A 72089-nucleotide genomic window follows, 5' to 3' on the forward strand; every position below is an offset into this window, starting at 1 on the left:
TTACTTGAATGCATGCGCTATCACATGCCTTGGATTAACTCACATACCATGCTAGTAGTCGAGCCTATTAATTGCACGTTGTATGTGTTGCATTAGTCATATTGCATTATTTAGGATCATGCATTCTTTTTCTGTAACTATTTTCTTTCTTTTGACTCGCCTTTGGACATTTGAGGTAAGCATTTTTTGCTTTAGCATAGTGCATGAGTGTGATTGCTGCCATATTAAATACATTACCATGAGGCTAAATGCTTAGTTGATATACATGTTTAAATGCCTGTGGATGAAGGTTATTTCCTGAAATTGGGATATTTTGATTAATATATATATATATATATATGAGATCACTTTTTCAAGTGGTACATATTCAAAATATTTTTTCAAAACAAACATGAAATCAAAATGTTCCAACTTTCATGAAAATTAGTCTATACTTGTGTGCGCATCACATAGTAATGCAAGCCTAATAATCGGAACAAGAGCATATAATGTAAATAAGATTCACATCATGGGTACTAGAGGCCGATCTTTGATCGGGCGAACGGGGTTGCTCAATTCATGATCTTCTCTTCTCATACCCAAGTTCCCGAGCCGAGACAATCTTGGTGATGACAGACACGTGACCTTTGGCGCGAGTCATGGGTTCCTAAATTTTCCAAAAAATATTAAGGTGTCGACTCTGTATCTGGCAAAGCAGCCCATTTTTGGCAATTTGATTCAAAATCGATTTTCCAAAAGATTTGTCAGATTTGGACTCTTTGGTATTTATCTATTTTACATTACACTTGTGGAATCAGATTCAGAACCACGGGAGTTCGATACTTATTTCGACCTCTAAAAGGAGACAGTTTCTCTTTTGTACAAGTAATTAGAATTAATGGAGAATAATTATTTTATCATGTGTATTATTTAACTAACTTGATGTATCGTTTATTGTCATTTATTTCGAGGCATTACAATTTAGCTTGGGAGGGTTTTGGAGCTGAAAACTCATTGTTTTTCTTTTATTGTAAATATTTTTTACATAAGCCTCAGCCTTTTTATTTGTTTTGGGCTTGACCCACTTTTGTTGTAACCAACTATCGTCTTGGAAACATGTAGTCCTTAAGGCATGAATTTATCTGTATTTCCTTTCATTTTTATTTTAGAGCTAAGTGTCACATGCTATAAATTCAGAATTTAAGGTTTATGAATGTATAAAGCTTGTGGTACCTTTTGTAATGTTTACTAGAGAATTAATAAAAGACTGCAACCTTATTAGTTTTCCGTATATACAGTGTATATTATGAATTATTTTGTTGTTACAATTTAGGGGCGTCACACCATCTCTTAATATCTAAATCATTTTATTTCAAATTTTATTAATCCAAACACGACATTGCACAACATGACATTTCCTTTGGTTTTATATCAAATCAAACGACATATTAAAGAAAATGATTTTTTGTTTGGTGAAATAACGCATTGACTCATGGAAAAAAAATTACACATTAATGATAAAATTTAAAATTTTTAATTATTAAAGTTATAAAATTTTCATTAGTATGTAATTATTTTTAACTCTGTCGGGATGGTTAACAACTCTGTCGGTCCCAAACCCGGGTAAACGACGAGGGTTGTGTGTTAGGTAGCCAACAACCAACACGTAAAAAAACCATTCGAATCCCTTATAAAAATGAATCCTACTTTGAATCGATTAAATGCTAGGTCATTCCCCTCAAGTGATGCATTATGCCTACCTCCAGGTGTTTCGAAAAATGAGCAAGGTGTGCCGCATCGACGCCTGGGTTCAGTGAAAAATGGGCAAAGGTTCCCATGTTTTTCTGAACGAGGGTGGGTAAAGAAGCTAGTCTAAGACTATACACTTAGAATATAGGAACTTTAACTGGTAAGATGATGGAATTGGTAGATGTTATAATTAGGAGGAGAGTTAATATAACATGCATATAAGAAACTAAGTGGATGGGTGAGAAAGCTAAGGAAATTGAGGATACTAATTTTAAACTGTACTATAATGGTAAGGATCGACGCAAGAATGAGGTATGAATCATAGTTGCCAAGGGTCTTGTGGAAAATGTAGTGACAGCCATTAGGAAAGGGGATAGGATTATGTTAGTTAACTAGTTATTGGAGGGAATATAGTAAACGTTATTGGTGCATACGCCCCTCAAGTAGGATTAGATGATCAGACTAAGAGGAATTTTTTGGAGCGAATAGATGAGACCTTACAGGAGATACCCGTAGGAGAGAACCTAGTTATAGGTGGAGATTTCAATGGCCATGTTGGCATAGATAAACTAGGATGAAAGGGTGCATGGTGGATACGGTTTTTGTGATAGAAATGAGACTGGAGAGAGTATCTTAGATTTGCATTGGCTTTTGACCTGGTGGTGGCGAATATTATGTATAAAAAGAGGGAGGAACATTTGATAACTTTTAAGAGTGGGTCAGTTAAGAGCCAAATAGATTACTTTTTAGTAAGAAAAATGGACCGCCTAAAATACAGTGATTGTAAGGTGATTCTTGGAGAGTTCCTGGCCTCTCAACATAGGATTTTGGTACTAGATTTATATTTTAAAGGGCAATACCAAGCTATGAAGGATGGTGGGCATTGTAGGACGAGATGGTGGAACCTCAAAGGAGATAAACTAGAAATATTTAAGAATAGAATGGATAAGAAAGGTGCTTGGGACTTGGAAGATGATGCTAACACTATGTGGAACTCGATGGCCAATTGTATGAGGAGAATCTCAAGAGAAGTGCTTGGAGAGTTAAAAGGAATGGAACTTGTCACGCCCTCAAAATTAACCCATTATATATCATTGACATGCATTATTTAAAGAAGACAATTTATGAATTCACTCATCAGAGTAATACTAAATAAAGCATTACATGTAATATCGAATAAAACTCCCTACAGGCTTACATCTTTCCAAGCCAACACTTGGATACAAAAATATGAGTTCTAACTCAATACAAGAAAAGCCCTAGGCTTGAATATTTACATGTAATAATAATTAAAGACAATTAACTAAAGGTAGTCTTCTCCAATCCAGAAGCCAAACCCTCCCAAGCTAAGTCCTTGGAGGTAGTTTATCACCTGAACCTGAAAATGATGTTCCCATAAAGGGTGAGCCACAGCCCAGTAGAAATATACTAAACCACATATAAGCAATGAATAAAGCAATAGCATTCAACAGATGGTTAACCAAAATAATCAATTACTTCATTTTACAGACTCATGACATTATTGCCAAATATACGTTTTACTTTCCAGTTTTATCAACATGGCTCAGAACCTGGCCAAACTTATAACAGTGAAATCACATATATCATATTCACATCCTTCCAATATTAACAACAAATGAGACTCAAGCTCAAATCAAACACTTCATACTTCCAGATTGATACACATTTTAGTGCTGTATCAATAAAACACTTCTATATAAATAAGCACACATAAAAGTGATGCTAATGGAGTCCATCCCCTATCTCCTCCCAAACAAAATCCGGTTTAGAGGTCCATCCCCTATCTTCCCCTAAACCGTGGAGTACATCCCCTATCTCCTCCCACACACAAAACAATGTATGCAAATGCAATGCTCAATCAATACACGTATTTTCTGTATCAATGCCATAGTCAAAATTAATGACTTAACCAATGTGATTAGTTTTAGTTATTCCTAATCCACATGCAATGTCTACAACAATCACGACTATCCTCCACCGATAGCCCAAAACAGTTATTTCTAAACTGAAAATAACTATGTCAACAATTCAATAGACAAATGATACCAATTACCCAATTACGCCATTTAATCAATGAATTCCATGAATTTAACCCTCTTTTCCCAATTCCATGAATTGCTTATACAAATTAATTCAATAATACAACTAGGGTTTTTCCCAAAATTTACCAAAGTATCCCCAACATGTTAAAATACCAAAACTTAGAACAAAACCTATAAAATGGAGTAGGAAATCCCTACCTCAAAGAAAACAACCCAAAAGGTGAAGAAAGAGATGAGTGCCCAAATACCAAAGTGCTCCAAATCGCCAAATGCTCAGATTAAATGGTAGCCCTTGCCTCACTCTATCTTTTTAATGAAGGATCTAGGGTAGACACACACCCTAAGTGGATCAAATCTAAGAAAGAAGGTGAGTAGGGAGAGAGAGAAGTCGGACCTAGGGTTTGGAATCAAAAGAAAATGAAAAAGACTGATCAAATCCCGCTGCTGTGTATATAAACTGGACAGGCTCGCTCGAGCGAAGACTTGGTCGCTCGAGCGACCAGACACAGAGAAACTACGCTCGAGCCAAGGAAGCCTTGCTCGAGCCAACAACCCAAAAGCTCGCTCGAGCGAAAGAAAGCTCGATCGAGCGAAGAACTCAAACCCTCAGGTCAGAACCCAGACACACGCTCGAGCGAAGGAACTATAGCTCGAGCGAAGGATGAACTAACTCGCTCGAGCGAAGAAAATCTCGCTCGAGCCAAGAATGCACAGCTACAGGTCCAAATCAAACACTACCTCTCGCTCGAGCGAACAACTCCTCGCTCGAGCGAAGAACCAAAAACCTGGACAGCAACACTTGGTTTCTAAACCCAACCAACCTGAACAAACCTGCCTAACACATCCTATAATTCCAAAAGAGAAAATAAGGAACAACAACAACAACCATTATACAATGACAGAATCTACGGAACCTAAGTCCGGATACAATAATCAAATGGGAAAAGACCGGGGTCGCTATAGAACTCGACTCTAGGGAAACTTGGTGGTAGAGGAAAGACGTTCAATTAGTCGTTAAGGCAAAAAAAGTCCTTTAAAAAGTGACAGAATGATAGAACTGAGAAAAACCTTAAGAGCTATATATTGGCTAATAAGGAGGTCAAGCAAGTAGTGAGAAAGGCTCAGTTGAAAGGTTATGATGACTTATACACTAGACTAGATAGTAAGGAGAAAGAGAAGAGGGTATACAAACTTATTAAGATATGGGAGAAGAAAACAAGAGATTTTAATCAAGTTAAGTACATCAAGAGTGGGGATTCTAAGGTATTGGTGAAGGATGAAGAGATTAAGGAGAGATGGAAGAACTATTTTGAGAAACTATTAAATGAGTAACATGGAGGTATGTCAATAGAGGAAGAAATAGCCAGTAATACAATAAACCAAGACTATAGGTTCTATCGCAAGATTAGGAACTTTGAAGTGGAGATTGTACTTAAGAAGATAAAATCAAATAAGGCTTTAGGACCCAATGATATCCCTGTTGAAACTTAGAAGTGTTTGGATAAAAAAGGGGTTGCTTGGTTGACTAGGTTGTTTAGCAAAATTTTGTTGACTAAGAACATGCCAGATGAGTGAATGAAGAGTAGGGGTGGGCAACGGTTTATCCGATCTGCAAAAACCGCCCAACCCACCTAATCTGCATACAAATGGGCGATTTCGCAAATACAATGCGGGCGGATGCGGTTTGAAATATGGCATCTTTGCGGGTTGCGAGTTTAACCTGCACCCGCAAGAAACCGCCCACACTTTATTTATTTATTATTATTATTATTTTATCTTAACTATTAATTTCATTTCTATATTCCACCTAGATATTTTTGTCCAAAACAAAACACCCTTTATTTTTTGAACTTACTCTAGCATTACATTTGTTAATAGTATTATATTAACTGAAACTGAATAAATATTGATCATATTATTATTGTTACATAACTGAACTTGTCCCGGATGAAGTGTGATTTGGAATTTTAAATTCCTTAATGAATATGGAGTTATAGTTTAGGATTTTAAAATATATGCTTGTGTTAGTTTATGATTTGATTTAAGATTTTGAATGATTTGTTTGTATTACGAATTGATTTTGTTGTATTTTTAATTTTATAAGTTTTAATTCATTAATTATTAATGTTGGAGCATTTTAGAAAATAGGGAGAAAAGGGCTCAAAATAAATATTTACAAAATGGAAAAAAAAATAAAGCTCAAAAATAAATTTTTGAAGAAAAAAGTCCAATCCGGAAACTGCCCGCAACTGCCCGCACATCCGCAAACCCTATCCGCACAAACCGCAAACCGCACTGTGGGCAGTTGCGGTTTGTCTTTTCCCAAACCACATAGATACGGGCGGGTCCAAACCGATCCGCAAACCGTCTAAATTCGAACCGCGAACACCCCTAATGAAGAGTATTTTAGTGCCAATTTACAAGAATAAAGGAGATGTCCAGAATTACAACAACTATAGAGGAATCAAGCTAATGTTTCATATGGTGTAAGTGTGGGAGAGGGTGATGAAACGCCGATTGCGAGATATAACAGAGGTGTCAGAGAATCAATTTGGATTTATGCCTGGTTGGTCAACAATGGAAGCAATCTATTTGTTGAGGGGATTAATAGAAAAGTACAGAGAACAGAAAAGAGACATTCATATGGTGTTTATCGACCTTCAGAAAGAATATGATAGAGTGTCTCAAGATATAATATGGTGGGTGTTAGACAAGAAAGGGGTGACAAAAGGTTACATTGATGTAATTATGAATATGCATGAAGAGGTGGTGACCACTATTAGATCGCCTGTTGAAGAGACAAATGAATTTCCTATCACTGTAGGGTTACACCAAAGATCTACCTTAAGTCCTTATCTTTTAGCATTAGTTATGGATGAGTAGACGAGAAATATTCAGGATGACGTGTCATGGTGTATATTTTTTGCAGATGATATCGTGTTAGTGGATGAGACTAGAGAAGGAGTTAACACAAAGTTGAAAATTTGGAAAAAAAACACTTGAATCTAAAGGATTCTTGATAAGTAGAACTAAGACAGAGTAAATGAAGTGTAAATTTAACAACAGTAACGATGAAAATAGTAGAGAAGTGAAGATTGAGAACCAAGAACTAGCTAAGAGTGAACATTTTCGTTATTTAGGGTCGATTATCATAACAGCGAGGGAGATTGATGCGGATATGGCCCATAGGATTAAGGCGAGATGACTTAAGTGGAGAAGTGCGTCTGGGGTACTGTGCGATAAAGGAATACCCACTAAACTAAAAGGTAAGTTCTATAGAACGGCTATTAGACCAACGATGTTGTATGGGACGGAGTGTTGGGCAACCAAGAAACATGTCAATAAGATGAGTATTGCTGAGATAAGGATGCTAAGGCAGACGTGTGGCAAAACTAGATAAGGCAAAATTAGGAATAAGTGTATTCGGGAATGAATAGGAATAACACCAATAGAAGATAAGTTGAGAAAGAATCGATTGAAATGGTTTGGTCATATTTAACGGAGACCAATAGAGACAGCAGTAAAGAGATGCGATGTAGTGACGGTAGATGGAAGTGTTAGGGGACCGAGTAGGTCTAGATCAACGTTGGCTAACGTTGTAAATAAAGATATGGATCTACTTAATTTGACTAACGAAATGGCCTTTGATATATTCCCGTGGAGAAGGAGAATTCATGTTGTCGACCCTATTTGATGAGACTTAAAGCTTGGTTTGGTTTGGTTTGGTTATGTAATTATTTTTAAAAGCCAAAGCTTATTTGTGATTTTCTTTTCTTTTTTTTCTTTTTAAAATCAGTCCACTCAAATTGACTAAGATGGTCCTTTTGTGAGGCCAAAAAAAATCAAGGGGGAATTACTGTCAAGTGGAACCAAAAATATATATATATATATATATATAAATGAATTGTAAGCCATTTTGTGATAAAATGCAAGTGAAGAGCTGTAGGGTGCAAGTCATGTTTATGTAAATAAATAAATAAATAAAATTGTCCCAATAGAATGTAATTCCCCAAAAATCAATAGACTACAGAAAGATGTTAAATAAATTATGTTATTATTTTTGTATTAGGTGTTTTATTTTTGTTTGTTAGTTTCTTGTCAACCAAATGTGCTTGTTTGTTTTTGGTGCTTGCCTTCTCGTTTTTCGCTTTGTTTATTGTTCATGCTTCTTTAAAATTAAAAAACTCATGAAAATGATGGGTTTGTTGTGCAGATGTAAGCAGCAATAGTATAGTAGTTTGCACTCTCTGAATCTCTGTCTATCCATTTCATTTCCTTGTATATTTAATTTCATGTTTATAGTAATAATTATGTTGTTATTTTAAATATAAGGTAAATTATATTGATTTTTTAAAAAAAAAATTATAAAAAAATGCAGTAAGTGTCACATAATTAAAGTAATTTTTCTTTTAAAATGATTAAATAGTCTAAACGGTGCAAAATTATAAAACTAAACTATGTAAAGTATATATTTTCATGTAAAAAATGTGATGACATCATTTTTTTCCCCGGTCATATAACTAACAAATTATTGATGAAAAATGGATTGAGTGTTATATGAATTAAAATCTCAAAAAAGTTCAATATAATTATATCAAAATTGTGAAACTTACTGTATTTTCTCCAAACCTTTAAAGAGGTCAGTGTAATTTACTCTTAAATATATTATGATAAAATTTTCAAATTTAATTATAAAATTTCATATTTAAATACTTTTTATAAATTTAAACTATTCTATTTAAATAATTAATGTTTAAATTATTTTATTTTAAATTCATACATTCAAAGACAACATTGCACAACATATCCTTTTGTTTTAGAGAGAATTGCTCTGACATGGTGTCAGGAAAATGTATTTAAGGATTGTTTGGAATGAACTATATAAATGCACTTTTTAACTTTTTGACTAAAAAAGTTGATAGAAAAATATAGTTGTTTGGAATAAATTTGACTTTTTACAAAAAATTGTGTATTAAAATATTGTATGAAATACCAAAATTACCTTCCTACCCTTCTAAATATTGACATGCTTTCCGTGCATGCCAGTGAAGTTGTCACTTCCCCTCTCATAGTGCACTAAGCTGCACTGGTTTTGTGTTTGACTTTTTGTTTTGTTTTGGTGTTTTTGTTTTTTTTCCTCTTAAACACCCGTGAGTTGTGTATGTCAGTGAAGGGTAAGAATGTCTTTTTTCCCTCTACGTACATATTCCCACCCAAACATTGTGAGTAGTATAAACTTTTTTACTTTTTTAGTAACTTTTTGACTTTTTATCTTTTTTAGGTGATGCCAAACAAGCACTTACTAACAAGTGAAAAATAATATAAATATTGATGATACAGATACGATACAACGGGTTCCAGAGGGAATGGGTCGGACTGGCCCACGCTTCTCCAACCGATATCTGAATGGCCAAGCCCACCTGAGAACCTGCACAGGAGTTCAACGGGGAACGGGGAGTCCCCAAGCGAACCCTCCAACGAGCAAGTTAGAGAGAGAAGTGGAATGTAGAGATATGGATCAGAGATAGAAAAACTTAACCTTCTTCTTGTCTTCAACGTTTGCTTATATCCTTTGGTAATCATTTCGTTGTCCCGTCCGACCTGTTCCCTTGGACAAAAGTCTATGCTGTAGCTTACCTTGTTCAGGGTGAGGGCGTGCTGTCCCGACGGAGAGGTGTTGTCGTAATAAATGCTGTGAGGGGCTGCATTAATGGTGATGTGCAGTGGCAATAACTTTGCAGATCTTTGTCTGCTGATGTGGCTTGCCATTTACCTGCTACGTGTCAGAATATCATTGGTCCTTCATGTCATGTTGACTTCCAGCTGTGCTGGGCCTCATCGGTTGGGTTACGTATTGGGTCCTAAGTGGTAGGCTCGGGTTGTTCATAATGGGTTATGACCTTTATGGGCCTACCCACGTCAAATATTAATAATTAATATTTTTTATTAATTTATAATTATTTTTTTTTACTCACACACTGTCATGTAATTGTCCCTTTGTTTTATATCAAACCAAACTGGCTAAAGAAAATAAATTTCTTTTCTTTTTAAAAATCAGTCAATGAGTAGATGTTCAAGAAAATCCAATGGGAAAATTAGATATAAGTGGTACCATAAAAAATATATTACAAAATCATGAACAAATTTATGTCTAATTATTAATGTGTATAAATTTTATCAATTGTTTGTAAATTTTTTTAAAACATACACTAAATTACCAAATCAAATAGACTTCGCATCAATTGCCAAAAAAGGAAGTGGGAAACGAGACCATGGTGGTCATTGTAGGATGACCGTTATACCACGACTGAAATTTTTTTAAAATCAACTTTGCCACTACCTTGTTTGGGATCTATGATTTTTAGTTAAAAATATAAAAAATTATTATAAGTTGTTATATCATTTTTTTATATATATATTTTTTTGTAAAAAGTCAAAAATCTAACAAAAATAGTCAATTGCTAAACGAGCTCGGCCACGTTTGAGAATTTACTATTTTAGTGTAAGAAGAGCTAATTTGAGCCCACTAAATTATTTAGGCCCAATAGCCCAAGATTAGTGGGCCCGAATTTATCGCAAGTCCAAGAATCGGTGGGCCCAGATTTATCGCCATCAAACGGATTGAATCGCTCTAAGCCTCGAAAGGGTTCGGATCCACGAACCTAGAGACTTACTCAGGCCCGGACTCGAAAGGGTATTAAGCAAGCCTAGAGATCCGAGGCACTCGGACTCGAAAGGATTCGGATCCACGAATCTAGAGATCCGAAGTACTTGGCTTCGAACGGATTCAGACGCAATCTAGAAGTCGCTCCGTTAATGAGTCCCAGAACACTTGCGGGCTCGGAGCTTTCCGGGATCTACGCACCAGAACCATGGGCGTAATGGGGTTCGATCAAAGGACCCGATCCCGAGGACGGTGAGTGGAGATAAATTCACTCTTCGGTTAAACTAGCCTATACCCGGGTTGAGGTGGCACGACCCCGGGGGGTCCATGAGACTCGGCAATATTTTGCGGCAGGACGTCCTCTGGGACTACCCCTGACCCTTTGGGATGATTGGGGATCATTGGTTAGGTGTGGCTAAGAAGAAGGGTTCGCCGAGGGATTGATCTCCTCTTCGGGGTTTTCTCATCCTCGGAGAAGTCACCTCCTCGGAGAGGTCACCTCCTCGGACAAGGTGGTTAGAGAGAATATCCCCCATGTGCCTTGCACATGGGCTCCATCCTACATCATGAGGTGCCTATAAATAGCACCCACCCATAGCTTTACAAGGGATGGAGTTTGGAGATTTTTCAATTCTTGGGAAAGAACTAATTTCCCCTCTCCATTATCAACCTTGAGAGTGAAAGTGGGAGATCCATGGGAGAGCCTTGCCATTATTCTCTCTCTAGCCATTTTGCCTTCTTCTTCACCCAATCTCTTATCTCCATCATCTCCTTTGTTGTTGTGTTCCTAAGTTGAGATTATTGAAGAATCTAAGCCTCTCATCATATTCTAGAGAATTCGAAGCTGTTCTTCAAGGATCTTCGAAGATCTTCGAATTTTCCAACTCTTTTCTTGAACCCTCTCCTACATTTTGGCGACTCTGCTGGGGAGGCAGATTGGTTAATGGTCTCAACGAGATCTGGAATCCACACAACTCCAACAAGGATGGCGGGAGAAGATGAAGTTCACCAACAAGGATCCTCTAATGGTGGTGATGACAGAACCATGGCTCCAGATCAACCACTTTTGCTTGAAGCCATTCAAGGACTATAGAATACTCAGCAAGAGATTCTTACCACTCTTCAGAATTTCACTCACACCATGTTGGTGATGAGTTCTAACGTTGCACCGGCGCCAAACGGAAATCAAACTGGTGGTGGAGTTATTCCCGCCGGAGCACAAAATCAAATCCAAGGAGAAGTAGGCCACAATCAGCCTATGGCTCATGGCAACACGGCCACAGTAACACATGCTCAAACCACAGTAGGCAGCGGCAGTTTGCCCATGCCCGAGCTCCATGGCGTGCCAAGCCAAGATCCAATGGTGACTAGGGGAGTTTCTGGTGTAATGAATGGTGCTTCGGCGACTGTTGGTGTCCAGGAAAACATAAAGAGCATGATGGCGCAAAAGGGAGCTCTGCCCGTACCTAATCTTGTTACGCCACCAGTAAATGTTACCCAAGCACCAAGCGGGCCTCCTTTGGTGCCGACAACAAATCTGCAAGCACAACCCGGTATAGCAGCGCCGTACGGTGGACTTTACGGGCCTCAATTCAATGTCCCGTCACCAACTGGCTTGTCTATAGGCGCTGATGGCCAATATCATCAAATGTCCTCACCAATGATGAATTCGCATCACCAGAATGGCCAAGTCGCCCCTAGTTCAGTCTTCGGGTCCACAAGCCAAGTCCCGGGAATACCACCATCAAACTCTCTCCCTCAGCAGTTTCTCACTCTCGCCGATGTGCAGGCCATGTTCGATCTCGAACGGGGCAAGAGGACCTTACCCTCTTTGCCTGATCCAGACATCAAGCCGCCTTACCCTATTGAGATGCTAAGCTATCCATACCCTGAGGGGTATACAGTGCCGAAGTTCATCAAGTTCGACGGCAAACAAGGAAATGCCCGAGAACATGTTGTGCGATTCATCGAGACTCTGGGTATTCATGGTTCAAACCACGTCCTCCGACTGAGAGAATTCTCTAAGTCCCTCACTGACCGAGCATATAGTTGGTATGTTAATTTGGCCCCAAACTCTGTCCGAAGTTGGGAGGAAATGGTTAACAAATTCCACTCCAAGTTCTTTCAAGTGGCGGAGAAGGTGACCACACTTACATTGTGTAAAGAGAAGCAACAAGAAAGTGAAGACATCCTTGACTACGTCAAAAGGTTTCAGGACAAGGCCGTAGATTGTCATGAAGCAGTTGAGGAGAGTTATCTGGTTCAAATCTGTCTAGAAGGGGCATTGAGCAGGTACAAAATGTTTCTAGTTAATCACAAGCTACCCACCTTCTCGGCATTAATGGAAGCAGCTCGGAACATTAGCATTCCTCAGGCTCAGGAGTCCGGATTTAAGGCCAGTTACAAGACTAGTTTCAAATCGTCTCGTGGACCTATTGTTGCTGCTGCCTCTGCCCCAGATACCCGAAATTCACAAGGAGGAGGTCATAGAGGCCAGAAGAGAAAGCAATATAATGGTGAAAAGGGGAATGTTTCTTATCCATGTGGAATCGAGGAAGTGAAAGCTCTAGTTAAGGAATGGGTGGCTGACGGAGAGCTAAAATTGCCTTATGTTGAAGAAATGCCATCAAAAAAGGACCGTGAGAGCCCTGAATTCTGTGTCTACCATCGTACATTGAAACATCCGACAGAGAAGTGTTGGACTCTCAGAAAAATCTTCAGAGATAAAGTCGAGGCAGACGAATTGAGGTTCAAAAAGCAAGGGACTCAAGACATCCGCGAACAACCATATCCTCAACACCGAGACAAGGGCAAGAACGTTGCTATGATAGCTTATGAAGGCCCGATGATCGAGGCTATCGCCAATCTCGATGACGACGATTGTTATCTGGACGACATCCTCGAGCCAGAGGGTGAGCAAGTTTACTATGGAAGTGCTCTCGATCCAGAGGGCAGAACATTTATGACTCATGGCGAGGATCCCTTTGATCCAGAAGGAGGAGAAGAGTACTACGGAAGAAGAGGACACCATGTTTATGTGGCATCTTATTTTGAAGAGACCGAGGAGATGGTTAACTACGAGCCTCCAAGAGTGGAAAAAGATCCGGATCACTATGCCAAAACCTTGCAAGACTGTGTAAAGTTCAAGCAGTTCTTTGACCAGCTTGGACTTTCCAAGGAGGCAAGAACAGAAATCACCAAGTCTATCATTAATATAGCCGAGGCACACCATGAGGAATGCATGTCGACTGAGGGATCTATCCCGAGGAAGGCAAAAGAGCAATCTAGTGCCATTACTTTCTTCGAGGTTGATCGGAAGTATCCTTTTTCTCACAATCGCCCGCTTTATGTGACTGCTTTTATTAACGGGGTTGAGTTCAAAAGGGCCTTTCTAGATAGTGGAGCCTCTATCAACATTATGACTCGCGCTACTCTAGAAAAGGCCGGAATCTCTGAAGAACGCATTGTGAAGCAGCCGACAGTCATCACTGGCTTCGGTGGAGAAAGGAGAGTTACTATCGGATGCGTAACAGTTGATTTAGCCGTTGGAGAGATTCGCTCGGCCACCAAGTTCCATATTATCGATTCTGAGGCAAATTATCACATCATTCTAGGGAGGACCTGGATGCATAGATATGGGGCTGTACCATCAAGTTATCATCAGTGTGTTAAGGCTAAATGGGGAAAGAAGACGGTGACAATTCAAGCTACAGAAAGGCCTTTCGAGATCCATGAAGCTCATTATTCTGATGCCATCTACTTCACTGAATTGGATGTCGAAGAAGTTCCCACCACCTCTAAGCCTCGAGGGGTCAAAATTTCTCGTTGGGAGGATATCAAAGATGACAAGGAGTCGATGGCAGAATCAAGTAAGCGGGCGATGTCTAGACCAGAAAGTCCGCCTATTCCTCGGAAGGTGATGAAAGTCCGAGAAGGAGGCAAGATGGTGTACTATTTATGAAGATGCGGGGAGTCGGTTTCTTCAGTCACCGACTCCGAGTCAAAAGAAGAGCCTCCTGACAATGATATAGTAATAAAGCCTGAAGTGGCTCCAGAATGCATGCAAGATGGGCCGAAGCCTCAGCCTGAACAACTTATTGAAATAGATTTGAGTGATGGACAAGATACACCAAGGTCGGTATTCGTAAGTTCGAGCCTTAGCCCAGAGAAGCGGGAACAGTTGTTAAAGTTGATAAGCCGATACTCAGATGTGTTTGCTTGGTCATATAAGGAAATGCCCGGACTAGATCCTGACCTAGTCTCCCACCATCTTGATGTGTTCCCAAACTCCAAGCCAATTAAGCAAGCTGCTCGAAAATATCATCCAGATCTCGAAGAGAAGATTAAGGAGGAGATTGAAAAACTTCAACAGGCTGGTTTCATCCGGCCAATACAGTACCCCACGTGGTTAGCAAACATCGTGCCAGTAAAGAAGAAGAATGGCCAAATCAGAGTATGTGTAGACTTTCGAGATTTGAACAAATCTTGCCCGAAGGATGAATTCCCTCTTCCTCACATCGACACTTTCGTAGATACTACCTCGGGACACCAGATGTTCTCATTCATGGATGGATTCAGTGGATACAATCAGATTAAGATGGCTGAAGAGGACGCAGAAAAGACTACTTTTAGAACACCTCTCGGAAACTTCTTCTATACAGTCATGCCTTTCGGACTCAAGAATGCCGGTGCAACTTATCAAAGGGCTATGACTGCAATCTTTCATGACATGATCCATCATGAGGTGGAAGATTATGTTGATGATCTAGTGGGGAAATCCAAGAAAGAAGAAGACCATCTCCGAGACCTTGAGAAGATATTCAAGAGGTGCCAGAAGTTCAAAGTGAGAATGAATCCTCTCAAATGTGCTTTCGGGGTGACGGCCAGGAAGTTCCTCGGGTTTCTTGTACATAGGCATGGTATCGAGGTAGATGAAGACAAGGTCAAATCTATCAGAGCAATGCCTCCCCCGCATTCTCAGAAGGAGGTAAAGAAGTTCCTCGGGAAGGTGTCCTATATTCGGAGGTTTATCCCAGCACTGGCAAAGATCTCTGCGCCTTTCGGCTCTTTGTTAAAAGGAGATGCCAAGTTCGCGTGGAACCAAGAGCACCAAAAGGCCTTTGAGAGAATCAAGGCGGCCTTAACCTTGCCTCAAACCATGATAGCCCCGCAGCCCGGGGTCCCTCTAATGTTGTACCTAACTTCAACCCCCAAGTCCATAGGGGCATTATTGGTCCAAGATGTAGATGGAGTAGAACGCCCGGTGTATTATATCAGCCGGAAGATTCGAGGAGCAAAAGTCCGATATACTCCGGTAGAGAGACATTGTTTAGCTTTGGTATTCACTGCCCAAAAGCTCAGACATTACTTCCTAGCACATCAGATTCAGATTGTTACTAGAAGTGATCCAATCCGATACCTCCTCAGCAGACCTACTATAACCGGGAAGGTGGCAAGAAGATTCGGATTCAGGGGGACTCAAAGTTGATAGTGAAGCAAGTTTCAGGGCAGTTCGTCTTAAAGGAGCCTGCCTTGGCCACATATCGAACAACAGTCCAAAGGCTTCTTGACAAATTTCAGAAGGTCGAAATAGAGCATGTGCCTCATTCCGACAACAAGTTTTCAGATGCCCTCGCTACATTAGGGGCAAGAGTTGATATCCCAGAGGAAGAGGCAACAATTGTTATCAAGAAGAGAACGGAACCTTCAATAATACCCGAAGACAAAGACCTTCCGGAGGACTGGAGAGGAGAAGTCCTCGAACAACTCAGAAGCAAAGTTTGAAAACTGACTATGGCCAAGCTTGCCCAATTCACAATTATTCAAGGTGACCTTTACTTCCGAGGAGGTACCGGATTCCTAGCCCGGTGTGTTGGCCAACAAGAAGCAAGCTTCCGACTACAACAGATTCATGAACAAATCTGCGGGGATGGGGATATCAGTCTGTACAGAAAGATCCAAAGACATGGCTATGATGGTATATGACGACCACAACCCGAGCAGCTGGTGAAAGCTTTCCAAATGATCTTGCAACTCTAGGGGCAAATGTCAACATTCCGTAAAAGAAGTCTACCTATGACATTTACAGTTTGCATTTACTGCATTGTCCATGAAGTTCTATCTTTCTTATGTTATGAAGAAATTTATTTCCTCCATATTATGTATCTCCATTAAAAGTTATTTTCTCTACATTGTATATCTTCATTGTGTTATGTTGCTTAAAACAGTTTTTAATTTTTGTTGCCCCTCAAAGAAGAAAAAGGAATGGTAGACTCAGTTACCAACCTGAAGGGAGTTTTCTTGACACAGTAGAAGTATACTTCTACTCGGACCTCCGAAGAGCAGCCATGGCTTCCATCAATGCAAGCTTTGAGGGTCTTTCTTGCTGAAGTAGAGAGTGCGCATCCACTCGGACTTCCGAGAGACAGCCTTGTTTCTGCTCGGACTTCTGAGGGAGAGCCTTCCGAGGGACAACTCTTGCTCTCATTAGTGCGGGTCCGAAGAACAGCCCTTGATTTCATCAATACGAGCTCCGAGGATCTTTCTTTTCAAAGTAGAGTGGACTCTTACCCGAACTCCCAAGGGACAGCCTTTGCTTCCATTAGCTGCCAAAGTAGAAGTGCACATCCACTCGGACTTCCGAGGGACAGCCTTGTTTCTGCTCGGACTTCTGAGGGAGAGCCTTGTTTCTGCTTGAACTTCAGAGGGACAGCCTTGCTTCTGCTCGGACTTCTGGGAGACAATCTTTATTTCTGTTGGTGCAAGCTTGGTAGACTCGGTTATCTTCCGGAGGAATCTTTCTTGCCAAAGTAGGGTGTATGCTACTTTCGGACTCCCGAGGGACAGTCTTGCTTTTGTTCGGACTTCCAAGGAACAGCCCTTGATTTCATTAGTATGGGTTCCAAGGGCCCCGAGGTCGTGGATTTCAATCAAGAATTCATTTTCCTGAAATAGCAAAGCCAACAAATGAGACAAACAATATCAATTTCAGATCATGATTCAGGCATTATCAGAATGGGGCAACATCAACAAATAATAATTATCTATTTAAGCTACAACAATTTTATTACTCTGAGCAAGTTCATGAAAATGCAACTATCAAGTTTTTTTGTCTCTCCGGGCTAGTTCCTCTCAAGCCGACGTAAAACTACAACGGTCACACAAAATTTTGGCATCAGCTATGTATTTCCCAAGCATCCACAAGTTAAACAAACAACAATATATCATCTTTATTATTCAACAAGAGGAAGAGGGAGCCGAATTTCATACTCACAAATTTGGGACTGTTAGAGGGGTGAAGTCTGAAGCCGATGTTGGAAATTCAAGTTAAAATCAGAGAGGTTTTACAGACTGTAATCAACAAGACTGGGCTAGGCTTGGCAGGACCACACACATTGCGTTGAGTGGGCGAACGTGCGTGGTGGGCGTCGGACAAGTTCAAGCCGGAAGCAACACTGGTACCACAGAAAAGTCAGCAACCACACACGTTGCGTTGAGAGGGCGAACGTGTGTGGTGTGCGTTGGAACCGTCGAAGTCAACAGTGATTGGAGCTGGAACCAGTGAGTGTAAAGCAAGGCCAAGATCTATGTATTCGGAGCTTTGAAAAATGTTGCTAAGCCAGGAGGGCACACCAACGACGAGCTGAACAGCGTTAGGCAAGACCACACACGACGCGTTGAACGGGCGACGTGTGTGGTTTGCATTGGACCGCCGAAGCCGGAAGAAGAGTTTCAGCAAAGAGAGGCCGATGGTAGGTTGGTTCGGTCTTGGCGCAAGGTATCAAGCGTGACATCATTCCTATCACATCTCCACCATTGACATCAATATTTCAATGCAAGCATCAAATATTCTATTTACGTTAGATTTGTCAACATGAATTTCAAGACTACATTTCTTATGCAAATCAAGATTCAATAGAAGCTTCCGTTATCTCAAGTTCAAAATTGGTATACAACAATGCCCACAAATCTCAAAAGCCCAAATCAAATTTCAAGCATACACTCACAAATCCAAAGCAATGAAGAGAATGAACTTTGTTGAATCAAGACCAAAACCCATCAAAATGAGGGGTTCAAAAATGGGTTTTCAACAAGTGCTTAACTCACAGATTTAGGGGCAGCATAGTGATGCATCGGCTGTAATCGGAACTGTTGCAACCAGCGGACAGAGGTACGGCGAAGGTCGAAGGCGCAGGACACGACGGTTGCGCACCCGGAGTTGCGGCAGCAAATGGTGTGCAAGCAAGGATAGCCCGTTGTTGTTGTAGAGGCAAAACGAAACTCTGCTGCAAAAAGAGGAGTGAAGTTTAGATTATTATTTTCTTAATTTTCTTTAAAAAAAAAAAATTCGTTAGTAAGGTAAGGAAGATGAAGCACAGAAAAAATAAATAAATAGAAGAGATGTCATGGATGCAAGGAGTTGGTGTCGGCCATTGCAGAAACAGAGCCTTTCTGAAAATGTTGAAATCTGGGTTTGTCTCGGAGAGAGAGAGTCAGCCGCATGGATTTTCCAAAGAATAAAAAAAAGGGTGAAGAAAGTTAAGGATTAGGTTTGTCCTTTTCCTTGAGCAAAAAAAAAAAAAAAAGTGTGATATGGTGCTGACATGGCCTAAGCATGTATATAGAAAGTGTCCTTCGAATATTCTAGGGAATCTGTCAAATTGAATTTGTGTAAATTAAAGAAAAAGCAAAGTCAAGTTTGACTTTTAAAAAATAAAAAAATAAAAAAAAATGGGCCTTATGTTTTTTAGAATAAAAAATGATGGTGCGTGTGCTTCATTTTTATTTGGAGTTGAGATGTTCTATAAAAAAAAAAAAAGTTTGAAAAAAAAAAGGTTTAAAAAAAAAAATTTATTTATTTTTTTACTATTTGTCGATTTTATCTGTAAATTACGGTGAATCCTCAGTTTTATCCTTAGACTCTGTAAGGATCAAGTATTCCCGAAGACGTGATGCGAAGCAGGGTCGAAGAAATGACAGTATGCATGTCCGAGAAAATTATAATTTCTCGTACACGCAAGGGGCAAATGTAAGAAGAGCTAATTTGAGCCCACTAAATTATTTAGGCCCAATAGCCCAAGATTAGTGGGCCCGAATTTATCGCAAGTCCAAGAATCGGTGGGCCCAGATTTATCGCTATCAAACGGATTGAATCGCTCTAAGCCTCGAAAGGGTTCGGATCCACGAACCTAGAGACTTACTCAGGCCCGGACTCGAAAGGGTATTAAGCAAGCCTAGAGATCCGAGGCACTCGGACTCGAAAGGATTCGGATCCACGAATCTAGAGATCCGAAGTACTTGGCTTCGAACGGATTCAGACGCAATCTAGAAGTCGCTCCGTTAATGAGTCCCAGAACACTTGCGGGCTCGGAGCTTTCCGGGATCTACGCACCAGAACCATGGGCGTAATGGGGTTCGATCAAAGGACCCGATCCCGAGGACGGTGAGTGGAGATAAATTCACTCTTCGGTTAAACTAGCCTATACCCGGGTTGAGGTGGCACGACCCCGGGGGGTCCATGAGACTCGGCAATATTTTGCGGCAGGACGTCCTCTGGGACTACCCCTGACCCTTTGGGATGATTGGGGATCATTGGTTAGGTGTGGCTAAGAAGAAGGGTTCGCCGAGGGATTGATCTCCTCTTCGGGGTTTTCTCATCCTCGGAGAAGTCACCTCCTCGGAGAGGTCACCTCCTCGGACAAGGTGGTTAGAGAGAATATCCCCCATGTGCCTTGCACATGGGCTCCATCCTACATCATGAGGTGCCTATAAATAGCACCCACCCATAGCTTTACAAGGGATGGAGTTTGGAGATTTTTCAATTCTTGGGAAAGAACTAATTTCCCCTCTCCATTATCAACCTTGAGAGTGAAAGTGGGAGATCCATGGGAGAGCCTTGCCATTATTCTCTCTCTAGCCATTTTGCCTTCTTCTTCACCCAATCTCTTATCTCCATCATCTCCTTTGTTGTTGTGTTCCTAAGTTGAGATTATTGAAGAATCTAAGCCTCTCATCATATTCTAGAGAATTCGAAGCTGTTCTTCAAGGATCTTCGAAGATCTTCGAATTTTCCAACTCTTTTCTTGAACCCTCTCCTACATTTAGTTTAAAAGATAAAAAATCACTAAAAAGTCAAAAAAATAATAAATTATATTTTAAAAAAAACTAAGGATTTTCTGTTCTCTTTATTTTTGTAACCTTTTTTTGTAAAAATAAAAAATCATTCCAAACATATTTATTTTTTTTACCTCATATTTTAACCAAAAAGTCAAACCAAATTATCACATCACTCTCTCTATTTTTTACACATCTATTATAAAAAATCAAAAAATTAATTAAACTATAGCCAATTCTCAAACGAATTATAAAATAATATGTTCCCAAACGGGACATATTCCTTAATTTTCAAGCCACCTCATTACCCAATCACAAAAAAAAAATTTAAAAGAAAAAATCATTTTAATTGTCCAAATTTGCATGGCAATGGCAATGAATGTCACTCAACTCTTGATTTGATGTGTAGTTTATTTCTCACTTTACCAGTTTATAAGTAATTATAATTTATGTTGTAATTATTAATTATTGTACTCCATTGTAAAAAATAAATAAATAAATTATATTATTAATTTCTATATTTTAAGTGAAGTGTCTCTTTAACTTTCCTAGTTTTAATTTAGATCTCATATTTTCAGTTTTGTTACAATATCGTCACTCTAACATGTGCCATTACCATTGTGCATGAAAAAAAATAAATAAATAACACTTACGAAACTAGAGAAATCAAAGTGGAACTTTTAAAAATATATATATAGTGGCCGCCAATATAATTTATTCATTACTCCAATTATTCTTATAATTTCTTTTGAATTCAAATTTAGTCTATTTAATTTTGCACATGGTCTTTTTTGTTCAAAATTCTAATAGTAACTAATAGTGGGATCATGTTACAACAAAAGTCAAAGTGTAGGATTCAAATTAAAATTAGAAGGATCAAAGTGAAATTTCACTAAAACTAGAAGGATCAACAGTTTAATTGTACCCTAAAAAAATTGCATAGATCACTTGTATTTGTCATTCAGCTTCATAATATTAGGAAAATTCATAAACATAGTTAAAAAAAACCTTCTCACAGGATTGAGGCTAATAAATTGCATTCAAGTATACTATTAGCCTGGTCAAATTTCATTTATCAATACTTCATTCATGGATGAAAAACGCAGTAATTTGGACAAAAAAGTTATTCTAGTCTAACATTATAATTTAGAGTAATTGCAATTAATTAAATATAATTTTATCATAATCTTTGTTTTGCCACTTCCCCCATAGTTTTGGTGACTGTGACTTATGAACCAGTACATGTACATTAATGAGATTCAGTATTGCCTTGTTGCAGGCCTTCTTGGCTTCTGCTACAATAAGAGGAGTCTCTCTATTTTCCCTAGTAAATCACTGTGATTAACAGATAACAGAAGTGAAGACAACTTGTAATTGTTTAATTACTACGGCGTGGCATCGTTCGTCTTTAAAATTCTTTCTTTTCTCTGTTTCAATGTACTTTTACTTGTACGACTATGCCTTGAGATTCTCGTATTTTAAGATTCTCACCCCATTGTGTTGTTCGAAGTGTCAAGAATAGAGGCAAAAGATTTTAAAAGATAGAATGAGAGGCAAAGATTTTGAAATTAGAGAATTCTGACTATTTAATTATATCACCTGTTTTTTTGGTCAGCCAATAAGAGAGTAATTACAAGTAATATTACATTATCAATGATCAAACAGATCACTAGCCTACAATAGTTAGAAAATTAACAAAACCTACTAAGCTCAAGCCCAACAACCACTCCACTATTACTTACACACCACCCCTATAATGGAGAGAAATAAACACTACTATAAAGGGTATCAAACTCCTCTCCATATGAGTTGAACGCAAGATCTCAAGTCACAAAAGAGTGCTATACATTAGGTTAAATGATGAGTTTTTTTTTTTTTTTTTTGGGGGGGGGGGGTAATTATTTTTAGTAGGTTATTTTAGTTTTTTGCTATTTTATAAGACTAAATTTTTTGTGTTTGGAAAGATAGCTGGATTTTTTTGTAGTTGGATGTGATGTTTGTAAAAGAAAAAATAAAATGATTATGGGTTTGATGTGACATTTTGTCTTATTGATTATTTTAGTTTATTTTGTCTTTTAGTGTTATTTTAGCCAAAAAAACTAAAAAAGTTTCTTCCCTAACACCCCCTATGTGGTATTATCTATGTAGTGTTTCTAACCAATACACAGAGAAAAAATTTGCAAGTGGGGCAATGCTAACTCACCTTTATTAGGTAATTGAGAGATAAATGATGACGAATCTAATATATTTTTGCAATTTCTTATTTGTCGGTAGCACCATAGGCAATGCCACATGATATACCCACACCAAGACTACTTACAAAAATATCATGTGACATTACTTACGTGGTGATTCAATAAATGATAAATCATAACACACACTAGTTAAAAAATTTACTATGCCACTAATTAAGAGTATCACATCAATAATGTCATACAATATTCTGGAACTAGAATGTTATGCCCCACTTTTTATTACCCGAATAACATTACCATATCCATTAACATAAATTCATTTTCATTAAGAACATGCGGAACCATACATGCATTACATCCATAAATAAATAAAAGTCCTCTCAATTGTACATATATGGAATACAACAGGAATTACATTTAAACGAAATGCCCATAAGTTTACATCTTTACATTAAAAGTAAAGGTTTAACACTTTTACAACAATGGTGTTCCGCCAACAAGTATAGGCCTGTGGCCAAGAATTAAGGAAAATCACCGATCTTGAATCATCTCTCAACTTGCACCTAAAAAATGATTAGTAACATGGGATGAACATAAAGTCCAGTAGAGATTCCAACATGATCCTAAACAATAACAATATACTGATATCCATGAACATGAATGCACCATGACGTACAATATAAGTAATGTGACAGTTTAATTTTCAAAATATACTTATATAAATACGTTTTTTCCAAAAACATCCATTTGAACATCACAACGTGTAAAACCATTTGTTTTCTTTCCCATTTATCCAATTTAGTTCCAAAAGTATTCCTTCACAACACAATCTTGTTTCTTTAAACCTCCACGTTAACATAAAAGAATTATGTCTCCACTTTTGTTTTGAAAACACATTCACATATACAAGTCATAACCCCAATCCCATAACAGGATACCAAGAAACATATATTTCTAAATACAAATAACTGAACGTAATACATACTTCCTTTTTCACTGGCCTACAATACAGATGGCAAATAATACAACCCACATAACACATAATGCTTTATCGGCCTCATCCGGAGAGAAATGACCCCAAGGTCACACTTTACCGAACGCAAACCAGAAGAAAAAGGAACCTATCTCAAGGCGCCACGCTTTACTGGCCTTTCGGAGAGAAACAGACCTCAATTTCACACTTTATCAGTCACAAACCAAAAATGAAAGGAATCTCTGTCAAGGCACCATGCTTTACCAACTCAACCGAAGAGAAATGGAGTTCAAACAATATCACAACAAACTAGACACATAAATGTTACGCTAGTGTAATACATACACATAATCTGTTCAATAACAAAAATGCCATCATCCACCAATGACCAAGGACAAAACCTCTAACAGTTAGATACAAGACTCTTATGAACTAAATTCCACAACAAAATCCATAATTCCAAAACATTAAAATTTCCAATGAAATCATTTCACAACCAACCATTTTCCCTTTTCGTTTCATAAAAGTGACACCACCTCATTTTGTTTTCAAAATCAAACTCGTTGTTGCAAATCCTTAACACTTCCAATCTTTAACCAATTTTTCTTTTTCTTTAACAATATCCAAATTGTTCTACACAACAACTTATTAGCACAATGCAACAATAACCAAACAAACACAATTAATTCGTCTTTAGCAACCAAGACAATAATTTATTCACATGACGCATAACTCACCTATTATCCAACTTTACCCATTTTATAATATTAAACCCTTAATAACAAATTAGGAATTTTCGCCACAATCAATATAGACATAATCAACAATCTCCCGACATACCAAATCAACCAACAATCATGTAATTCCAACTCCCAAAACTCAAACCCCAAATCCCCTTTTCATGCTTTTGGAAAATCCCTTAACAAATATATTTTAAATGCAATAAAAATTACCAAATGTCTATCTATAAAAAGGTATTGAAGAGAAGTAAAAGAATCCTACCTCTTGAGGTGAAGAGGAGACAATCCAAAAATCACCGGCGACAAAATGACGATCTGCTCAGATTAAATGAAAGCCCTCATCGAGCTTTACATTTTGGTATATGGAACTAGGGGTCAAAGATGTTTAGAAATAGATGAAATCAAGGTTAAAGAGTTTGACAACTCAAAAATGACGGAAAAAGAGAAAAGTGAGGGTGAAAAGTGAAGAGATTTACTCAAAAAATGACTTTTAAAGATCTGATTTTGGACAGACCGCTCGAGCAATCGAAAGTGCGCTTGAGCGATGAATAGAGGCTTGCAATATCTCAGACAATTTTGAAAAACAAAGTAGAAGGCTCTATGAACCGCTCAAGTTGTGAAACTTGCGCTTGAGCGAACTATGCACACAACATAGATTCGTAAACTTTACATGGGCATAACTCTCTAGTCCAGACTCTATTTAGAGTCATTCTTATGTCCAAATTGAAGGCCCATAAGTAAGATTTCCAATGGTTCTAGCCCCATATCAAGATTCAAAGTGTGGAGAGAAAAAATAATAATAAAAAAAAAAGTGAAGACTACTCAATAAAAACTATTCAAATTTGGAATTTTTAATCCAATCTTGCCCAACCAGAGTGCTACAAAGCAATTAGGAACCAACTCTCAATCTTGTCTAGCAACCACCCCAACTCTAATATAATATAGGTTGGAGAGAAAACCTAGGAAGCACATATATGGATACGAGATACAAATACGATACGAAATAGATACAGCGATATGACGAAACCTAAAAAAGTATAATACGAATATAGTTAGGATACGTTTATTAAAAATATACTTTAAAAAATTATTGGTAGTGAGTTACACATAAACTCAAGAATGTTGAGAGGCCACATTTTAAGTTTATAATGCAAAACACTAACATTTAAGAATTAGATATTAATTTAAGGCAATAACTTGTTTATTTCATTTTAATATCAAGTTTAATATGTTTATATTACAATAATAGAACAATCCATAATTTGTTCTTATGCTTTTCTCTTTGGTACTAATAAAAATATTATATTCAAGTTTACTTATTTATTTATAATTTATAATTTTACTATTGATATATTCTTTTGTTAATCCTTACTTTCTAAGTAATTATAAAGGACATGCATGAAACAATAAAGATACATCAATTTAACATAGTTATTACTTTAACTCTTACTATTTTTTTCTTATCAAATAACTAAATAAAGTATTAGGAGTAAGAACTCAGAAGCCAATAAATGTCAACATCAATTATAGAATTCTTGAGTTTTCGAACTGTATTGAATTAGGGAAAAAAAATAGTCCACACTCTAATGTACAACCCAACAACTTTTACCTCAATAGAAAATTTGTTGTTTTCCCACAATTTTGCCAACCTCTAATTAATTTTCCATCTCTAAGAAAAACAATTCTTGGCCTCAATGACTTTAATCTTATCAATCAACATTAATACTGTCTCACCATCACAACTAATTTCTTGCTTCTCTACCTATCGCCTCTATAAATTCCTCTAGTTTCGTACTCTACATAGACAAAGTTAAAGTAGAAGAAAAGAGGGTTTCTTTACTTAGGTAAAAAATGTGGTTTGGGAAGAAGAGATTGATCTTGTGTCTTTTGGGGTACTTATTGTTTGATGGCATTGGCATCATCCATTGCCAAGCTTGGATTCGCCGACATCGATTTGTTGTAAGTACACTTGTGTACTTGTAATTTGAAGTTATGGGTTGATGATCTTAACATCAAATTTCAAGAATTTGAAACTTATTATTAAATATATGGAAATTATATGTACTTGTTTTTTATTACATAAACTTGTTTTGGCAAGTGAAAGAAGCTCCTTACACAAGACTCTGCAGTACAAAGAAGATTTTGACAGTGAATGGGAAATTTCCAAGACCAACTCTCTATGCTCACAAAGAAGAGACTCTAATTGTTGATGTCTACAATAGAGGAAAATATAACATCACTATTCACTGGTATGAATCACTATTCACTTGTTCGTTCGCTCTATTTCAAAATACTCATTATGTGAAAAAAAGGAGATAGGATTTCAAGACAGTCTAATGAATAGTGTTTTGAGAATAGGGGACACAATGATTTGGGATAAGTGATTTGGGCTGCTTTCATTTGTTTAAAAATGAAGCTTGTGGCCATCCAAATCATGATATGACACGATGTTCTATTCACTGGCCAGGGATCTTTTGTCTCTAAAATTCATGTCTCGTGTCCACTCTTCGAGCATGAAATTCTCTCCATATCGTGGTATTGGGATGGATTGAAAACAAAGAGACAAATTTTGAAGACAGAATATCGTGCCTTATTCGACAAAGTGATGAGATAATAACAGTTGTACCAATTTTGCAGGCATGGAGTGGAAATGCCTAGGTATCCATGGTCAGATGGCCCTGAATATATCACACAGTACGCGATCAAACCGGAGGAAAGTTCAGCCAAAAAGTAATATTTTCCACGGAGGAAGGGACCCTATGGTGGCATGCCCACAGCGACTGGTCACGAGCTACCGTCCACGGTGCTATTATAGTCTATCCTAAACATGGCACTGTCTATCCTTTCCCTAGGCCCTATGCTGAAGTGCCCATCATATTAGGTACTATGAACATCATGTTACCCCATTTCTTTAGAATTGGGTATCGATATTCAAAGATATATCTGCTGATATCGTCCAATTCTGACTGATAAATGATCATATTACCGATACTGATATGTTAGTATATCTTCATGCTATATATGTTTTTATGAACTATTAGGAGAGTGGTGGAAGCAAGATGTGATAAAGGTCCTTGAGGAATTTGTTAGAATTGGAGGAACCCCAAATGACTCTGATGCTTTCATCAATGGTCAGCCTGGTGATTTATATCCCTGCTCCAAGCCTGGTTGGTTTCTTTTGCCTTTCTTGGTATTTATGTGTTTTTCACAAGCAACCTATACAATCTAAGAAATAAGAAAATTATTAGTGCCCTGTTTGGCCAAGTCCCATATACCGGCTGGAATTTTGAGCATTTGGAGTTGGATGTAAATCATTTTGATACAATAAACATTTTGGTATATGACATTTACACACTACTTACTATATTAGCTTATACGAAAAGCAACTAAATTCGATCCTCGAATTATATTGTTTTGAATTGATTTCATGCCGATTCATTTTTGGTATTAGTTCAAATCGATCAAAACATATTGGTTTTTAAAAAATTAAAAAAAATTAGGCAATTTATTGATTTTTTAAGAAGTTTATATTTGCAACACTCAATTCTTAATACCATCATTCCATTTAGTGATTCATCACCCTAAGCCATGTTTGGACAAATTATTATGTACCCATACATCTAACATTTTTATCGTGCACTCGCAGGAACATTCAAGCTAACCGTCGAACATGGAAAGACCAATCTCCTCCGCATAATCAACGCAGCCATGAACGAAATCCTCTTCCTCGCCATCGCCAAACACAAACTCACTGTGGTCGGAGCCGATGCTAGCTACACCAAGCCCTTAAAAGCAAAGTACATCATAATCTCCCTTGGCCAAACCATTGATGCCTTATTTCATGCTAACTGCCACCATGGCCGCTACTACATTGCCGCCCGAGCCTACTCTGCAGGCAACATACCCTTCGATAACACCACCACCACCGCGATAATCCAATATGCCAGAAAAAAATCCACAGCCACTTCACCACCACTATTTCCACACCTCCCGTACCGTAATGACACACGTGCCAAGGTGAATTTCACCGGCAGCCTAAGAAGCTTGGGTAGCAAGAACCATCCGATCAATGTTCCATTAAAAATCACCACCCCTATGATCTCAACCGTCTCGCTCAACACCCTCCCGTGCCATCCCAACCGTACATGCTTGGGACCGAATGGGATCCGATTGGCTGCGAGCATGAACAACTTAAGTTGGGTGAACCCATCCATTGATATCCTCCAAGCTTACTATTATCACATTAAGGACGTGTTTGGGGATCGATTTCTGAACTTTCCACCATATGTGTTTAATGTTACGCTTGATTATTTTCCGATGGAGTTGGAGATACCGAAGAAAACCATACAGGTGAAGATTTTGAAGTATAATTCAACCGTGGAGGTGGTTTTTCAAGGAACTAATTTGGTGGCTGGGATTGATCATCCCATGCATTTACATGGGCATAGTTTTTATGTTGTTGGGTGGGGATTTGGGAACCATGACAAATTTAAGGATCCATTGACATACAACCTTGTTGACCCTCCTCTCCTTAACACTGTTGATGTCCCAAGAAATGGCTGGATTACCATCAGATTCAAGGCTAGCAATCCTGGATAGTGCATGTTTTTTATACTTCATGCTATAAACATATGATAAGCGCGCAGAAATATTATACACAACTGTCATAGAAAGATGTGGCTAATTATAATATTGTCATTTCAAATCACACGCCCTTCATTATCAATATAATTTGTATATATGTCATTACCTCATCATTTTAAAAGTTAATTCTATATAAAATTTTTGGTGATAAATGATTTTTCTTATGTTATACATAATCGGATTTTTATTACTAGAGACAAAATAATAAATTTCATGTGTATTTACCAACATGAGTTCATTACTTGTGTGTCTAGTAATAATAAAATTAAATAAGAAATTTTGTGTCATATAATAATAAAATTAAATAAGAAATTAATTTAAAAATAAGGAGAGTGAGTTTCACTCCTAGAACTCATTAAATTGACAAGTCCCTATACTTTTATGACTTTAATTCCAATTGGCTTTATAACTTTATTTTTCTTTTTAAGAACTTTTATACATCACTTTTCTTTTCGCTACATCGGAAAGATGTATATATTATATATATGTGTGGGGATATATTTTCTGAATACCAACACGTGGCTAAGGTGACGCCGACGTGTCAGCCAAGGTGCCACGTGCCCTGGTCATGACGCCGAGGTTATCTCGGCGAGGCTAAGGTTACCTCCGAAGATATCGGAATCCGAGATAAGCAGATAAGGCATAAGAGTCTTAGAAAATGGAAAGACTACAGTTGGGAAAGGATAAGACTCTTAGGGAGTTTATCCCAATCCTACTGGGAGTCCAAGATTGATAGTAATCCTAAGTCCATTAGAGCTAGGCTCCTGTTGGGACAAGGATTGAGTTAACTATAAAAGAGAGGCACTCCCGTGGGTCTAAGGTACGCAATTTATGTTCTGAATAGTGAGTTTAAGCACTATTGATTATCTTTGAGAGATATTGAGTACTGACTTGATTGTCGGAGTGCCCCCGGGTGGACAAACCACCGCCGGAATCTTCTTTTTCTGTTGCAGGTTAGCCAGGTGTCATCTATTCTGCCAGTGTTCTCCAACTGAATACTGAGTTGGGCAGTGTGATCGGAAAATCACTCACACAATATGCATCACTTTTGTTTTACAGTTTTAAATCTAATTCCAATTGGCTTTATATTAATAAACGTTTATGCATCACTTTTCTTTTTCAATTTTAAATCATTGAAAAACATGTCAATATATTATTTTTTATTATTATTTTCAAATAATAAACTAATAATGAATATTCACGTAAACAGTTATACTAAATGATAACCAAAAAAAAATCTCTTTATTTTTTTTATTTTTTTTATTTTGATATATAATTTTGTCAATTATACGTAACAGAAGTTTGGTTCCTTCATTGCCATTTTGAGCGCCACCTGACGTGGGGGATGGAGACGGTGTTCATAGTGAAAAATGGCAAGCACCACAACGCTACTATGCTCCCACCTCCACCACATATACCCCCTTGTTGAAGCTATTTTTCCATGGAAAATTCTTCAATACCAATTATATACTATTTTAGCAATATTTTTAACTTTTTTTCTTCTTATTTTTAGTTCTTGCTCTTTGAATTGATTGGAACAATAATGATTTTATTTTAAATTATACTTGGACTATTTCCCTGTTAATATGCTTTATATTTAGAGAAATTGATGTATAAATCCCATTTGGGGTGACTTGTGAACGTTCTAGTCCCAAATATATAATAATACTCTCACAAGTCCCAATCTGTGGTAAATTACGGTTCTGCCCATATGGTATGTTGTTTAATGATGAATTAACATGATAGCGTATGTTGCGGCATGCCACATTAGGCAAAAACGCACTATAGTCTTTTATGGGCTGATACGTTATTTGGGCCTGCACACGTCACTAAACTAACAAACTGTGGCTATGCCATATCCACGCAAATAACGTTCCAGCCCAAATCCACTTCGAGTCAAGCCCACGCTAGGACACAAAAAATCCAGCCTGGACAACCACACTGTCGTAGTTCATGAGTGACAACTAGAAGGAGTTGAGGCGACATTGTACCCCCGTCGACGATCCAACGGTGCGCACATTCCAGGCCAGGGTGTAGCTTCAAACCACACATCCCCCTATCGGAGTTCACGTTGGTCAATATTCAGTCCGACCAGCGACACACAAAGTTGAACATCTAATTTCATTGTGATTTGAAACGTGCAAGTTTTAGGGTTTCTGTGGAACTACATCACTTTCAATTTGAACAGAAATTGCGGTGCAATGAGTTGTGTGGTGACCACATAAAGGAACCACGATTTCAAATTTGTTATTAATCTATTTCTGGATTTTGAAGGATTTAAGTTTAGTGGATCACGGCGTTATCGAAGGTGTATCCCAATTTGAGAAAAAGGAAATCCCCTCAAATCCCACCAAATCAGCGTCTGTTGGGCGGTGGTCCTATTTTTTGAAACATGTGTGACACGTTTAGGAGGATACAACATTTGCTTTCCTACCCCAATGAAACAATTTTGTTAGTGTTTCTGCGTGAAAGTACGAACCACCACTTCCAAGATGACGATGGCGCGCGAGAGTAAGTATCCATTTCTATATTGTTATCTGTTTTGCAGCGTATTATTTGAATATGTTTTGGTGTGTGTGTGTTGGTAATGTACCAGTGTTTTCAGTTTTCTTAGATTGTGATTGATAGGGTTGTGGATATGGGGTTTGGTGTAGTTGGTGTTGATATTGGTTTGGTTGTAATGTGTTAGTGGGTGAGTGCTGTGTAAAATGTATGCGATTGTCGGGTGTCGGATGTAGGATATGAGTGTGCATCATCTGGGATTGGCGCGTGTTTGGTAATTTGTATGTTAGTAGTACGTATCGTCGAATGTAGTGTGTTGATGGGTGATGTTCTCGGGGGTATTGTTTGGTGTGGGTTGTGTGATAGATGGGGTTGTAGCAGGTGTGGGCCCGGTGCCCTTTGTGGTATGTACTTGTGTGGGTGTGAGGAACGATGTGAGGTGGTGGTAGGGTGGTGATGAAGTGCATGTTTCTTGGGAGGGTGTGTGGTTGTGTTAGGCATCGGAGTGATGTGGTGGTTATGTTGTTATTAATGGCTGTTTGATGCCGCGTTGCACGCGTTTGTGGCGTGGGCAATTTAGTTTTGAGATATGGGTGTGTAGTGGTATTTAGTTAGGTTATTTGTATTTTGTCAAGGGTATAAAGAGGGGTTAACGTGAAAGGGGTAGTTTGGTAGGATGGATTGATTGAATCGTGGTAATTTGGGCATGGGTATAACGTGTCTAGCGCGAAGTGTGTGTGTTATTTTTTGACAATTATAAACTATGCACGCTGGTGTGTTATGTTACGACGGTTGCCATGTAGCGTGCATATTAAGTAGGAGCATGGGGGATTAGGAACAAAATAATGTGGGCCGCATCCAATTGTTGTTAGGGTTAATGTATTAGTGTTTTTAGCTTGCATAGATTGTGATTGATGAGATTCTGAATGTGGGGTTTGATGTAGTTTGTGTTGATGTTTGGTTTGATTATAATGTGTTGGTGGGTAAGTGATGTGCGGGATGTATGCACGGTTGTGTCGTGGCAACGCGTGATGTGATCAGGTGTGGTATGTAAGATATGATAGTGCATCATTTGGGTTTGGCGCTTGTTTGGTAATTTGTGTGGCAGCAATACGTATCGTTGAACGTGGTGTGCTAATGGGTGACGTTGTCGGGGGTATTTGTATGGTGGGATTTGTGTGACAATTAGGGTTGTCGCAGGTGTGGCAATGTTGCTTGTTGTGGTATATATATGGGTTTGTGGTATATATGTGGGTGTAGGGTAAGATAGGAGTTAGTGGTGGTGTGGTGATGATGTGCATGTTGGGGGGTGTGTGGGGTGTTTGTGTTGGGTGTTTAGGGGATGTGGTGGTTATGTTGTTGTTAATGGTTGGTTGGTGGCGCGTAGTATGCAATTGTGTCATTTAGATAGTTAATTTTTGAGATGTGGGAGTGTGTTAGTGTGTAATCATGTTTGTTTATAGTTTGTGGGGGATATGAAAGTGTGGTTGATGTGTAAGTGGTCGTTTGGTAGGGTGGATTGAGTGCAGTGTGGTAATTTGGGCTAGTGTTTAACTTGTCCGCCGTGAAGTGCATGTGTGTGTGCTTTTTTTTTTTTGTAAATTTTAAACTGTTCCTATTAGTGTGTTATGCAGTGACAGTTGCCGTGTACTGTGCGTAATAATGAGGAGATTGGGGGATTAAGATCACATAATGTGAAAGGGCATTTGACTGTAAATGGGGTTTGTTGTTTGGTTTTTTTTTCCAGTCGGAATGTTGGTGTTTGTGCGTTATTAGAATTCACTTGAATTATGTGTTGAATGCACGGAATGCTGCAGTAGGATGTGGGATGGTTTGATGTGTTCTGCAAAGGAGCATAATGTGCTTGTTTATGTGTTGGTTTGGAATGTTTAAATTTTTTGGATCTACTTGTTGGGTGTATTTACCATTGGAGTGACTTTTTTCTATGCTGCTATTCTATTTATTTTTTTGGGAAAGAATGTAATAGAACTGTTATTGGTTATTGTGTTCATGATGCAGAATGTGTGAGAACATCTAGTCCATGATGCGTTCAAAGGATAGGTTGAGGTTGACTTTCGTTGCTGGGTCTCCCACAAAAAAACATGGCATGGGGTGCAAGGGCGTATCTTGTTCAAGTAAGTAAAATCATTGAGAAGTATCCCAGCAACCCTCAAAGTCGGCAAAATAAGTCTGAATTACTGGTCGAACATCGTGGGCATAGTGAAGCTTGTGTCCACCTTTGGCTTGACAGCAGCACACCAAACCTACTTTATGAAAGCCCCATAATGGCTGTTGTTTGACACAATCCTTCATAATGATCTGAACCAGCAGGAGTTCAGGAAGTGCGATAGCTTGGTTTACAAAATTATCCAAACATATGATACAATGGATGATGTATTTCATATCGGGAATGGGACGTTGAAGCTGCGTGATAGCGACATCAGATTAATTCTTGGGCTGCTATGTGGATGGCAGCTTTGGTGCTCTCAAACGGGCCCCGTCCACCGTTTGATTTTATCTAGTGGAGGTGTACGAATGTGACATGCATTAGCTCGACTCTTGTCAGAACACTGTTTCTGGAAGTGGTCACCAGTACTCGTGAGGAAGACATTAAAGACCCAACGAAGCTGTTAACATTGTATGTATGTGTGAAATTGTTTTTCTCAACATTCGGCAAATCTATGAGTTAGAATTTCATTCGAATAATAGACAAACTAGACACGATGAAATTATACAATTGGATTTCCACAATACGGAACGTACTAATGGGATCAATAAAGGAGTTTTGCCAGACCCCAAAAAAATGACTGATTGTGTGGTCGTCCTTTTGGTAAGTGTCTCGACAACAATTTAGCTTTGTTATTGGTACGTTGTTATGAAATTGGTTTATAGTTGGTTAGTTATTGACGTTGTTGTAATGTACATTGTATTGGTTATACGAACACACAAATGTGTTGGATGCGTAAAATACCAGTGTGTTTCCAAGATTTTTGAAATGGAATGTGAGCAATCTCATGGCAAAAATGCGAATCGTTACACTGTCAGATGGTGATAAATTTGAGGTAAACGAGATTGGTGTCATGGTGTAATAGTTAGTAGATGTTGTGATTTATTTTTTGCAACATGTATAGTGTTGGTGGTGATGTGCTTTGTGTGGCATTTGTTGACGTCGGGTACGTTTGTTTGTGTGTCGTATGTGTCCAGGTGCATTCGGATCGACTGCGAGTGTCGTCATACGAGCGGGCACAACTACTTGGTGATTACAATGTATTGGATCCCGAGTTGGGCGATGATTTTGATGAAGTTGTTGCATGTGGTGTTGGATGTGTGTGTGGTAATGTGGATGCCGAATTTAAGGGTAATAAGAAATGGGTGTGATGGGGGGCGTGTTGATGACAATGGGGAGGGACGTTTTGTTAACGACCCCAATGCAAGCGACCATGGAAAAAATGGCTCTAGTGGTGTGGGGAATGTACTAGATACGAAAGATACACAGCAGACAGTTGGTAATGGCCCCTGTGTACCCCTGAACATTAAACATGCATACAAAATAATAACTGGACTGGAGGCCGAAAACAGAAGCAAAGACCTCTTGATTGCCAAGTTAAAGGACCAAATTGGGAATTTGACAAAAGCACTTGAGGTGCAAGCATCGAACTTGTTTGTTGGATTCAATGGATGTTTGAAAGTGAAAGAAGGTAAGATTGCACGATTGGGCATCGTTATTGGTGAATTGAGAAGAACGATAACCGGGCTTGAGGATCAACTTGCCGCCCAACCTGGTCAAGTGACGAACAGATGCGCCCAGTGACTGTGATGCCAATATTGGTTTGGATTCATTTGAGTTTGGCGATGCGGCGAATGTAGAGGAGATTATACATGATGTCACGCAAGCGTGTGATAAGCCATGTGGTCAACGTGGACTCGCCAATAGTCACTTGCATGCATGACCAGGCTGTGCATGGGAAGACAGCGATTGACGTCAACGTGCTCCAACCAGAACTGCAGGTAGTCGGTGAAAGGTGTTTGGCAGTCAATGAGGGATTGGATCTGCAGAATTCATTTGTTAGAAATATTAAGCAGAAGGTTAGACACGAACGGAAGTTACCAGAGTATGAGTACCCACTTGCCCGTGGACATTTGAGGAAGGTCAGTACAAAATTAAGGGGGGCTGTAGTAAAAAAAAGGTGGGTTCAATTTTGGGCTGATTGATTACGATGATAATATGATCGTGGGTGAGGTTGGTGAAGTGGTCAAATGTCGTATAGGTTTTGGTTTGAACAACTGTCTGACCATGTGGAAATTAATACCAGAGGAAATAAAACACATGTCACGCCCTCAAAATAGACCCATTATATATATATACAATTGACATGCATTATTTAAAGAAAACAATTTATTAATTCATTCATCAGAGTATTACTAAATAAAAACATTACATGTAACATCGAATAAAATGCCCTACAGGCTTACATCTTTCCAAGCCAACACTTGGATACAAAATATGAGTTCTAACTCAAATACAAATAAAGCCCTTGGCTTGATTATTTATCAAATGAAAACAAACAATTAAAGATAGTCTTCACAATCCAAATCCTTCCAAGCTAAGTCCTGGGAGGTAGCTTATCACCTGGACCTGAAAATGATGTTCCCATAAAGGGTGAGCCACAGCCTAGTAGAAATATACTAAACCAAATATAAGCATTGAATAAAGCAATAGCATTCAATAGATGGTTAACCAAGATAATCAATTTCAACATTTTACAGTCTCATAACTCTAATGTCAATGACACGTTCCACTTTCCAACATTATCAATATGGCTCAGAACCCGGCCAAACTTACAGCAGTGCATTATAAACATCATATTCATCTTCTTCCTATGCCAACAAACAAATGAGACTCAAGCCCAAATCAAAGCACTTCATACTTCCAGATTGATACACATTTTAGTGTTGTATCAATAAAAACACTTCTATATAAATAAGCACACATAAAAGTGATGCTAATGGAGTCCATCCCCTATCTCCTCCCAAACAAAATCCGGTTTAGAGGTCCATCCCCTATCTTCCCCTAAACCGTGGAGTACATCCCCTATCTCCTCCCACACAAAACAATGTATGCAAATGCAATGCTCAATCAATACACGTATTTTCTGTATCAATGCAATAGTCAAACTTAATGACTTAACCAATGTGATTAGTTTCAGTTATTCCTAATCCACATGCAATGTCTACAACAATCACGACTATCCTCCACCGATAGCCCAAAACAGTTATTTCTAGACTGGAAATAAATATATCAACAATTCAATGGGCGAGTGATTTACATTATCCAACTACACCATTTAAGCAATAAATTTCCCAATTTCAAGAATTTAACCAAATTCCCCAATTCCCTTAAATTAATTATACAAATTAATTAATTTAAACAACTAGGGTTTTTCCCCAAAATCACCAAAGTACCCCAACATAGCAAAATACTAAAACTTAGAACAAAACTTATAAGATGGAGTAGGAAATCCCTACCTCGAAGAAATAGCCCCAAAAGAGAAGATGGAGATGAAAGCCCAAACTCAAAAATGCTCCAAACTACCAACAATTCAGATTAAATGGAAGCCCTCGACCCACTCTATCTTTTTAATAAAGAATCTAAGGTAGAAACTCACCCTAAGTAAATCAATCCTAAGAGAGAAGATGCGTAGAGGGAGAGAGAACTCATACCTAGGGTTTTGGAATCTGAAAGGGAATGAAAAACTGATCTGAAACACGTTGCTGCCTATTTAAACCTAACAGGCTCGCTCGAGCGAAGAATTGGTTGCTCGAGCGACCAGACACAGAAAACATACGCTCGAGCCAAGAAAACCTTGCTCGAGCCAACAACCCAAAAGCTCGCTCAAGCGAAAGAAAACTCGATCGAGCGAAGAACCCAAACCCTCAGGTCTGTAACCAGACTCACGCTCGAGCGAAGGAACTATTGCTCGAGCGAAGACGAACTAACTCGCTCGAGCGAAGAAAAGCTCGCTTGAGCCAAGAATGCAAAGCTACAGGTCCAAACCAGACGCAAACTCTCGCTCGAGCTACCAAACCCCGGCTCGAGCGAAGAACCAAAACAACATCTCGCTCGAGCGAAGATCCAAAATTCTGGACAACAACACTTGGTTTCTAAACCCCACCAACCTGAAACAGACCTGCCCAAACACATCCTATAATTCCAAATGAGAAAATAAGGGACAACAACAACAACAATTATATAATGACAGAATCTACGGAACCTAAGTCCGGATACAATAATCAAACGGGAAAAGACCGGGGTCGCTATAACCTCCCCCCCTTCAAAGAATTTCGTCCCCGAAATTAAGCATAAGTTTTTGAAAACAGATTCTTCTTTTTTTTTTTTTTTTTTTTTTGACAATTCCTTAGTAAACATCTTGACCCAAAACTGGTCATTTCATCTCTTTATCAAGAGGCATCTCACAATATATACATAAAACGACATATATTTCAACCTGTATCATTGTTATGCATTATTCCTTCCAATGTTAGCAATCCCCATATCATATTCAATTGCATGATATATACAACACACTCAGCAATGCAATCAACATATGCAATGCTATACTAAACTTCTATATTGAAGCAAGTTTCAAGATACACCCATTTACTGAAACATACTCAACGTTTTACAACTTAAGACATATATAAAGCTCTTAAGTTCAACAATATTACAAAATCTAAATACAAGATTACAAATTAATAAACATGTCCGGGTATTTTTCGCGGACTTCCAATTCACGCTCCCAAGTGGCTTCCTCTACTCCGTGATGTTTCCACAAAACTTTGACCAAAGGAATGGTTTTGCCTCGCAAAACTTGATCCCGTCTATCCAAGACTCGAATCGGTCTCTCCTCATATGAGACATCCTCATCAACCACTAAATCGGTCCAATCCAACACATGTGATGGATCCGGCTCATACTTCCGAAGTATACTCACATGAAACACGTCATGTACTCCGGACAGCTGTGGCGGCAAAGCTAAACGATAAGCAGCCTCGCCAATTCTCTCAAGGATCTCAAACGGACCAATGAACCGAGGGGACAACTTCCCGCTCTTCCCAAACCTCATCAAACCCCGTCTAGGTGATATCTTCAGAAAGACATGATCACCCACCTCAAACACCAAAGGTCTCCTCCTACGGTCGGCATAAGATTTCTGACGACTCTGTGCTGTAACAAGCCTCTTACGGATAAGCTCAACTTTCTCCGTCGTTTCCCTCACCAACTCCGGACCCAACAGAGGTGCATCACCCACCTCAGCCCAACAAACAGGAGATCTACATGGTCGGCCATACAAGGCCTCAAATGGTGCCATACCGATACTAGACTGGAAACTGTTGTTGTAGGCAAACTCCACCAACGGCAAGTGCCTCTCCCACGACCCACTAAAGTCTAGAACACAACCCCGAAGCATATCCTCAAGGATCTGAATAGTACGCTCAGACTGTCCGTCAGTCTGTGGATGATAAGCCGTGCTAAAGGTCAACTTAGTGCCTAAGGCACTCTGCAAACTCTGCCACAACCTGGCAGTAAAACGAGGATCTCTATCTGAGACAATCGTCACTGGAACCCCGTGTAACCTCACTATGTCCTGAATGTACAAGTCGGCAAGATGATCTACCGAATCTCTCACGCGCATAGGAATGAAGTGCGCCGACTTAGTCAACCGGTCTACAACCACCCAAATAGCATCACTACCCCGCTGAGTCCTCGGAAGACCCACAACGAAGTCCATAGTGACGTGTTCCCACTTCCACTCGGCAATAGGCAAGGGTTGCAACAAACCCGTTGGCCTCTGATGTTCGGCCTTCACTTGTTGACAAGTAAGGCACTCAGATACGAAAGCTGCCACATCTCTCTTCATACCCCGCCACCAGAACTGACGACCCAAATCCCGGTACATCTTAGTGTCCCCCGGATGCACCGCAAGACGTGAATGATGAAAATCTCGGAGTACCTCCTCTCGACAAGACTCTGGCACAAACAGACGGTCTCGGTATCTCACACTCAGGTCGGGATACACCGTCAAACCCTTCTCAACCTTCCCACCGGAAATCTTCTCACGAAGCGATTCTACCTCCAGATCACCCCTCTGAGCCTCTAACACTCGAGTCACAAGTGTAGGCTGTGCAACAACAGAAAACAAGGCCGCAGCCTCAACGGATTCGCCCAAAAGTAAATCAAACTCCCCAAGTGCACCCAACATCTCCCATTCTCGGATGGCTATACTAGCTATGACACCAACAGGTTTTCTGCTAAGGGCATCGGCCACCACATTGGCCTTTCCCGGATGATAATGCAATTCAAAGTCATAATCCTCTATGAACTCCATCCACCTCCTCTGCCTCAAGTTCAAGTCTTTTTGTGTAAATAAATATTTCAGACTCTTATGATCCGAGAATACCTCAAATTTCTCACCATAAAGATAATGCCTCCAAATCTTCAAGGCAAATATCACAGCTGCTAACTCTAGATCATGCGTAGGGTAATTTTGCTCGTGAATTTTCAACTGACGTGAGTCATAGGCAACTACTTTTCCTTCTTGCATCAACACACAACCCAGACCCTCTCGTGAGGCGTCACAATAGACTGCATAACCCAACCCTCTCTCTGGAATAATCAATACTGGAGCGGTGGTCAGTCTAACTTTCAACTCCTGAAACGACTTTTCACAAGTCTCACTCCATACAAATTTGACTCCCTTCCGAGTCAATCTAGTCAAAGGCGAAGCTAATCTGGAGAAATCTTTCACAAACCGACGGTAATACCCCGCTAATCCCAGAAAACTGCGGATCTCAAATACACTCTTAGGCTGTGCCCAATCCTGCACTGCCTCTACCTTGGATGTATCAACAGACACTCCTTCCCCTGATACCACGTGGCCTAAGAATTTGACTTCCCTCAGCCAGAACTCACACTTCCCAAACTTGGCATACAGCCTATGGGCTCTAAGTAACTCAAGCACCACCCTCAAGTGTGCCTCATGCTCCTCCTCAGAAGGCGAATAGATAAGGATGTCGTCCACAAAAACGACTACAAACCGATCCAAGAATTCCCGGAAGATCCGGTTCATCAAGTCCATAAAGACTGCCGGTGCATTGGTGAGCCCGAATGGCATCACCAAAAACTCATAATGGCCATACCGCGTACGGAATGCCGTCTTCGGAATATCCTCTTCCCTGACCCTCAACTGGTGGTAACCCGATCTCAAATCTATCTTAGAGAAACAACGGGAACCCTTCAACTGGTCAAACAGGTCATCTATACGAGGCATAGGGTACTTGTTCTTAACCGTAGCCCGATTCAACTTCCGGTAATCTATACAAAGTCTCAAAGCACCACCTTTCTTTTTAACAAAGAGGGTCGGTGCTCCCCACGGCGAAACACTAGGACGTATAAAACCCTTATCTAGTAACTCCTGGAGCTAAATCTTCAACTCAACTAACTCGACTGGAGCAAAACGATAAGGTGCCATAGAAATCGGCGCCGTGCCGGGCACTAGGTCAATAGAGAACTCAATCTCCCGATGCGGTGGCAAACCAACAAGATCCTCGGGAAAAACATCTGCGTACTCACAAACCACCCTTGGCAACACAATCTGAGACTCATCATCCTCACTAATCGACAGGTTAGCAAGTAGACCACTAAGCTCACTCCGTCCTCGTGGAACATACCCCGGTGGCAACACATCACCAACCCGGTCCCCCAGAAAATGAAAATACTCTCCGCTCACGGTACAACAAGTGACCCTCTGGCGGTAGCAATCAATAACTGCCCGGTATGACGATAACCAGTCCATACCCAAAATAACATCGAAACCCCTCATAGGCATAACTACAAAAGAAAATGGGATTCTATGATAATCAACCTCTATATCACAACCCCTAACACCTTGTTTCAAAATCAATTCACCCCCAAGAGGTGACACTACACATATAGGAGATGCTAACTGTGCTAACTCCAACTCCAAAACAGATGTAAATGCAGCAGACACAAAGGAATGAGATGCACCCGTATCAATCAAAACATTAGCAACTGAGTTGCAAGACAAGAAGGTACCTCTCACAACTGATGGTGCCGGTACAAGATCCTGTGCGGTAACAGCATACACACGCCCAGACGACCTCTGATCAACCTGCTCACCCCTAGGAGCATAAGATTGCTGCACTGACTGGGACGATGAAGCCCCCTGATTGGCCCTCGAGGCCTGACCCGACTGAGCTAGCTGCTGACCCTGAATCGGCCTCAAACCAGATGCACCAGGTGTGCCACCCAACTGCGGGCAATACCTCTTCATATGCCCTGGCTGACCACACTGATAACACGAGAGTGGCTGACCTCTACCCTGGCTCTGGCTCTGAGATCGAGCCAAAGATGATGCTGCTCTCTGCACTCCTCCTCTCTGAGGACAAACTAGAGACTTGTGGCCCAGCTGGCCACACTTGAAACAGGTAATGTCTCCCTGACTACCTTTCCCCGAACTAGCACTCGGCACAGGAAAAGTCGATCTAGAAAAGCTACCCTGAGACTGCTGAGGATTAAAACCCTTCTGTCTCCTACCATCACTCTGACCATCCTGACTCCTCTTAGAGCCCTTTTGTCCTTCCTCCTCCTCCTGCATCATGATTTCCATGTGGGCTGCAGCATCAACCATACGCCCATAATCCCGAATCATAGTTCCCCCAACTCTCAGCTTGAGTCCACGCCTCAACTTCTTTTCAAACTCAATTACAACGGCGTTCCTCAGACGCCACCAACTCAGGTGCAAACCTGGACAAACTAGTAAATGCAGCCTCAAACTCGGCCACTGAAGAACTCGACTGCTTAAGCTGGCAGAACTGGTCTCTCAGCTTTTCCCTAACTGCTGGAGATAAGAACTTCTCCTGGAAAGCATTCACAAAAGCCTCCCATGTACCTCCTATACGACCCTTAGTAAATTTCCACCACTGACCCGTATCCCCTTTCAACTGGAAAGATGCCAAGGTCAATTTCAACCCCTCGTCTTCAATGCCAAGCATCTCAAACATCTTCGTTGTCTGTTCAAGCCATTCATCTGCCTTAAGCGGCTCTTTAGGATCACCCACAAATTCATCTGGATTAGACCGGAAGAACTCTCTTTTTAGAAAGGAAGGTCCTGCATCTGCAGCAACATCCCGAGCTTGATTCTCAGCTCTGAGGATGCCTACTGACTCCCTGAATGCCCCTGCTATCTCTCGGGCTAGAGCACCCATAGCCTGCTGGCCTACTGGCTCGGCCACGTTGGCCTGGCCAATTCCCTCCTGAACTACCGGAATCTCCTCTGGCACAGGCACTTCCTGCCTACCCGGCCTACCACGCCTACCGCGTCCTCGTCCTCGTCCTGACATCCTAAATAAAGGAAACACAGACATTAGCACATTGATAGATGTGCCGAAGCTAAACACTCGCGTCCTAATGCATTAGACAACAATAATTCATTCCACATAAGCACATAATCACATAAGCACCTACGAATTTCATTCCCGGAATAATGATAGTCCCAATGCGTTACTATAGTTCCGGTTGGAAGCAGCAGTGATCAAGTGCCTTTCCAACAAGACTATAAGAAACTCAAGGTCCAATCAACATCCTAGAAACTACATTCCATACCCACATAATCACATAAACATGTTATCACATAAGCATAAAACATTACACTAAGTCTCTATTAAACGAGACGAACCCAATGTGATACTAATCACTTCCCACGTACCCAAAGTATTCAAACCCGGTACGCTCTGATACCAAGTTGTCACGCCCTCAAAATAGACCCATTATATATATATACAATTAACATGCATTATTTAAAGAAAACAATTTATTAATTCATTCATCAGAGTATTACTAAATAAAAGCATTACATGTAACATCGAATAAAATGCCCTACAGGCTTATATCTTTCCAAGCCAACACTTGGATACAAAATATGAGTTCTAACTCAAATACAAATAAAGCCCTTGGCTTGATTATTTATCAAATGAAAACAAACAATTAAAGATAGTCTTCACAATCCAAATCCTTCCAAGCTAAGTCCTGGGAGGTAGCTTATCACCTGGACTTAAAAATGATGTTCCCATAAAGGGTGAGCCACAGCCCAGTAGAAATATACTAAACCAAATATAAGCATTGAATAAAGCAATAGCATTCAATAGATGGTTAACCAAGATAATCAATTTCAACATTTTACAGTCTCATAACTCTAATGTCAATGACACGTTCCACTTTCCAACATTATCAATATGGCTCAGAACCCGGCCAAACTTACAGCAGTGCATTATAAACATCATATTCATCTTCTTCCTATGCCAACAAACAAATGAGACTCAAGCTCAAATCAAAACACTTCATACTTCCAGATTGATACACATTTTAGTGCTGTATCAATAACAACACTTCTATATAACTAAGCACACATAAAAGTGATGCTAATGGAGTCCATCCCCTATCTCCTCCCAAACAAAATCCGGTTTAGAGGTCCATCCCCTATCTTCCCCTAAACCGTGGAGTACATCCCCTATCTCCTCCCACACAAAACAATGTATGCAAATGCAATGCTCAATCAATACACGTATTTTCTGTATCAATGCAATTGTCAAACTTAATGACTTAACCAATGTGATTAGTTTCAGTTATTCCTAATCCACATGCAATGTCTACAACAATCACGACTATCCTCCACCGATAGCCCAAAACAGTTATTTCTAGACTGGAAATAAATATATCAACAATTCAATGGGCGAGTGATTTACATTATCCAACTACACCATTTAAACAATAAATTTCCCAATTTCAAGAATTTAACCGAATTCCCCAATTCCCTTAAATTAATTATACAAATTAATTAATTTAAACAACTAGGGTTTTTCCCCAAAATCACCAAAGTACCCCAACATATCAAAATACTAAAACTTAGAACAAAACTTATAAGATGGAGTAGGAAATCCCTACCTCGAAGAAATAGCCCCAAAAGAGAAGATGGAGATGAAAGCCCAAACTCAAAAGTGCTCCAAATTACCAACAATTCAGATTAAATGGAAGCCCTCGACCCACTCTATCTTTTTAATAAAGAATCTAAGGTAGAAACTCACTCTAAGTAGATCAATCCTAAGAGAGAAGATGCGTAGAGGGAGAGAGAACTCGTACCTAGGGTTTTGGAATCTGAAAGGGAATGAAAAACTGATCTGAAACACGTTGCTGCCTATTTAAACCTGACAGGCTCGCTCGAGCGAAGAATTGGTCGCTCGAGCGACCAGACACAGAAAACATATGCTCGAGCCAAGAAAACCTTGCTCGAGCCAACAACCCAAAAGCTCACTCGAGCGAAAGAAAACTCGATCGAGCGAAGAACCCAAACCCTCAGGTCTGTAACCAGACTCACGCTCGAGCGAAGGAACTATTGCTCGAGCGAAGAACGAACTAACTCGCTCGAGCGAAGAAAAGCTCGCTCGAGCCAAGAATGCAAAGCTACAGGTCCAAACCAGACGCAAACTCTCGCTCGAGCTACCAAACCCCGGCTCGAGCGAAGAACCAAAACAACATCTCGCTCGAGCGACAAACTCCTCGCTCGAGCGAAGATCCAAAATTCTGGACAGCAACACTTGGTTTCTAAACCCCACCAACCTGAAACAGACCTGCCCAAACACATCCTATAATTCCAAATGAGAAAATAAGGGACAACAACAACAACAACAATTATACAATGACAGAATCTACGGAACCTAAGTCCGGATACAATAATTAAACGGGAAAAGACCGGGGTCGCTATAACACAAATTGACTACCACTTACGAGAACCATGGTGACGAGTAAGTATGACATCGTTATTTTTCAAAGTTTCGATTTTTTGTGTATGTTAAACGAAATGTGGTTTTCCCGTGCAAGGTAATCATATGGGCTGGCATGAAAGAAGATGTTTTTGTGTATTTTTCCGACATTCGCAAATCTAGTCCGCCCGGTTGGAGTTAGAGGAAATGTAGGTGCTTTCAAAATGTTATCGACTACCTAATGAAATGTAACATGTGCATATTACCACAAATATGGTGTTGTGTAGATGCTGATATGTATGCCGATTAATGGTAGGTTATTCACGCTTGTGCTGAGCTATTATTGAGCGAACAAGACATGTTGGCAGCAGTGGCAGAATTCCCAGAGAAGTGGTACTTCTTCACAAGCATATGCTTGGTAAGGAGACTACGTGGTTCATGTTATGTTTGTGGTTCATACTATCCCATTTATGTGGTTGGTTTGGAATGTTTTTATGTTGTGCAGGACATGGCGAAACACACAAGCATAACGTCGAGGGATAAGTATATGGAGACACACATGCGAGCTGCTGGTGATGTTAGGTATATCCATTTCCCAATGTGTTTCAAATCACACTAGACGCTAGTTGTTTACAACACCAAAGATGGCGTTTGGAAACATTACAATTCTTTGAGACCACGCAATAGAGGCGAAGACATACACTACAAAGAGGCGTTGTTTTTGGTACATTTGTGTAATTTTAAAAGTAATTATAGGGTTACCAGGGTTGCTCAGAGCTCTTGATTGGCCATTTGTTAGGACATGGTGACATGTTTTTATTGGTGATGTGTTTCCCATTTTGTTGATTGTTTGTGCCGCAGAAAGAGCAAGTGTTGAACTATGTGCGACAGACACGTTAGGCATCATCACATAGAGATGTGGTTGGTATGCAGAATGGAGATGGAATTATTGAATCTATCATGGATTGCCCCCAACAGCGTCTAGATATGTACATTGACATGCCTTTTTTGTTATGGCATTTATTCACCGTTTTCATTATTGGATACCATATTTACTATGTTGCTTGTTTGAATCTTGTTTGCTATTATTCACAGTCCGGACTGTGCAATTATTGTGTACTACATTATGCGGCAGTATGTACATCACATTTTAATCGAACGTACAATGAAAGAAACTAATTGCATTGGTGCACGTGCCGCTATGGTGAGGGCTTTTGTGGGTGACCCTGTTCGTGGGCTGAAAGATGGTTTGGACGACAATTATGGCTAACATTTGATATATTGTTTCAGTAATGACACATGTTTCGCTTTCTTATATTTGGTTGTGGATAGTTTTGATGTGATAATTTAATGGTAGCGTTTTTGGGATTTTGCATTTACGTTGCATTTCGTTTTGGTATGGATCGACCGTATAATGAAATTGATTAGGTTTAAGACAATGTGGTTGTGAATATGTTAGTGTGTTGTTTATTGTTGTTCGTGTCATGGTTCAAAGGTTACATATTATAGGTTGCATACACGTTATTGTTCGTATATTGGTGTGCGATATGTGTTTTTTAGTGTGGATTTTGGTAAAGGTGATATGCTCGTATTGTGACTATTAATTTGACATGAAGGTTAGATATTGTGCCCATTTGTGCTTCCCCAAAGTTGTGTTGGTGCGAAACTGGTTAGTATGGGGCGATGTTGCAGTGTTTTGCAAACTGAAAACGTTGAAGTGTGTCCATATGTGGCATGTGATGTTGTTAATGGTAATATGCATCCTTTGTGAATATATGAAGCGTTGTGGGTTCAATGTTTTTAATGCGTGTCAGCATGTGGCAGTCTTGTTGCATACATATTACACATATAAATGCTTGTGCATGTTTATATTCTATAGAAAATGCTTATGCATGTTTATGTAATTTGAAACGGACGGACGTGGTTGCAAGAAGGTATATGTATATACTCAATTATGTTTGATCATTGTATGGATTAATTTGATATTGTTGTATGAAACTTGTTGAACGTAATGGTCACAAACGTGACTAATGATGTTCGGCGAGGTTGTGTTATTTTTGGTACGGATGATATGACACTGTGGAGTTAAATTAAATGTGAAGAGTGTTCATGCGTGTGCACGGCATCATAAAAATGAATTTACTACATATTGGGTGTGGATGTGTTGCGTCTGGGTTTGAACCTGGGATGATGCACTATTTTTAACACTTGTTTAATGTAATGAGTTTTTAGACGGAAACGGAGAAAATATTCATAAAATGATCGTGCTGTGGAACATAGATGGTACAAGTGTTATGTGGTAACTGAACCCGGGGTGACTCTGAACCAAACCCAAAAGGAGTCCCTATAATTATTATAAAATGAGCTAAGCAACTACTGGTGGAACTACACCAAACATCAAATGTTTTACTATCTAAAATGTAAGTAATATGAATTTAAACATAATTACATGACAACTCCATCTTAGAAAGTGAAGCTACATTGGTTCCGTGCACGTCGTCCTGTTATGATTCCCCATTTGGCCGCATCTCCCACATCGGATTTGTTGCACTTCCTCCTCTTATGACAGTATCCTCTTCTTCTTTGGCCTCTCGGTTGGTCGGCGAACAGTGGAAGGGAATATGACAAATTTATCTAGGGTGATTTTTGGTTTCTCAACTGTTGGGATTGAGTATGTGTGAGAATATGACGCTCGGTAGTTGACAACATGGAGATAGGGATCAACTAACCCATTCAAATCTGCGTCGCTATTTTGGATAACAACCATTGCGTGTTCACAAGGCAACCTATTTATCTACCATTGAAAACATGAACATGAACGTTTCCCAATATCTACCAACGTAGATGGGTGTGAGTGGACCTTGTATACGTCATTGTTTGGTTGGCTGACTATCCATAATCTACCCTTCTTTTATGCCTTATCCAACTTGGACTCCATTTTCAGACATATTATTCCAGTCCATGTGCTAGATGCACCCCGACGATTCGCCAGTTGATTCATTATCTGTATTCTGATCGCGTAAACCAACCTAGTGATCGGTAAATGTTATGCTTCCTTTATGCAATTGTTGAATGATTCAACTGCATTGGATGACATCTCTTCGTACCGATTGCCCCTGCGTAGTCGTGTGAAAATGTTAGGTATGCGAACTAATTTTTAAACAGTGATGTGGATGAACAAAACTAGCCAAAGGCCGATCAATTAATATCTGAAATATGCATTGACCCAATGACGTGGATCCAAATCCTTTAGAAAATTTATTGCAAAATGGCGGCCAGAATGTGTAAATTCTTCCAATTTTTGGTTGAAGTCAGCCACCGTTGATGCGTACGCGCATTGACGGAGTTTACTAACCAATCCCAGACGATATGGATGGTTGACATACTTCATTTTGTCTTTCAAATTCCTTTGTAAATGTTGCATACAGAATGCGTGGTGTGATGTGGGGAATATAACTGGTATGGATTCCAAAAGGCCAACATGACGATCCAAAACAAACGTTAACGACCGAGACCCATCAACTATGTTGGCAAGATTTTGTAGGAACCATTTCCAATTTGATGCATTCTCCGAATCAACAATCACAAATGCCATTGGAAATAACCCTGCAAGACATAAAATCAAAATAATAAAAAGTGTGTGTATGTCACTTCCATTGTTAGATTTCCCATACGTTACCAACCCACATAACTCAACACACATGCACGTCACTCCATAGCAGCCCCTGTGTTGTAAAGAAATGGGAACATTATAGCATGGTAATTAAAATGGTAACAACACATAACCTTTGTTCCCATCTTTAGCAGTAGCGGTGAGCAAGTTGCCCTTGAATCTTTCTTTCAGAAAAGTACCATCCAAAAACAGTAGCAGGCAACAATAATTGAACCGGGCTATACATGCTTTGAATGATATGAAAAGCCTATTGAATCGACGTTTGTTGCTCGCATCGAACTCTAGATTTACATAACTTCTCGGATTGTATTCCATAACGGCATTGCTATACCACCGCAATTGGTCAAACAAAGTGGAATGATCATCGAAAAGTTCACCTCTCGCCTTCTCAACACCTAACCAAGCTACGCGATAACTAACTTGCAAACTATAATCTTTCTGAGAATGGAACTTGACATTCGTTGGGCGAGTCAACAGTTTTTCACGTATACGTTCTGCCATGACATCAACAACCAGTTCGGAACCCATAACAGGATTATTTACAGTCCGCATAGCAACCCCGCATGTATGCCTGCTGTTTCATTTCCTCAAATAAAAAAAGCCATTCACATTCATCCCTCTAGCATGGACAGACCATGGGCATCCCCTTGACTCATTAAAAATGCACACCGCCATAATTTTAACCGAGTCATTTTTCTTAAACTTAAATTGGAACCTACATTCAATAGCATATTTGCTGAGAACTTTTTGAAATTTTGCTGCCCCTCTTTGAAAACACTGCCCTACATTGTTGATGCCAAATGCCCATGATTCCAACAACAACACCCTCCGTGTATGCATGCAAAAATTGGGTAACAAGTCAACATGTTCATCAACATTATCTGTCATATCATCTACCCCCCCCAGATATACGTCCGAGTTGTTCGTTATCACTGACGGCCCGGTGACATTTGTCCCCTGATAACTCCTTGCACAACTCCACAACGACGTCAACGTGGTCCACCCGGAAAGACCTGGCAAGGCACATCATGTTTTGGAAATCCAATTCGTTTTCCATGTTGAATTTATTGTACCCGACAATCCTGAAAAACATAGACACCGAACCGGGACACAGCCCCCCGAATCATTCACAAAGATGATTAACAAGTCTACCATATGTGAATGTCGCGTCAACCTTGACGGCAACGTTATTACCACCATACAAACACAACAACATTAAATTATCCCCCATACCTGCAACTGAAAACAACAACATATGCGATTAAACCTTTGAAAAACAAATACAAATGACATTAACTTACGGAGAACCAAATATAATCCCTCCACCCCATCTAGTTCCCTTCACATTCACATCACATCTGACCACACAGCACATCCCCATCCCCATCCCCCACACACGCCACTATTGTAAAAAAACATGCAACCATAACACCAAAAACATTACCTGTGTGCAATTACGATCACCAATTGCTTTCATTCGCTGTCTCTCAGTGAAAAATCCATGCACAAATAATCTTTAAGGTTTGATACACTATAACCACACACACACGCAGCCTTCAAATACATATAGAAGATTGTGCCCCCACAAAAATCGTCCTTCACCACCCTGTAGACACCCCATTTTTGACCGACCTTGAGACTCAGACGTCACCAGTTGAGCACTTGGTGATTTTGCATAATGTGCTCGTTCAGAAGTCTCAGAGTCGCGGCCGTGAGCCCTGCCTCCGGACTTTCGAACCCTCTTCTGTGCCTTGCCTCAGTTTGCGAACCAGACTCGGTTTTCTCTGTTTCTTTTCCCGGGGGGAGGGAGAGGTCCTATAGACCATCTCTCAGTGGCCATGGGCTACATTTTGTGGCCGCAGGTCATTTTGCCCATTTCGGAGTCCGATTTTCGGTTTTTTGGGATCGTTGGCCATGTGCCCCGGTTCGGGACCGCTTAACCATCTCCATTTGCTCTGATTTTTGGCATACATCTTATTTTCTCCCTTTTGAGGGACACTGGGGTCTGAGAAACCCACTTCGTGGCCGAACGCTACTTTCGGTGTTTAACGGGCAGTTTCCGGGGCCCCGAACTGCGTGTTTTGGCCCCCGAACATTCGTTTTGCATCGGTTTTCATTCGTTTTTGGCAGGTACCTCTGTTTCATCACTAGGAAGGTCATGGAAGGGTGGGAGGCCAGCAATTGTTTCAACAACCAGTTCTTTACTCCTCCGGCGCCCTCCGACACCCGTTTTTCGCACTTCCGGGCCAATGTTGAACACCTTGGAGCCATTTTCTTCAAACCCAAACCACATATTTGTGATGTACACACATGGGAGGACCCTAAAAGTTCATGGCCGGCCACTAATGCTTCTTGACCCTTTTGAACCCCTCCTTCCGAGCCAATGTTGAACACCCTTGGGCCACTTTCTTGAACTTTGAACCACATATTTGTGTTGTACACACATGGGAGGACCCTAAAATTTTATGGCCGGCCATTAATTCCATTTGACCCTTTTGAACCCCTCCTAAAATTGGCTTGTTCTCTCTCCTGTTTTAGAGTTTCCAAATTCGAACCACAGGGTTGTGAAGAGGAGACCTGGGAGGCCACCAATATGTGGTGGCCGGCCACTATTTCAAGTTGACCTTTTTGACCCCTAGCTGGCCGGCTAGGGGGGGTGGCCGGCCGGCCACCTGCAGCAAAAGTAAGGGGCCGGCCTGCTTCCTCTCAACTTGCACTTTACAGTTGTGCAGCTGTTTCCCCCAGAAAATATCCCAATCCGGGGGATATTTTATGGGGGAAAGCTTACCTCCTTTTTGCCCCACCTTTACACCCTCTTTTTGTCCATATAACCAGCTGGTGGCATCACATTTGGGGGTTGGAAAATTTGTTCTTCAAGCCTCAAGATCCATATCTCCCTCCATCCTTCTCATTTTCCTAAAAAACCTTAAGTCCTACATCTTATTTTCTTCATCACCACTAAGCTCTACCACCACCACTTCATTTCCAGCAACAAGGAGGGCTTCTCAAAGGCTAAAGGAGCTGCAAATTGGTCCAAGAAGCAACAAAAGACTTGTCTCCAAGGGTGAGTTACCATTTTCTCTTTTTTGAGCTTTTCTTTGCAATATTTCTTAGCCTCTCCTTCTTATACATTCAAGCTCCGGCCCTAACTGAAAGTGGCCCTCTTTTGAGCTCATTTTCACTTTTCGTTAAGGGCTCAACCCTGTTTGAGCCCTCCATGATGCACTTGCTTCATTGATCCTCTTATATGTCATAATCTTGCATGCCATTTTTGGCCCATGAGTAATCCGTTTTTGAGCATGATGTAATCTGTGAATGTGCTTATTTTGGGCCCGTCTTCAACATTGAAGAAGGGCTCAACACCATTTGGGACTTCTATGTTGTACTTACCTTTATACTCCCCTTTTGGTCCCATTTTTGCATGCAATGGCAGCCTACCATGCTTTTGTTTTTGACCATTTTACAGTTCTGAAAAAGTGCTTATTTTGGTCCATTCTTCATATTTCGTTTAGGTCCTTTCATGGTTTGGGGCCTCCATATGCCACTTCATGTTATATCTCTCTTTTATTCCCCATTCTTGCATGTTTAGTTAGCCTACCATGCTTTTGTTTTTGGCCATTTTACAGTTCTGAAAAAGTGCTTATTTTGGCCCATTCTACATGTTTTATTAAGGGTCTTTGGCTGTTTGGCGAATATTTTGCATACCTCATGTTATAGCCATTTTTGAGTCTCATTTTGCATCGCATTTCTATCATGTTTGTATACTGATTTGAGGTTTGCCATATACTATAAATATTCATATTTTTTGTCCCTCTTCAATGTTGTAGAAGGAAATTTTTCAGTTTGGGTTTTGCTTATATCACTTGCTTCATTACCCCTCTCTTGGCCCCTATTCTTGCATGCCATTTTTGCCATACCTATGCTTGCTGTTTGGCCATGTTTATAACTTTGAAAGTGCCTTTTTTGGGACTGTCTAGCTTCTGTCTTTGCATTGCATGTCCATGTTGTGCATGTTTGGCATAGCTATAGGCCATTTCGGGTGCCTAAATTCGCATTTCGGGACAATTCCATGCATTTCATGTCATTTCGCCTCATTTCGGGACTGTTTTCCCCCATATTTTAGTGCTGAAATTCCATTAGAATGATTGCTATCCATTCCATGTCATTACATCGCATTTTGCCATCACCTCGGTTTGCGTGCCCGTGTGCACGCATTTCGAGGCACTTCATTTTCATCCGTCGGCATCCTATGTGAGTGTGGCTGAGGCTCGCTCATGTTGGTATAAGCCCATATCATGTTTTCCTGTCATTGCATCACATTCTGCCATCGCCTCGGTTTGCGTGCCGTGTGCACGCATTTCGGGGCACTTCGTTTTTATCCATCGGCATCCTATGTGAGTGTGGCTGAGGCTCACTCATGTTGGTATAAGCCCATATCATGTTTTCATGTCATTACATCACATTCTGCCATCGCCTCGGTTTGCGTGCCCGTGTGCACGCATTTCGAGGCACCTCATTTTTATCCGTCGGCATCCTATGTGAGTGTGGCTGAGGCTCACTCATGTTGGTATAAGCCCACATCATCATTTCATGCCATTGCATCGCATTCTGCCATCGCCTCGGTTTGCGTGCCCGTGTGCACGCATTTCGAGGCACTTCATTTTTCAGCCATCAGCATCCTATGTGAGTGTGGCTGAGGCTCACTCATGTTGGTATAAGCCCATATCATGTTTCCATGTCATTACATCGCATTTTGCCATCACCTCGGTTTGCGTGCCCGTGTGTACGCATTTCGAGGCACTTCGTTTTTATCCGACGGCATCCTATGTGAGTGTGGCTGAGGCTCACTCATGTTGGTAAAAGCCCATATCATGTTTTCATGTCATTTGCATTGCGTATGTCATCGCCTCGATTTGCGTGCCCGTGTGCACGCATTTCGAGGCACTTCATTCTCATTATTCGGCACCCTATGTGAGTGTGGCTGAGGCTCTCTCATGTTAGTATAAGTCCATGTTACCTTTTCCATGCCATTTTAGTCACTTGCATTGCATATACTGTCGCCTCGGTTTGCGTGCCCGTGTGCACGCATTTCGAGGCATCTCATTTTCACAGCATAATGCATACTAGGTTGTATCTTAGATTGCATTCTGTCATTTTCTCGGTTTGCGTGGCCGTGTGCACGCATTTCGAGGCATCTCATTTTCATAGCATTGTGTATGTTAGGATTATATCTTAGTTGCATTTCATGCATATCATGCATATCGCATCGTGTCCGGAATAGGAGTTAGCCCGGGCACGGGAAACGAGGTACATTTCGTACTCCGAGTGACGGAATGTGTCTCAATTCCCCAGTCACCGACACTCCGGATTATCCATGATGGAGTTAGGTTTTAGCTGTAGTTTCATGTGCATTCATCCTATATTGAGTTGTGCATTTCGGCTCCTCGGCCATCATGCCTCGGTATGCGTGATTGGTGGCACGAGGATCGAGACATGCATATATCTATGCAAATACATTGCTATGCCCCTTTCCTGCTCTCTGTTGCAGTAAAACGAAGAATCAACAACTTTTCGGGGCTTGGCATGCATTTCAAGAACAGGTGTAAACAGAGGCTAATTGGGGCATTCTGGTGGATTTCCGCGCAAGACAACCCGGACATGCATCATCCATCAGAAGCAAGGCAGTCCCTGGCTTGCACGCCAGTTTTATTTGCTTTCTTAGTTAATTCATTAATTAATTAGGAATTTGTATATTTTGGACTGTGATATTCTTTTATTCGGGACTGTAATATTTGGACTGTATTATTTATTCGAACCCCTCTGCGCGGGGGCATAACTGTAATAAGTGTGCGTGTGTGTGTTGTATGTCTTCCAACCCCACATCTTTCTCCCTTTTATTTATCCGCTTTTGATGGTTAGATTAGGGCATGTTTAAATTAGCATACAGTATGACAGCATGTTTGCATCATTCATCTGTATTGCACGCACCGGGCTTGGCGCATCATACTAACTGCATTGTACTTTCAATTCCAAATTGAATACATGTTAGCTGTAGCATTCCATATGCCATCTTAGAATAGCCGAGCCTGCTATAGTTGCATTTTGCATGTGTTGCATTAGGCATTTCTGTATAATTAGGATCATGCATGATTTCTAATGAAGTTTCTTGTTTTGGCTTGGAGTACCCGGTGAGCTTTATGCTTTAGCATCCTTGCATGCGTGTGAGTGGCTGCCATAAATAGCATGCTTACCATGAGGCTAAATGCTTATGTGATATAACTGCCTGAGTGCCTGTGGGTGAAGGTTGGGTTATTTGAATTGGAATAATTCATCAAATGTGTGTTTTAAGCCCACTAGATAGTGGCAAACCCATCTTTTCTAAGCCCACCCGAGGGTGGCAAAATCTGCATTTTAAGCCTACTTGCGAGTAGCAAACCATCTTTCAAATAAACAAACATGAAATGTTTTGTTCCAATTCAGGCAACTCAGTCTATACTTATATGCTGTGCGCATCACATAGTAACCTAGGCTAATAACCGGAATAAGAACACACAATATTTTCAAAAAAAAGATATCATGGTTAGTAGAGGCCGATCTTTGATCGGGCGAGCGGGGGTGCTCACGAAGTGACCTTCCCCAATCGTACCCAAGTTCCCGAGCCGAGGCAACTTTGGTGATGACGGACACGTGGCCTTTGGCACCGAGTCAGGGTTTCCTAAATTTCCCATAAAAAACATTTAGGTGGCGACTCTGTATCTGGCAAAGCAGTCCATGTTTGGCACTTCTTTCAAAAAAATCTGTTTTTCTCAAAACGATTTGCCGGATTTGGACTCTTTGGTTCAGACTTAGAACCGTGACTACAATTTAGATGACACATATTCTCTTACTATATAGTGTAAGCCCAACTTGGCCTGGTGTCACGGGTTGCCTTGCAAGGCTAACTCCGTGACGTTTCGCTCGCGGTGGTGTAGCCATTTGAGTGCTCAAGAGTGGCCGTTGGAAGTGCCCCAACGTGGCCTAACATTGGCCCCAAGTAGCCCAAGGCAGGTATGCCACCAATAGCCAACGAAAGACAAAGCCACAGCCCATATAAGTCATTATGACTCCTCAGACATGTATGATGTTTCCTCCTGCCAGATGAAGAAGGGCTTAACAAGCTACTATAAGGGGGTATGGTGTGCTGCCTACCAACCTCCCCGTCCAAACTGGACTTGAAGTGAGCAACCTTGGGGCAACTCAAGGGCGGGCTGTAGGCATCCAGAGGGGTGTCTAGAGTCTCCATGTGGGTTTGGGAGCCCCGTGGACGGTGCGAAGATGTAGGCACTGCGCGTGTCCTCCCTAGGAGAGGTTCACTACGTTGTTTCCATTATGCCACGCAATATGGTATCTTAGGGACTCGTCTTGGACCGAATGGGCTATCGAGGCACCACTAGAGGCCTCGTGTGCCAACTCTAGTGCTTGGTTTGGGTTCGACCTTGCACGAGGGGATCCCGTGGCTTAAGCTAAGCGGTTGGAAGGCGACACCGCATATGTGGGCTATCGAATGAAGGCATCAAGCTATGCAACGACTACGTCCATTGAGGGACTACATTATGCTACGAGCAAGCTACGGATTGAGACGTCGCCTTACTCATGCTACATGTTGGTGCAACGCTAAGGTGCGCAATGGCCTTAGGCGGAATCTAGCACGCGTGTTGGCACGAGGACTACGCCGTGGGCACGAGATTGGCCCTCGGTGGCTTGTGGGCTTCGCATGACCAAGCGGCCATCCATTATGCATCTATTGAGGCATGCTAGACCCTGCGACACTTCGAGATGCTGTTAAAGACCCAACCGGCAATGTTGGCTTGTCGGCTAAGTTGAGGACCTTCGCTAGCACATTGTTGTGTGGCTAGGCGCCTTGATGACATGAACCTAAGTTGGGCGAGCACCTCGCTTGAAGTAAGCTTGGCGCTATGAAGCGACTTATGCCGTGCTTGGTGCACTTGAGGCGTCAGGCCTACTTGTGGCATCCGGGTGAAGACGGAGCTTCCTTGTGAAGTTGTTTTGCTTGACAAAGCATTGGGACCTAATGTTCAAACGGGTGAGATCATCAACACTCGATTTGTCAACGAGCAATGGCGGGCTTAAACTTGGTGGAGTTTGAGCGCCACACAGGCAAAAATTGATCCGCTGCGCCTCTAAAGGAGTCGGCCTGTGACACCTGGCCTGGCCTGGCCCAAGGTTTGTCCACTCCCTACTTTAAGGTATCCAACCCAGGTGTACCTAGAGCAATCATCAACCACCACTAAGATATACTTCTTTCCATTGAGACTCTATCGTAGAAGGTTCCACGAAATCAATGTGTAACAATTTAGAGGTTTAGTAGTAGTGTGATTTCATGAGTCTTTCTGAGTTTGAACTTGATTTGCTTCCTAATTTGACAAGGTTCAAAGGCTTGACCTTTACCATTCCCCATTCCAGCTATAGTGCCTGTTTGGTGCAGCTTAAAAGCTGCTTATTTTAGCTTTCAGCTTAATTTAAGCTATTTTGATGTGTTTGGTTTAGTTTAACAATGCAGCTTATAGCTTTTTGTAAGTCAGAAATCAGCTTATTTTTTGAGTGGGGCAGGAGATGCTTAATTTATAAGTCAGAAATCAGCTTATGTTCATAGTTATAAGTTATAAGCTGTTAAGGCATAAGCTATAAACACTTTTCCACAGCTCTACCAAACAGGACCATGCTCTTCACAAACTCATTGCAATTTTCAACGAATCACCAAAATTAATTTGCCCCAACCTCTGGTGCCACAACTCTACTGCGTCTAACTTTACCCTCTTACAAGTAAGAGATTTATCAGAAATAATGCAAATTAACGGTTGTTAGAAGTCCTAGCATTTTTCATTATGCATGCACTAAAATCATCAAGAATAGAGCAATCATTATTATTAAATTCCCCATGGTGATCGTTGTCACAAATTTGATTAATACTCAGGAGATTAGTGTTCAAACCCTCAACATAGAGGACATTCTTCCATTTCGGTAGACCAAGAACGTTAACGATTCCCTTTCTTAGGATTTGAGCACGATTGCCATCTCCAAAGGACATAATTCCTTGACGACTTTTCTTGAAAAGCCAAGCAATGACTTATCTCCAGTCAGGTGTCTCAAACAACCACTATCAAAGTACCACGTAGAATAATGGTGTACTTCAAGTGCATTGTGTACCATATAACAATGTAACTCACGTTTCTAACCTAAACATTTTTTACTTTTAGTTTATTAGCTATGAAGCACAGGTACGGGTACGAGTGCGGGTACGTCGATACGTCAAAATTCAAAAAAGTATGATACGGGTACGGCTGCGGTACGCCAATAAATATATATATATTTATTATATATGATAAAAATTATAATTTATAAAATTTATTATATATATTATATATGATCAATTATATTATATATTATACATGATCAATTACATTATATATAAAAATTTATTATATTATTATATATTGTATGTATCACCAATTATATTATATATATTATATTATATATCTTATATTATTTATATATTATATGTATAACCAATTATATTATAATATATCTTATATTATATATATTATATTATATATCTGAGGGGTCAAAGACAATTATATTATAATATATCTTATATTATATATATTATATTATATATCTGAGGGGTCAAAGACGAAGAGGAGCAGACGCAGAGGCCAGAGAGCAAAGGCGATCGAGAGACGAAGAGAGAGAACAAGAGAACAGAGGCGATCGAGAGACGGAGAGAGAGAGAAAGGAGAGAGACGAAGACGATCGATCAACAGTGAGCAGAAGATCGGTCAAAGAGAGACGATTGATCGATCGATCGAAGAGAAAACCCTAGAATCCTTCATTGCCCTAGCACACAAAGGCGACGCCTCTCTACACTATCAGGTTCGATCTCTTCCATCTCCTCTGTCTCTCTCTCGATTCCCTCTATAGATGTGTTTATGGTATATTTAAAGCACGAGGTTATCTCTCTCTCTCTCTGTATGTATGTATACATGTAGTTTTTGAGTATTTTTTGCCCCGGAACGTACCCATGCCGTACCCCCTCCGCACCCATGCCGTACCCAAATGTACCAGACGTACCAGACCCCTTTTGGCCATACCCGGTACGTGTGCAGCCGTACCGGTACGCGTACCAGTACCAGGTACGTACCCGGTACGTGTACGACAACATTTTAGGAGTACCGGTGCTTCATAGTTTATTAGGTTTAGATGATTTATTTTGTCAATTGTTGTTCTTTCCAGTTTTCTTTCCTTTTTTGCTATTCGTAGGTTTCCTATTGACGAACTAATACTTATTATATGATCTATCCTGACAATTCTAGCAACATAATAAGGCAACTTATTTACCTCATGACTAAGGTTCTTAGATTGATTTGTTACAAACTCTAAATGGTGAAAAAAACTAGACTTACCAGAACTACCTCTATTTAACTGACCTTTAGAAGGAGTCTTAGAGAATCTATCCTTGTTCGACTTGTGACAATTTGGTCGAATCTTAGTTGCACGAAGCGGGAGCAGGAGCAGGAGCAGGAGCGGGAGTAGGGAAGCGTGAGCCGATAGAAGTTTCTTAGGTTGGGAGCGCCTCGAGGAACGATAATATATATATAGATATATTTTAATAGTTATTTTTAAAATATATTTATTATATAAAGGTGAGTTAAATAGTTATTTTTAAATATATTTATTATTTTTATGTTAGGTATTATTTTTATTGATAATATTTTTAATTTATTTATATAATTATTTTTATTTTTAATTGATATATATTATAAATACAAAATATAACAAATAAGGAATAATAAAATATGTTAAAATAAATAAAAGATAAAAATTGGATGATTTGTTTTATAGATTTTATTTGATTTTTTTTATTATATTTGATTTAATTAGATTTATTATTATATAACAAATTATATTATTTATTATATGTTAAAAACGGGAGGGGGGAGACAGAACACAAATCGACGAGAGAGAGAGAGAAGAAGAAGAAGAAGAAGAAGAAGAAGAAGAAGAAGGTGAGCAGATCGCGAGGCGAGAGCAGATTGAAGGCGAAGTTGACGTTGAAGGTCGATGTCGCAGGTCCAGGTGATGTCGAAGGTCGACATCGATGTCGAAGGAGAAGGCGATAGAGAGACCAGGTTTCTCTCTCTCTCTCTCTCTCTCTCTCTCTCCCCTTTACGATCCCATCTTGGACCGAATCGCGTTTCTCTCTCCACAGAAACGCGATTCTTACACGTTTCTTTCTAAGAAACGCAGAATCGCGATTCTTACTTAGAATCGCCACCTAGTTGCACGATTCCTGCAACTAAGGGTCGAATGTGGCCCTTCACTCCACAATGATGACACATGGGGAAGGGTTTGACAAGAAATTGAACTTCCTTCCTAGACTTAGTTTTGTGGGGGTGTTCAAGAGTACGATTGTAAGTGCTACTTGACCCATCGTGATTGTCATCGACAAATTTGGTTTGTTTTGTATCATTACCACTAAACCAGTTTTATCTTTGTCAGATTGTCCACTTAACATCTTTTCTAGTTCCCCATCATGATTGTCTTTGGTTTTCGAAAGTTTTTCCAGTCTCCAACCTTAAACTCAACATTACTCAGTTTCTCTCTCAAGTCACTCCTCTCCTTATCTAATTCAACCAACTTATTAAGACATTCAATAGTTGTTATCTTTTCATTTAGGTTAGCCCAAAGAGTGTCCCTTTCTTTTTTTAATTTCTTGACTGACATTCATAATTATTTTTTCCTTTGTTCAATTCCAGACATTCATCATACAACCCTTTATAGGCATCTTCAGCCTCTCTGTCAGAATCTGCCTTACCAGTCTCACTTCTCACTTTCCTTAACAGTGTCATACTGCCACTTCAACTTCCTCACACACATCAGGCTCTGTGAGTCTTGAAGTTTTCACATTAGCTATAAGAACTGTGTAATTTATACAGCTCTCATCAGACTCAGAATCATCAGACTGATTTTGATAACTATTACTCTCATCATCCAGTTACTTTCAAATCCATACCCTTGGTGTTCCCATTGCCACAATCAGCATGCACGTTGCCAAAACCATGACACTCATGACATTGAATTCCCAGTTTTTAGGTGTAGGTTGAAAGCTCTTTTTTATATGGATAAATTACACCTATAATCCCTAAAGCTTAACACATTTTCGTTTAAGTCCCAAAAGTATTAAATTCGAATCAACTTAGTCTTGAAGACAATATAAAAATAAAACAGAAGTCCAAAGGTTATATAAAATTGTTATAAGGCCCAAATTTTAATTAATTTTAATTTGTTGTTTACTTAATATCCTCCGTGCGTGTGTTTTAGAATTGATACCAGAGTTTGGTATCTTAGTTTTGTCAATAATAATATGTGAGCATTAGATACAATGTGGCAATTTAAATAATAGTAATGTACTACAAATAATTATCGAATGAAATAATACTATAATTAGGTTATTAAAAGAACTTAACGAAAATCTTTTAAAAAATCAATTAGAAATTATACATGAAGTTCGACATCTATTATTAGATAAAGGTAAGCAATCAATTATTGTAAAAAATAATACATATAACTATCCTTATCCTTACAAGGGAACTCTCCAAGTGAATCTTTTTGAATTAATACCACCAAAAAAATGAAAAAAATGGATATAAGGAATTATAGTCTAGAAGAATTATAAATAATGGGGGAACAAGAAAAAGAAAATGAAATGAAATATAAAATAATATTAGAAATAGCAAAAAAAAGTAGATAAAATGAATTATTGTGTATTAGATGAAATAAATAATAGTAAAATAGAAATAAAAAAAGACCTATATGAGCAATTGGAATTAATTATTCTGGGAGAAATATACCAATTATAAAAACACACATGTAGAAGATTATTAAGTTAACAATAAATTAAAATATGGGCATGATCACAATTTTATATAACCTTTAGACTTATGTTCTATTTTTATATTGTCTTCAAGACTAAATTAATTCGAATTTCATATTTTAGGGACTTAAAAAAAAAAGATGTTAAACTTTAGGGACTATAATTGTAATTTATCCTTTTTATATTTTCTTACCCCACCAGATTTTTGATAGCTTTATGATTTTTTAGATTGATTTTGATTGTTACCTTTTCTAAATCTCATGTATCCTTCAAATTTCTTAGCAAAGAACTCTAGATCTTCCTCATGTTCTTCATCTCACTTCATTAGCCTCAATTTTATTTTCTTTCATGGATTTTAAAGCTATACCCTTGTTAGAATTACCTGAGGGTTTTTCGAAGGACACATGCTCAGCTCATAAGTCTGTAGGGACCATATCAATTCATCTATTTGCATGTCACTACGTTTCTTACTTTTCTCTATGGCCGTAACTTTGGCTGTAAAATGCTCTAGAAGAGGTCGAAGAATTTATCAGACAATTCGACCCTTTGGTATAGTCTCACCTAGGCCAAAAAGTTGAATTGACAATATGATTGAGCATAAAATAAAATTGGTCAAAGGTCCCAGATTTCATCGTTTTACATCCTTCAAATTTAGTGGTCAAATCTGCAGTTTTGAGCCTTTCAGTCTCAGTGCCCTTGTGTGTGATTTTAAGAATATCCCAGGCTTCTTTCTCAATCTCACTGCCAGTTACATCACTGAGAATAGCACAGAGTGCTTTGGCATTATATTCAATATTCTTTATATCAATTGTATTCCATTGTGTGAGTGTTTTCAATTTTTTTTCTTAAACCATAGTGTGTAGGTGGTTCGAACCCAAATTCCACATCCAAGTGATATAAAACTATTTCATCTTAGGCTTTCAGTAGGGATAAGTACTTACAGTAAAAGGTGGTCTACTATAGGAAGCTGCTCTTCTATTCACTTCAGTCTCCATTGCAGTGGAACCTGAGATCAACTCCAGTAGCTAAGCTAAGTCAATGAGCAACAAAGCTTTGATACCAACCAATTGAATAATTGGAGTTCGAATATATTGTGCCTAGAGGGTGGTGAATAGGCCAATGTCACAAAATTATGATTACTTAAACTGGTTCCCAATTTTAAATTGCTGTGAACTAAATTAATCAAAATAGTATTCAATGCAACAATGCAACAGCACAATAAGTAACGTGGGAAGCCCAATTGGAAAAATCTCCTAGAGAGAAAAAACCCATGGCCCCAACACCAAACAAAATTCTTTAAATGAATCTAGAGTACAAGGCATGGACAAAGGACTTATAGAGTACAAGGCATGGACAAAGGACTTACAACCAATCACCTAGGTTCAGCCTCCTTTGACGTCTTGAAGAAGTTCCATGAGCACAGCTTGACCTAGTCAACCTTCTTGATCCACTAGATACCACGAAAATCCATGCCTTAGAGCTCGTTTGGGAAGTTGGCTATTTTAGTTGGCTTTTCGGCTATTTTAGCCTAGCTCAAAAAGTTGTATTTGGGAAGTTGGCTAGTTTTTTTGTAATTGATTTGATAGTTGTAAGAGACAAAGTGAAATGATTATAATTTGGATGTGGCATTTTGTCTTTATTGGCTATTTTAGCCCAAAACTATCTTCCAAAAAAGGGCTTTAATCTCTGTTCTCAAACGCCTTAAATTACCAATCGATTCCTAGGTGATAGAACAATGCAATGATGTGTAATGAAGACTTTTGGAAGAAACTCAAAAAAATCTCACATAAAGTTGAAACAAGATCATAAACTTTTTGTAGAGTTTTGGAAAGGAGGGTTGTTTAACACACTGGTTGGGATACCTTGCCAGCAATTGATCCCCACCACCATGGAGCTACTAATCGCTCCAGCAAAATGAGACTAATGCCCTTCTCAAGGATGAAATAATAATTAGTTTTTATGTGAAAGAAAGGATGTATGTGAGGCACACATCTTTTTCTATTTTGCACACATCTTTTTCTATTTTGCCTAATTTTTTAATAGCAATACTACAAATCCAGACTTAAGTACCCTGAAAGTATCCATAATTATTATCTTATGGTTTAAATTTATTCTACATATGGATCTCACACTACGCAAATTTAATCTTCACCGCACAATCTCCCAAACCAAACCAAACCAAACCAAGCTTTAAGTCCCATCAAATGGGTTCGGTTACATGAATCTTTTTTCTCCACTTGACTCTATCAACGACCATTTGGTTAGTCAAATTAAGGAGATTCTCTCTATTTATTATACTAGCTCTCCTCAATCTAGGTTTGCCTCGTCTCCTAACACTTCTGTCTACCGTCACTATATCGCATCTCTTCACTACTGCTTTTTTTGGTCTCCATTGTCTATGACCAAATCATCTCAATATATTCTCTCTCAACTTATCTTTTATCGGTACTACTCCTACCTATTCACAAATATTCTCATTTCTGTCTTTTCTAGTCTTGCCACACATCCACCTTAGCATCCTCATCTCAGCAAGATTCATTTTATCTACATGTTAATTCTTAGTTGCTCAACATTTCGTCCCATACAAGATCACTGGTCTAATAGCCGTTTTATAGAACTTTTCTTTTAGTCTAGTAGGTACTCGTTTATCGCACAGTACTCTACACGTACTCCTCCATTTAAACCACCCCGCCTTTAATTCTATGGACCACATCAATTTCCCCAGCAGTTGTGATAATCGATCTTAAATAACAAAAATATTCACTCTTAGGTAGCTCTTGGTTCTGAATCCTCACTTTTCCTCTGTTCCATTGTTACTGTTACTAAAATTAAACTCCATGTACTTTGTCTTAGTTTTGTTTATCTTAAATCTTTTAGATTCAAGTACTTCTCTCCAAGTCTCTAACTTGGTGTTAACTGCTTCTCTAGTCTCATCTAGTAACACAATATCATCTGCAAAAAGCATACACCATGTCATATCATCTTGAATATTTCTCGCCAACTCATCCATAACTAAAGCAAAAAGATAAGGATTTAAGGTTGATCCTCAGTGTAACCTCACAGTAATTGGAAATTCACTTGTCTCCAGCCGGCGATCTAATACTGGTCACCACACATTCATACATGTCTCTAATCACATTAATATAGCCTTTTGTTACTCCTCTAACACTCACCATATTATATCCCGAGGCACTATATCATATGCTTTCTCAAGATCGATAAAAATCATATGAATGTCTCTTTTCTTCTCTCTATACTTTTCTATTACTCTTTTCAAAAGATAGATCGCTTCTATTGTTGACCTACTGGGCATAAATCCAAATTGATTCTTTAATACCTCTGTTAAATCTCATAATCGGCATTCCATCGCTCTCTCCCACGCATTCATTACATGACACATCAGCTTGATTCCTCTATAGTTGATGCAATTCTGGACGTCTCCTTTATTCTTATAAATTGGCACTAAAATACTCTTCATCTATTTCTCTGGCTTTTTTCGAGTCAATAAAATCTTGTTAAATAGTCAACCAAGCAATCCCCTTCTTTCCCAAACATTGCCAAGCTTCAATAGGGATATCATCGGGTTCTAAAGCCTTATTCAATTTCATCTTCTTAAGTGCTCTCTCCACTTCAAAGTTTCTAATCTTGCGAGAGAACCTGTAGTCTTGGTTTTCTTTATTACTGGCTAATTCCTCCCCTTTTGACCTTCCTCGATGTTCCTCAATTAACTTCTCAAAATAGTTCTACTTAACCTGATTAAAATTTCTTGTTTTTCTCTCTATCTTAGCAAGGTTGTATGTTATCTTCTCTCCCTTCTTATTATCTAGTCTAGTGTATCGGCCATCATAAGCTTTCAACTTAGTCTCTTTCTTTACTTTTTTAACCTCCTTATTAGCCAATTTGTAGCTCTTAATGTTTTCCTCAGTTCTATCATTCTGCTACTTTTTAAAGCACTATTTTTTCGTCTTTACTACTACTTGAAACTCATCCCTCCACCATCACGTTTCCTTAGAGTTGGGACCCTTTTCTTTCGACTCTTCAAGGACTTCTCTTGAAATTCTTCACCACACAATAATCCATCCAGAAAATTTGGGTGGTTATCTTGGGCTCTTACCCACCCAAAAATAAAGAAGTCTGGAACTCTAGACTTTTTCATTTTTTAAAGATGTGATGTCAACCCTTTGATCTAATGAAGTTCATTATAAATATAGAAGCGTAGCAGTTGTAACAGCCGTTACGACGTTCACGTAATAGTTGTGGTCGCTACGATTGTGAATTTCTATCCCACCGCTATAACGGTTATAACAAGTGGTGGGTTACCACCACAACCGTTATGTAATGACATTACATAACGGTTCTGACTGCATTTTAAAACCTTGGGTGCGAGCAAGTTGGTCCAGGATATCCTACATATAAAAGAAAAATTCATTGGTTTTATTTTTTTATTATTTTTTGTGTTGAGTATGATTTTAAAATTGAGTTATGGTTGGTAAGTTATTTAATTTAATATGACCGTATTTAATCTTTGTTTATACCTTTATTTTTCTTACAAACATACCGAACTGTACCCTACCTTGTAACAAAGATTTTACTGATACTTGTAACAAAGATTTTACTGATATATACCTGCCACCACCGACCGGTACCTAAGCTAGCTAATAGTTCACAGAGTAACAAAAGAAGAAAGCAACATAAACACATACAACAAAACCAAGGTACACAAATGCAAACATATATATTGAAAATCAAGCATTTCCAACAATCCACTTCAATTAGCATTAATCAACCGAACAACCCACCATTGATAAGTATTACAAGAGTAGGAAAAGTGAAAAAGAGACTAAATCTATTATGATTTTTTTTAAAATCAAAAATCAAAAATTTATTATTATGCCTACTTAAGCTATGGATGACTTAACTTTAAAGATGAAAAACTATAGGGTAGTCTTGACAAATTATCTCCATCAAATTCTTCAAAGTACTAGTCATGCTGAGAGAGAGATAGTACCTTCACGATTACAATATCTCCGAAAGTAAATAAACTAGCTGTAAAATAAGAGATAAGAAAAAATAATGACTCACTGAAATTCCTCAGTATAATTGTGGAAATAGTACACCACCTAAAGAAAGATAATAGGCACTGCTTCAATAAGTGTTCTTTGAAAGGCGTCCTCGATGTCAATGAACCTAGCATCGGGATACTGCAACAAAAAATAATAACACAAATAACATAACATATTTATAAGAAATAACTATTTATAAATAACTGCATAAAGAAAGTTTAATGTTGGTTAACATACATTTTTTACGCAATCAGGATACATGCTCCTCATAAAGGAAACAACACCTTCATGTAAGTCACAGATAGCTGTAGATTGATAGAAAGTTCTTCACCACTTCACGAAATGGAGCATTCCCAATTTCGGCTTGTTTTGTGTTCCAATCAAAGTAAGGGCACCCCATGTCAAATACAACTGACTCAAATTTCGATTAATTCTTTCACCGCATCGTGTCAACTTTAATGCAAAACGTGTATCACATGTTTCCGTCCCAAAATATGGGATCGCAACACATGTAATACGCAAAATGCTTGCAATTTGCATCACATAAAAACAATAATATGTGTATGTAAATGCTTTTTTTAGGGGGATTACAGACAACATTTGCATACCTTAGAGACTCCAAATTATCTGCAGGCAAATATCTTGATTCAACCTCTAGTGGCATTAGATTGCTCGATTGAAGAAATAAGTTAATGGCAATTGAGTGTCTAGCTTTAGGACAGGTCTTTGCAGCTAATTTTACAAGATCCATGAGTGCAAGAATATCTTTTTCAATCGCTATCGTCACATCAGCATGTTCTTGGAAATTGAATAAAGTAACATGATTTTCATTATCAATTGAAACTCCATGGAGTAAATTTCCATGGTACTTCTCATCTTTATGCAACATGCATAAAGTTCCAATAATATCACTACATTAAACAAAATTTAAAACAACAATTAGAATATGAACACTAAAAGCAATTTATAGAACATGCGAAATAAAAATGTCTTATATCGCAGTCACACAAGCAACAATAAATCAAACGGTAGGCTCCAAAAGACCGTGGCTCCTCTTTCCCTAAATAACACTGACTTGGGCAATAAGCGCCATGTTGGCACCCTCTCTTTGCCATGTTCCCAACCGGTTGATTTATTGTTGCTTGTGTGACTGCGATATAAGATATTTTTATTTTACCTATTCTATAAATTGCTTTTAGTGTTCATATTCCAATTGTTGTTTTGAATTTTGTTTTAGGTAGTGATATTATTGGAACTTTATGCATGTTGCATAAAGATGAGAAGTACCAATGAAATTTACTCCATGAAGTTTCAATTGATAATGAAAATCATGTTACTTTATTCAATTTCCAAGAACATGCTGATGTGACGGTAGGGATTGAAAAATATATTCTTGCATTCGTGGATCTTGTAAAATCAGCTGCGAAGAGGTGTCCTAAAGCTAGACGCTCAGTTGCCACGAACTTATTTCTTCAATTAAGGGATCTGATGCCACTAGAGGTTTAATCAAGATATTTTCCTGCAGATAATTTGGAGTCTCTAAGGTATGCAAATGTTGTCTATAATCCCCAAAAATAAAGTATTTATATACACGTATTATTGTTTTTATGTGATGCAAATTGCAAGCATTTTGCGTATTACATGTATTGCAATCCCATATTTTGGGACGGAAACATGCGATACATGTTTTGCATTAAAGTTGACACGATACGGAGAAAGAATCAATCAGAATGTGAGTCAGTCGTATTTGATGTGGGGTGCCCTTACTTTGATTGGAACACAAAATTGGGAATGCGTCATTTCTCGAGGTTGTGAAAACTTTCTATCGATCTGCAAGTATCTATGAGTCACGTAAAGGTGTCGTTTCCTATATGAGGAACATGTATTCTGATTGTGTAAAAAATGTATGTTAACCAATATTAGACTTTCTTTATGCAGTTATTTATAAGTAGTTGTTTCTTTTAAATATGTTATGTTATTTGTGTTATTATTTTCTGTTGCAGTATCCCGATGCTAGGTTCATTGACATCGAGGACGCCTTTCAAAGAATACTTCCTGAAGCAGTGCCTATAATCTTTTTTGGGGTGGTGTACTATTTCTGTGATTGTACAGAGGGATTTCAGTGAGTATTATTTTTTCTTTGCTTTTATTTTACAGCTAGTTTATTTACTTTTGGAGATATTGTAATTGTGAATGTACTATCTCTCAGCATGACTAGTACTGTGAAGAATTTGATGGAGATAATTTGTAGAGACTAACCTATAGCTTTTCACCTGTAAAGGCAAGCCATCCATAACTTAAGTAGGCGTAATAATAAATCTTTGATTTTTCAAAAATCATAGTGGATTTAGTCAATTATTAATTTTTCCTACTCTTGTAATACTTATCAATGGTGGGTTGTTTGGTTGAGTAATGCTAATTGAAGTGGATTGTTGGGAATGATTGATTTTCAATATATATGTTTGCATTTGTGTATTAAATCTTGTGTGCCTTGTTTTGTTGTATGTGTTTTTGTTGCTTTCTTGTTTTGTTACACTAAACTATTAGTTAGCTTGGGTAGTGGCCGGAGGTGGTGGGAGGTACGTTGATATGGTAAAAAATCTTTTTTAAAAAAAAGTAGGTGCTAGAAAAATAAATAAAAAAAAGTAGGTGTTAGAAAAATAAATAAATAAAGGTATAAACAAAGATTAAATACCATTACATTAAATTAAATAACTTACAATCATAGCTTAATTTTGAAATCAAAAAAATAATAAAAACCAATATTTTTTTAAAATTTTTATTTATACGTACGATATCCTGGGCTAACTTGAGTGCATCCAAAGTTTTAAAAAGCAATTGGAACCGTTATGTAATGCTGTTACGTAACGGTTGTGGTAGTGGCTGTCACTTGTTACAACCACTATAGCGGTGGGATAGAAATTTACAACCATAACGGCTGCAACCGTTACATAAAGGCACTGCGCTTCTATATTTTAATTTTTGTTTTAATAAATTTTGCATAATAATACAATTTTCTCTTTTTATCTTCTAGTTGCATAGAACTTAAGTAAAAATCTTATCTATATATGTTTTGAATGTCCAATCTTCTAGTTCTATAAGATTTCATTACTTTTTCTCTTAATTATATTTGAATATTAACTTATATCTATTTCTCTTATGTTAAATTTATTGAACAAAATTTAGATTTTATGTTATGTATTTTTATATTATTATTTGTATTTTGAACTTATGTTTATGAGATTATTATTTTTAATATTACACATACTAAATGCTTTTTCTTAACAAATTGGAAGTTATCCGTAAGTATAATTAGTGAAGCAAAGAAAATTAAATAAATCCAACAATAGGAAAATTCTCCATAGCAAATTATAACAAATATAAAATGTGGTATATGTATATATTGAATCATGTTTTGAAACTAAACGAAAATACTAAAAAGCATTTTGAACCTCACTGAATGTGATTTTGAAATAAAAACACGTGTATCAGTATGTTTTCCTAAAGTTGTGCGAAGAATTAAAAAATTCACAGTTCAAAGTACCCATGCTTCATAAGCTATAAAGTACATGTACGAGACTACGCCAACGCGGTAAAATCTAACAAAAAAGTTCCTTATATTGGGTATGTTTGTGAGAAAGATATTTATTTTTTATTTGGAGTAATCCCAAATTTAGTTTAATGGTTTACTTTCTTAAGATCAAACCTATAATTCACATTTAATACCAAAAGGAAAGGTATAAACCAAAATCAAATGTCATCATATTAAAATATTGGGTATGTTTGTGAGAAAGATATTTATTTTTTATTTGGAGTAATCCCAAATTTAGTTTAATGGTTTACTTTCTTAAGATCAAACCTATAATTCACATTTAATACCAAAAGGAAAGGTATAAACCAAAATCAAATGTCATCATATTAAAATAACTTATAACACATAGCTTACTTTTAAAATTATGCAAAGCATAAAAATAAAAAATAAGTCCACCAAAATTAATTAACCTCTACATTAGAAGAAAATAATGCTTCGATTGACCTAGGGTACAACTTGAGTAGATCTAGGTACGTATGTCTAGGTATGTCAAAAATTAATAAGAAAAAATTTAGATACGTATTTCGTGTACTCGGTATATATATAGAACCACCGCACAAAGTACTAGTACCCAATAAGTACCCAGTACGGATACAACCTGTTTGTCAAAGTACCCATGCTTCATACGAGGTTGGCGTTCAGAAGATCCCTCCAAGATGGGGAAGTCAAATCGGTTGAGCCATTCTTTGGATTGCTCTCGAGCCACCCCATTCAAAACTAAGATGGCGGATTCCTTGGTCTGGAATGGCTCTTCGAATGGGGTCTTCTCATTGACATCGTTTTATCAAGGTATGAATGGGAAAAGGGAAGGTGTCTTTCCTTGGAAAGCTTTGTGGTGCACCAAGGCTCCTTCCAAGGTAGCTTTGTGGATCAGACAAAACAAGCCACCTTCTTAAAAGCGTCTATGCTTCTTAGGTGAATGTTTAATAGGTAGATGTAGAAACTTAACATTAGGGTTTTTTTTTTTTTTTTTTTTTTTTTTGTTCTAAAACAAAATGGTATTAGAAGCTAGACCAATAAGAAAGAAAGGATCTAATTAGTTGCGAAAACATAGACAAGAAAAACAAGGTATATCTTCCTTATGAAATGTTTCTATTGATGTTTGGGGAAAAACTTTACACAATTCACTCAAGCCCTAGTCAATATTAACTTATGTGCAAAATGAAGTTGTTGAAGGATCACTACAAAATATTGCACCACATTTGATAGGTGCATATCGCCAGAAAACTCGTACAAAATTTCTGAGTCTCTTAAGTGCAAAATGAATTTGATGAATCGTTGAAGCAATACTTAGCATTATTTATTTTATTTCTTTACTTTTAACCAAGATTGTTAAAATGGGGATCCTAGGTAGGATCGTTGGGAGGGACTT

The 72089-nt window shown here is 39.0% G+C and overlaps 1 protein-coding gene, 1 long non-coding RNA gene and 1 pseudogene across 2 annotated transcripts in view; 2 read left to right on the forward strand and 1 right to left on the reverse strand.

Annotated features, from left to right (window-relative positions):
- Nucleotides 1-26576: 26576 nt before the first annotated feature.
- Nucleotides 26577-30549, forward strand: LOC114299856 (laccase-15-like; annotated as a pseudogene).
- Nucleotides 30550-48660: 18111 nt separating this feature from the next.
- On the reverse strand, nt 48661-49683 carry LOC114299860 (uncharacterized). Its single transcript, XM_028244692.2, has 2 exons — nt 49245-49683; nt 48661-49064 (listed from the first exon to the last, which is right to left on the reverse strand). Exons 1-2 carry the CDS (start codon nt 49681-49683, stop codon nt 48661-48663), a joined length of 843 nt encoding a protein of 280 aa, XP_028100493.2.
- A 9143-nt stretch (nt 49684-58826) lies between these two features.
- Nucleotides 58827-72089, forward strand: part of LOC145792811 (uncharacterized) — a 16495-nt gene continuing 3232 nt past the window's right edge. The window contains exon 1 of the long non-coding RNA XR_014332743.1: nt 58827-59061. This is a non-coding gene — a long non-coding RNA (uncharacterized LOC145792811). The remainder of the gene's footprint in view (nt 59062-72089) is intronic.

The sequence above is a fragment of the Camellia sinensis genome, chromosome 6, assembly GCF_055761805.1.
Source record: "Camellia sinensis isolate YWXY chromosome 6, ASM5576180v1, whole genome shotgun sequence".
Lineage (NCBI taxonomy): Eukaryota > Viridiplantae > Streptophyta > Magnoliopsida > Ericales > Theaceae > Camellia > Camellia sinensis.

Bases quoted from the DNA above. Each gene is read 5' to 3' on its own strand.
- LOC114299860 (XM_028244692.2), bottom strand. From the start codon at position 49,683: ATGCGGACTGTAAATAATCCTGTTATGGGTTCCGAACTGGTTGTTGAT. The intron at 49,065-49,244 runs GTTATGTGTTGT...TATGTCTTGCAG, and splicing joins TGCTAAAGATGGGAACAAAG to GGTTATTTCCAATGGCATTT.